At 46.8% G+C, this 57,344-nt stretch overlaps 1 protein-coding gene and 1 long non-coding RNA gene across 4 annotated transcripts; one reads left to right on the plus strand and one right to left on the minus strand.

Annotated features, from left to right (window-relative positions):
- The first annotated feature begins 901 nt into the window (after nt 1-901).
- On the plus strand, nt 902-30,358 carry MAPK6 (mitogen-activated protein kinase 6). Of its 3 annotated transcripts, none has more exons than XM_082769110.1 (6): nt 902-1,074; nt 21,768-22,977; nt 23,748-23,892; nt 27,471-27,635; nt 28,361-28,562; nt 29,190-30,358. In XM_082769110.1, the coding sequence occupies exons 2-6, from the start codon at nt 22,423-22,425 to the stop codon at nt 30,286-30,288; spliced, it is 2,166 nt and encodes a 721-aa protein (XP_082625236.1). In that variant the 5' UTR covers nt 902-1,074; nt 21,768-22,422; the 3' UTR covers nt 30,289-30,358. The 3 variants fall into 3 exon arrangements, with proteins under 3 accessions (XP_082625236.1, XP_082625235.1, XP_082625237.1); XM_082769109.1 differs by lacking the exon at nt 902-1,074 and adding an exon at nt 16,765-16,923; XM_082769111.1 differs by lacking the exon at nt 902-1,074 and adding an exon at nt 17,044-17,174.
- A 24,656-nt stretch (nt 30,359-55,014) lies between these two features.
- On the minus strand, nt 55,015-55,799 carry LOC309882226. The gene is made up of 3 exons (XR_014318252.1): nt 55,757-55,799; nt 55,622-55,672; nt 55,015-55,089 (listed from the first exon to the last, which is right to left on the minus strand). It is a non-coding gene; the product is annotated as an uncharacterized lncRNA (long non-coding RNA).
- Between the last annotated feature and the right edge of the window lie 1,545 nt (nt 55,800-57,344).

Genomic DNA, 57,344 nt, shown 5'->3' on the forward strand with positions numbered 1-57,344 from the left:
ATTTAAAAAGAAACCCAACCCCTAGAAAACTAGCATGTGAGATGTGGTGTTTATATTGAATTGCTGGATGAAACTGTGCAACCCTATACGCAATCAAACATGGCTAGGTTGCCTCTCCTGCCAGGGATGCCACCCACATCTGTCTGGGTTATGCCTGCATCAGCTGTTTCCTCCAGCCCTGCACCCCGTGCTGAGCCTGCTGTTGCTGGGTGTTGCTCTCTGCCTCCTGCAGCTCCCCCAGGCTCCCTGCAGCTCTCAACACCCTCTCCTGCAGGCAGTCGCTCCTGCTCGGCCCCGGGTGCCACTGATTTCCTGAGCCTGCTTGTGCAAGAGACCCTGATGGGTCGAGATCATGGCAAAAACCTGGAGGTAAGTGAGTGTAGATTAAAGAGATGTTTTTTATCAACACGTCTGTAGATAAATGGCAAAGCACAGTAGCGATTCTGCAATTCCCTGTGTCAGGCAAGGCTCCCATGGGCAGCTCTTTGCAGGAAGTGAAGAAGCTTTCTGGAAATACACTGAAATTCAAGAAACAACACGTACGGACCTAGAGCACAGGTTCCCTGATCAATTTGTTCATTAGGCAATGATTTGTTCTGAGAGCAGAAACAGCATTTAGCTTTCAGAAGTAAAAGCAGTGCAATTTCTAGACTTACTCTAGGACCAGTTTGCCCACTTTTATTCAAGAAGTAATGAAAACAAACCTTCCCACTCTATAGCGCCTAATACTCTTTCTGTATTGGTGGCCTATTTTTCTTAAGGACAGGGAGGGACCATTGAGTCACTCATAATCTCATGCCCTCCTCCTCCTCTCATTTAAATATTAATATGATGAATTATTACTAGAGTAACAGCTGTGCACTACTCATATCACAGGAACATAACCTTCTCCTCATCAGATCACAGCTATTCCTGACTAGCATTTTCTGGTCGACCTTCTCACTTGTTGTGTACTACTTTTTAAAAATCAGTTTGTTAGTTCTGGTGTGGTGTCACTAGAATAAATGTTTTGTTCTGTTCTTTCTGCTTAAATATTTATGATACTGAGGAAGTCAAAAGATAGCTTCAGTAATGGTAAGTTCAATGTCTGTGTGTATTCTCTTATGAGATTTGTTTGTTTAGAGAGAAAAGCATATGAAGGATTAAGAGCAAGCAAACTAACATTTAAAAACCTCTCTCTCTCTGAGAACTGCCAAAATAAGAATATATTGTCTTTTATATAAATGAAAGCGTTATATATTAGTCAGATGATATCTCTAGATAATTAAGAGGAATAACTAACATTGTACTAAGAAGTACTAACATATTGCATTCTCTGTAAAGTATTGTAAGAGTGACTGCCGATAACTTGTGAGACAAATCTGTAAAGACTAATGAAAATAAATATTTAGCATTAAACAAAGAAAAGAAGGGCTATGAAAGAGAGAGAAAACACTAGGAGTTAGCTCAGTAAGACTAGAAATACAAAGGTAAAGTATTCACAGACAGATTTGAAAATGTTATGAAATGTTAAGTTCTGTGGATAAAGGTCCTCCTCCGCTAAACATCTTTTGACTGTTTCGTGTGTTTGTGCATGTGTGTACGTGTGGTTTAATAAACCCACACATTCTTTCTCTTTTAAAATGTCACTCCTTGTTGTGCTTTCATGGTGGCTGGTTTTGTTGGTTTCTGGACCACTGCTCTGGAGAAATCAGTTTTCCCGGATTTTCCCATTTGCTTATACTGAGCTCTGGATGAATTTTTTCCCAAACTTCCTTGAATTTTAATTCACTGCTCTTGTTATTTAGGAAGAAAAAATCTGAAATGCTCTTACAAAGGCTTTAAAATGAAATGTCCATATTTTGATTTGAAAATTCTCATTTTAAAATGTTGATTAGCAACCAGTGTCCTCAAGTCAAACAAAATGCTTTCAATTTGAATAAATGATTGTTTTATTGATTTTCTTAAATACCTCATGAATGTAATAGGGAACCTGAAAAAAAGAATTGAGTGTGGCCCAACTTATAAACTGTGCCCTTCTTTTCCCACTCCTTAGGAAATTTGTAGAAACCTTGTTTTCCAGACAGCCTTAACAGTGACCAGAGGAAGGGAGGAGGGAGATTTTCTACTGCCTGTGAACTTTTCCCATTCAAAATCAATGCCTAACCACATTTCTGGCTAGGGGAGGTGGTGAGAAGGAAGACTGAAAACAGAGGGCTGAAAAATGTCTTTCTACAATCACTGAGCTCCCTGATGTAATGTTAGAAGTTATGCTGTTACTTCTTACTTTTCAACTCAATACTTTTTTTTCTGAACAAGTACTTCACTGGATACAAAGCACCCAAGCCTGACTGCTTGCAATTCCCGTTGTAGCCAGCAAGGGTAAGCTAATAGACTGGGACATGCTCATCCCAGGCAGGATTTCACCGGCAGGTAGCTAAGTATGCTCTCTCTCTCTGTATATATAGTTATACAGACACTTTTTCCTGTGTGTGTTCTGTTCCTCCTAAAGTTCATGGGAGTCGGAAATGATTTTTATTTTCTTTAACTTACAATTCACATCATGGTGTTTGTTGTTTGTTTGTTTTTTTGTTTGTTTGTTTTTTAATTATTGTGAAGTGAAGATATTGCAAATTATTTGACAAATATGTTGCTTTAATAGGGGGAAAACAAAACAAAACAAAACCAACTATATCTTATTAAACTTGTAGCATATCTCTAGATAAGATCCCATTACAAAGAGTCCCTTCAGATGATTATCTGCTGTGATTGCAAATGAACCTTGTAGCAATCTCGTAACAACTGTGCTCATGGACGGAAGAGAAACCTGCTGTCAGAACTACAAATAATTTACGTAACACAATTTAAAGCTCTAACAAAATGTTCCCTTGTTAAGAGGATTGCTATACTTAATGTGTGAGATGGAAATACTTTCTGAAGGTCAGGAATGCATCGAAGATAGATTAGATCTCTGCAAAAGACAAAAAATAGTTTTTTAGCAGGAGTTTTTCCTCCGTCAGACATTCAACTTGGCATTCTCTGAAGCTTATATAAGCACAGCTTCATTACTGCAAATGCTGTCTTCTCTGCAGAGGGAGAGGAGTGTCAGTGCTTCATCTCTGCACGTGGGAAAAGATAACTGAAGGTAGTCTGGGGGCAGCAACTGCTCTTTGCCACCACCACCAGCACAAATCAAGATTTGTTTTAAAGACGAGACGGGTGGATTTGGGGACATATTTCCTAGCCTTCTGCCTGTGACAGCTCTCAGCATTTTGCTGAAGGATCACAAGCAGCTTGTGTACCTCCTTCAGGTGAGATGCTGAAGCTGCAGTGGGTGCCCAGCTGCCAGCAGCAGGTGAGCGCAGGCAAAGTCCTGCAGGGTGGCAGCGGTGTGGGATTGGGTGAGCTCATGGCTGTGCTGTGGCCCCAGCCTGTGCAAGCAGGAGCAGCAGGATGGAGCTGTCTCATTTCAGGATCTTCTGCTCATGCCCATAACTCAGTAAAGGTTCCAGGCCCAGGCCAGCCACGGAATGACAGGGAGCTGGAACAGCCTCTGCTAGGGCTGAAGGGCTGTGCCTGTAATCCAGGAAAGGCATCAGGACACTGAGTTGTGCTCTTCAGCTCAGTGACCTGCTTGCTTATGCTCCATCAGGAGTTAATGCTGTCTTCATAAAACTGTCATTTGACCTGAATTTGACATGTTGGAAAACAGCTTTGTGAAACCTGGCTTTTCATAATAGGATTGAGGGGAGAGGAGGGGAGTCTTGAAGTGCTTGTCATGTATGATAGCATGGAAATAATAAGAAGGTACAGCCTCTGTAACCATCAAAAAGGCAGGCTAATGTTTCCTGCCACTTCTCTTCCCATCTCCTGCGTTCCTACAGCCAGCCAAAGGCTGAGATTATGGAGAAGCTGACACTGGAGACTATTTCATAGAACCCGAATAATTGTATAGAACAGAACATGATGGGACACATTGAATGGGGCACTCCACAGCCCCAGTGCTGAACGTTCAATGCCACTGTGCAGTCTTCCCTGTACCCCCAGCCACCTCTCAGCAACCCATGGAGAGCACACCAACAGTGCTCCTTCGGTCTCAGAAACTCTCTGCAACCCGCCCTTTTTTAGCCCTAATGTGTCCCTGTGTAGGAAGGCCCTCATCCCACCACCTCTCTCAACAAGGCTAGTGGCTTTCCAGCCCCCGGGACACATCAGGTAAAGGCTACCTGGAAGTGCAATGCAGCCTGTGTTGGGTGTCTGGGCAAGGTGGAGAAGAAGCTGTGCGTGCGTCTGTCCCTTTGCCCAAAAAGAGAAGTGATGGGGAGCAGGTACACGTGTGGGGAGCAGCTGTAGGGCAGCGACATGGCTAGGCAGAACATTGCACCTGCAGCCACTTGCTGGCTCTGGTGAGGCTGGGGAGCTCCTGTGTTAGGACTGCTGTGGTGCCCCCAGTGCTTGCTCTTTTTTGATAGACACGACTTTGCTGACTGCTAACTCTTTCCATGGAAAGGTTTTGTGTCAGGTATGTTCCCAAATCTGAACTTTGCTGGAAAATTTAGCTCAAATGCTTTGTCATTTTAGAAGAACTGGTTTGGAGGAGAGCACTGATTTTATCTTACCCTTAAAGCAGGTCAACAAAAAGTCTTTAAAAGTCCCTTGCCTGTGCTACGACAGGAACACACTCTTAAAATCTGGAATCAAAAATGCTTTTTTTTTTTTTTATCTTTGTGGAAAATTGCCTGATGTCTTTGAATGGGAGACCTTAGGTTTTGGAGACTGGATAGAAGTGGTAGCAGATGAATTCCCCAAGCAGTCTGTCAGTACTGGGCGTGCTCCAGCTGAGCTAACTTCTGAACAGGAATTTTCCTGTGACTGCATCCATGGACTGCTGCAGGCTGTGTTGGGTTTGGGCTCCTTAATTGAACATAAGCGGACTGTTCCTCCCATGAACAGCTTTTAATGGCTTCTGTTGGCTCAAGGTAAGAAGCTGGAGGCAGCTGCCTGGCTCACAAGCAGAAGAAAAAAGGACTGAATAGGTATGGAATTTTTAAGGAATAGGCTGGGGAAAAAATAATAAAATAAAATAAAACTTGTAAAAATGAGATTTGAATTGGAATGGAGAAAAGCAAATAGAACCTGGGAATTGACTGGGAGATGGGAGGAGACTGGGAGAAGTTGGTCGAGTGGCTGAAAGGGAGTGGAGAGGCTGGCATGGAGGGTGTGCAAACACAGCTTCTTGGGGATGTTCTGGTGGTGGGGAAAATCCAACATCCTGGACAGAGTCTAGAATAATCTGCAAAAAGCTGAGAATTCAGAGCTTCTGGGATCTGCAAGCGGTAGAAGAAGTACCAATCACTTTGAAAAGCTGAGTGGGGGAATAAAGTACCAATCACTTTGAAATGTTCTAGGAATCTCAAATTGTGCATCTGCTATTAAAGGCTACTGTGACCCTGATCTTTGTGACTCACTTCAGGGAAGCGGAAATGATAATATCCTGGTAGCCGTGAAGATTGAAGAAAGTAAATTAATGGGTATTTGCAGAGCCCTTAAACTCTGTAAAGTAGAAAATTCTTCTGTGTTTCTGTCCTCAGACCAGGACAATACGTGATGAATAAGACACAGGGCAGTACATGGATTTTATTTTTCTTGGTATCCAATTACTGCTAATCAGGTGAGCACTATCTATCTTGTGCAACGAACGGAGCAGAGCACTGAGCACTTGCAAGAAGAAAAAGGAGTATCTGCTCGTGCAGTCAACCTGTGCCGGAGCAGATAGAGCTTGTTCTGATTACTGTGATTGTCAGGGCTGATACAGCTCCCTTGAAAGGTCAGGGAACTTTACTAGCTGACATTAAGGCCCATATTCCCATGTTCAACTGCTATCTGAAACATTACAGCAATCAAGAAGATAAATTTTCTTGCTCCTCTGTGTAAAAAGGTTCAAAAGTTTCTGTTACTGCCCTGCTGTTTCATTTGATTTCAGCAGTTACTGCAGGTTCTTGGTTGAAGTTTTCCAACCTGACAATGGACTGTTGAAGCCTTGCCACTGATTTACCGTTCCTCCTATCAATGATTACATCTGCGTTGTTTACTAACAAGTATCATTGGACCCAGGATGATAAACACTGTGTACATGGCAGTACTTTGATCGCAAATTGTACATATAGTCCTTGAATAATTTTTACTATGAGCAAATGGATTGCCTTAATTATTTAAATGGGGGTATTATCACAGACCATAATAATCTCATTTTTCTCAAGTAGATAGTCCATGCAGCTGTGGAAATACCAGCTTGGGTAATCTGTCATGAGAAAATAAATAGCCAACATCTTGAAACCTGTGCTGGGTTGAGGGGGAAAACAGCAAGTGCGTGTGTGTGTGTGTGTGTGTGTGTGCAGCAGATGGGCTTGAGAGTCCTAAGTCCTCCTTGGGGCTGCTGTTGGAGCAGCATGGTTGGGGCAGCAGCAGTGACACTCCTTGTCCAGCCCTGCCAGGGTGGTTCAACTCTGATGGCAAGAGGTGAGACTTGTGCCCATCCTTGGCTTCTGGGATAACTTTTCCAGAAGTCTGTAGCTAGAGAGGCTGTCTGTCCTGGAGAAGTAAGCAACAAAGAAAAGCTTAGAGATTTGTAGGCTGCAGTCTGTCCCTGCGGGCCGCTGTGTCAAGGCACAGACTGCCAGGAAGAGTTTTCCCACTGTTGTCTGGTGGCTGAAGCCTAATTGTTTGTTGCTTTGGGTGACTAAGTGGAATCTCCCACTGTGTAGCCTGACCTTGTCACAAATATTCTCCCACTACTGAGCACAAGTGAATGCACTTGCACACCTATCCTCCGTGACACTGGATGCAAGGGAACAGAAACTGGCCTTTCAGCTGGATTGTGGCACTATGAGCTGCTGGGGACATCAGACATACAGACCGTAAAACAGCTCTTGCTGTCAGCCAGTACAGTGTCACAGGGCACATCTGTGATGACACCGAGGTCTGTTGAATTGCAGCAATCATGAGAACGACGTATTGCAATTACCGCTGGTCCAAAGGTTGAAACTCTGCTTCTTTGAATCATCTCTCATGCTTTTGTTTTGGGAGTGTCTAGATTAAACAATAAGAAGAAATGTGAGATAATGGCTAGCAACTTTTCTGTTTACTAAAATAGGCTTATTGATTTTAACTAAGGATTAAATGCTTCTCCAGTGTTTGATAAAACGCAGAGAATGAGGGCAGAATATCTTTCCCTTGCCACTAAATACAGCTTTAGATGTACATGTTATCTCTTAAGTTTTGGTTTTAACAGCATTGGACCAAATGTAATTGAAATCTGTTTAGAGATTTCAATGCTGGAGATAAGAGAATGCTGATACACTAGAAAGTGGAGGGTTTCTCTACCTGTTTTAATCTTTCTTAATTCCAGCTCACTTGCAAAGTCAATCTTGCTACTCAGATCATGATAGAACCTGCAGGCATAATGATACAGTGAAATATTTACCTATACTAGATAACTTTCTCTATTTCGAGCTGGTTCTTGGTGACTTCTTAGCACTCAGTGTCCTGTGGAGGCATTTCTGAGAAGCAGTCTGCATTGGCTCTGTACAAGAGAAGTGTGTCTTTGTGGAGCAGGCTCTTTAGCAGTTCAATGAACAGGCATGTGAACATGTTTTCTCAGAGGTCAAGAAACAAAAAAAGATAGACATGTTTTCTTTTCCAAGCACAGAAAAGAACAAAGTCTGGGTTTAAAGTTCCAGGTGTTTTTGTTTTGGTTTGGTTTGTTTGTTCGTTTGTTTGTTTGTTTTATATGCTAGTGATCATTAGGGACAGTTGGATCTCGGGCACTGGCATTCTCACCGAGCTCTGCAAAGGCTGGCAGCCTTGGCCACCTTCTCTTTTACCCTCTCAATCTCTTTTTCTCTCGTGCGCACACACACACAGTGTGTGAACACCCACTAACAAGTAGGTTTGCTTTTATTTACTGGAATTTATACCTAGGCAGATGTATTCTGTTTCTGTTTGCACAGCCTTTAACGGAGAAGGTTTGGGATGGCCCAGTTTCAACACTGCTTGTCATACTTCTGATAGAGGTAATATTTCAGAAATAACAAAAAATCAGTCAAATTTAGCGCCTCCAATTGGAAAAAAAAAATCAAATTCCTCTTTAGAGTTGTTTAAATTTAGAGCATTGGTAAAATCAGCTGCTCAGTACAAAAGCTTTAAAAATGCATCATGTATCCTTTACTGCTTTCATAGATAGGGAGTATCCTTTTTTGAATTGCATCCTTTTTTATCTGTCATGGGAACAGATAGGTAACAATGAGTAGATTCTCCACGTCTGAAAGCAGGAGGCCTCTGAGGTATGGCCACGAGAAGGGTCAAATATGTAATTATTGGCTGAAGAAAAATACCTGCAGAAGTCTCAGGCTAGCAGGCCTGATGCCGGGTCTGCAGGAGGAACAGCGGTGGGTGGCTGTGACGATGCCTGTGGGCAGAGCTGTGTTACAGACACGCTCCTGCACTTGTAGTGCCTGCTGCAGACCGGAGACTGGTTTGTGGCCTCTTTGAGGCCAGCTCTCCTGGCCCTGCACGCTGCTCAGCTCCGGTGTGGGAACGTGCGGGTCTCAGACATGGGAGGTGCACAGTTTATTACTGCTGCTTGTGGTCTTCTGTGTACAGCACGTGGTTTGGTCATCGGTGGCGCAAAAGCATGGCAAGGAGTGGGCTGCCTGCTGGGGTTAGGAAGAGGAGCACCTTGGCAGTGAGGCGCTGGGGGAAGGCTGCAGTTGCTGAGCTGCGGTTAAATCTGCTGAGAGCTCTGCCATGGACTTAAGAGAGCTGAGAGTTTGCCTCTATTCCAAATAAATGCTTTATGTGGGGATAAATCATTGGGCTTTACCTTCACGGAGGCTGATAGGAACAAAATGAGACAGGGAACTGCTTCTCTGTTCTGTCCTGCTATCGCAAAGAGGAACAGATAGTACTTGGGGTCAAATGAATAGATAAAGATTAACCTCCGAGCAGCTATTATTGGAGCCCATTTAAAGCAGTTTGAGTTGGAAGAGACTTTGCTGAAGCTGCTGGGAAATGCCAGGGTAAGAAGATGATCCCACTGTTTGGCACCAGTCAGAGTCTGGAGGATCTCCAGTGCGTGTGCTGGCACTAATAGCATGTAAGGAGGGGAAAGCCCCTCCTCGACAGTAAAAGACAAAGCAAGTTTAGACAATTCTACTCAATTTTTCCTCTTCAAAGGAAAAAATATTTTTCCTGTTTTTCATTGTAGTGTTGTTGCAAGCAAGTCTATTTTTTGCTAGAGCTGTAATGAGCCTAGAGATCCTGTGTTTCATAAGGCTGATACCCTCTGCTGTAAATGATGCTTCTGGGCATTATTATTATTTTTTTTCTGTGTAGTAGTCAATGGTACAAGTCCCTCTTTCCTGAGCACTACAGACAGTTGCCCTCTGTGGAGTGGACTGAGATCTTGCATCATTTCCTGTCATCTGTCCAAAGCTATTTATAAAATGTCTGCTGATTCTGGCACATGGCAAAACCCAGATTTCATGAGAAAGCAAATAGTTCAGAAATGTGTTCCTTCACAGCAAGTGTCTGAAAACTGGTGAGAAAATCTGAAATATCCTAGAAAATCATAATGAAATTTAAGGTATAATGGGGCTGGAGAATGTGAGGAAATAAATAGTCCCATATAGTTATATTGAAAACCTTTAGAAATAGATAATGCAATATGTACTGAAAAAAAAAAGTTATGGAATATTAAGGTACAGAAGCTGGTTCCAGAGCTCTCTGTTATTAAAATAAAAACTTGGGTTTTGATGTCTGAAGATGTAACAAAAGCAACTTAGGTTAGCTTGTGCAATGCTGAATATTTGCCATCTAATTTGATGGTAGATTTCCCACATTTCTGATATCCACTGAAGGTAAAAAAAAAAAAAAAAAAAAAAAAAAAAAAAAAAAAAAGACAAGAAGGTAATTAGCACTGCTGATGACGCTCAGGTTTCCTCTCTCTCTGGCTTCAGGAGAGTGGCTGTGGTAGGAGTCTGACAGCGGCAGTAGGAGGCACTCAGAGGAGCAGCGTGCTTCCAAGTGGATATGCTGCTGCTGCTAAGCGCTATTTTGGGAATGCTGAAGAGTGTTGGCCACAGCCAACCCTGAGCAGCAGCACTCTCATCAGCTGCCCACCCGCCTGCCTCGACCCTGCTGGCGGGCACAGTGCTTCTTGCCTGTTGATCTTTCACCATCCAGCACACTTTTACTTGTCAAACAGTTGCACCCGTGAGCTTTGGGCACGGGCACTGCTGTGTGCAGGGCAAAGTGAATGGGAGGTGTCTCTGCCTGAGAGGTCATGAATTAGTTGCAAAGATACTATTTCTTCATGTGCCTCAACATCCAGCTTGTTTTATCCCGTTTTCACTGAAGTACCACTGTGACTCGTGTAGCCAAGGCTGGATTTAAGTCAACATCCCAGTCATGAAGGCCCCTGCAGGAGGTAAAGCTAAGCAGCAATAGAGGTCTGCGACTCCTTCAATACGACCAATTAGTACTGCTTTCCAGTCCCCAAAGGTCTCCTGGCAGCACCAGGTCTCTTCTTGATCACTGACAAAGATTTGCTCCTGGCTGTGCACCAGTCCATGTGCAGTTTATTGCAAAGCAATCTTTGAAAGTGTTTGAAATGTCTCAACTCACTCCCTGTGCCTCCTTTCTCCCCTTATGAGCTCACAGATAGCTTTTGTTGCTATTTGATATGTAAAAGTTGCGTAGCCTCAGGCTGAAATAAGCGTATCAACTACTGCACGTGTATTTGTATTGAGCTTTGCCCTTTGTAAATGTATTTCAAGAAGATTCTGGTGTTGGTGAAAATGTTAGCAAATGTTAGTGTGATTTTTTTCTCTGTAAATGGCGAGCACTGCAGCACCAGCTGTATTTACAATTGCACAGCAGAGGCTTTATCTGTGTAATGCAAGAGCAATTAAAATGCTGCAAAATGCTTCATGTAGGAAGGCTTACTGTTCTACAGGAATGAACAAGAATAGTTCCGCATGGACATATGTATACTTCTACAGTTACATGTGGTAATTCTAGAAGGAGATATAATTCTTCTACATAAATCCATCTTCAGACCTTTTCAACTTCTGCTCAAGAGCTGCAGTACTTTCCAGTAGCTATCCAAAAAACAAATGCATTTTGCTTTTGCAGAGACCACCCCATCCTGCTTCCAGGGCATGCCTCCACTCTGGAATACCCAAGGTATTACAGATATTTAAATGACATCTGTACAGCAATATGCTTCCTTACCACGACAGCAGCACTGCATCCAGTGCAACAACTAGCACAGAGAAGCCTTAGATAATTGCTTTGGTGCCACTTCTGCGAGCAGGCATGTTCTCTAAACTGCTTCTGAACTTGAGATGTTGGATGTGGGGCTCAGAGCAGCGCCTCAGTGCAGTCAGGAGGCAGGATTGAATGGGGGAGGACTGTCACACACAATTGCCTTGTACCTGAAATGCTGAAAAAAGACACCAACATTTGGTGTTTCTTGTTTCCACTTCATCCTATGCTTTGCCTTGTCACAACAGTTCTGTTCTGCTTTCTGTAGAATATTTTTCATCTGTAGATTCATCCACTGACAGGATCTACAGCATCACTACAGCACAACGCCTGTGTCCCGCACTGGGAAGTTAGAAGAAATGCAGATCACTTGGAGCACCCAAGCATGCAAATGTTGGTACTAGTCATCCTTTAAAATGTCATTAAACCTAACACACACTATGGTTTCCTACGGCCTTCATTGCCTACCTTGGTAAATTTTTCTGTCTGCTTGCTATTCTGTGCATATTGATAGCTACCTCTATGCAAGGTTAGACAGCAAGGAATTAAAAAAAAAAAAAAAAAAAAGCAGAAAAATCTGGGAGAGCTCCGGTGAATTTGCAAGTGAATTTCACACACTGAGGCTGCCGCTTTCAGTGATGACCCAGCTACAAGGCAAATTTTCTTCATCTTCCAGTATTGCCAGGGCTTTGCCAACTTCTCCTTTAGGCAGCTGCTCTATCCATGTGCTAAATGTTGGTGAAGACACAGAAAAAGTAGGCAATAGAATTGCCTGTCTTAATAAAAACGTGAGCTATTAAGAGGAGAGTCTGCATGCAGCTAAGCTGTACTGTAGTGTCCTAGATTGCTGACGACCTACCAAGGGTCGTCAAGGGGGAAGGATGACTTGTTCTGTTTTAGTTTTTTAATGACTTTTTTTTTTTTTTTCCTGCAGAATCACAGAATTTCCAAAGTATGTCACAGAACCCATTTATTTCCAACCTCAAAGTTAAACATTTTCTGTGAGTGACTTTCTTTCTCCACCTTCATTTGCCCTTTGTCCGTTGCTACCTTTGGTTTGCATTGGTCTCTTTGTTAACAGTCTGCTCTTTTCCATTTTTTCTATTGTTTCACACAGGGATGAAGATCTTAGGGTTTGCCTTTTTCCTTTCTTCTAAGCCCCCTAATGATCTCATATCTTCTTTCCTGATCAAACTGTAGATGGGTACAAAGCTTGCTCCAGCAAACTCAGTTCTACCAAGTGAGTACATGAAGTGACAGCATGCTGTCTGTGCAAGATAGTTTTGGCTATTGTCAAGCAGAATTTAACTAAGAAAGAATTTTGACACAAAATTTTGGTAAAATATTTTAAGATGATGACTTCTGTGTGGTTAACTGCTAATAATGTTGGCATGAAGTTGACTTTAAAATTTATTGGGAAAGCATTAAAGTCAGCAAACCCAGAGTGTGTTCGTTAGGAAAATATGTTTGTGTGCCCAAGAAATGAAGCCACCTGGGCTGCTGGCTTGTCAGTGAAACCCGATGTTAACTAGACTTCTGTGCTGTATGCCAGCAGTATGAAACTAACCTGGCAGAGCAAGTGGTTTGTAAGGACTTTGTTTAGCACCTGCAGAGAACTAGGCTACTTGGAGAAGGCAGCAGTTAAAGACGACCCAAACAAACCATTACAAAAATCCTGGGAGCTGTGCCAGGAAAACCAAACCACGTTTAGGGGCCTGGTCACCCTTGCAGAGCACAGGTATGCCAAGGAGGCAGCAGAAACCATGTTTCTCAGAGCCCTCCCCATTTTCTTTTGCTAAATTGGATTTGCTGTCCAAACCCATCCCCATGCCCATGCAAAATGCATCCTAGGCCGTGGTAAGAAACGTGATCAGCCCTTAAAACCATCTGCTGGCAGAGGCAGCTGTCCCTGCCTCCAGCAGGGCGCATGGGTTGCGGTGCCAGTAGTTCCTCCAGTACCGTGTGCTTCTGGACTCTTCCCATGTGTCCTGACAAATTTGGCTGCCTGGGAGCTGACCCCACAGGACCTGCAGTGCATCCATCAGGTGTCACCAGAGACACCTTCATTGAGAGGGGAGTCCGCTCAGTGTGAGCTACAGGCTTAAGTTCAGCCTCTTCTGAAAATACCTGGGATCATCAGAGTGCTGTATAGGCTCAGAAAACAGTGATTTCCCACAGCAAAGCTCCGTGAAGCAGTGAAACTGAGACAAAAGCTTGGAGCAGCCAAGTCACCTTGGGCAACCTTTTTAAGTCTTGTCAAAATCTTTCTTCCCTTGCCAATTGTAATGGGTGTGGCTACTTAAAAAAAAATACTTCATTCGCTTTTATGCCACAAGTAATGATTCATACTTGGACTGAAATATTACACTGGAATTTGCTGTTTGATCTTTTTGAATTTGGATCTAATAAATGACTCATTGTTTCAGTTCTAATTATTTTTTAATTGCTGGGCTTTATGGCCTTCTAAGACCAGTTCTTTTCTTACTCTGCATTTTACTGACAGTTAATATCTGCAAATGTTTTCGAATGGGATGGTATCGTGTATCATCTATGAGCTACCCAACTGTGTTCATATGGGAAATGTGGAAACAATATGACCCAGTAATTTACAACCTAATCAATAGGCTATAAGAAATCTGGGTATGGATTAGCAATTTTTCTGGATTAGATAGCTATAAAGTGCAACATGACACACAATTAAATTCTGAGCAACTCTTAAATCATGTGCATGATGACTCCGTAAGTAGTGAGGCTGAAAACAAGCACCATTCCTGTGCCAGTCCCTTGAGGCATGATTTTCCTCTAGACTGAAGGACCTCATTCACAAGCTCCTTGCACAGACTATGCTCTTCGAATGGCAGAGAAAAATGTTGGGGGAAAAAAAGATATTATTTTTTTAATTAGGATCCCAGAAAAACAGTGGTACATCTGGACTATGTGAGATTTATGAGTGAGCATGTGTTAGCTTCTTTTTCTTTTAGCTTTTTTTTTTTTTTTTTTTTTGCTTTTTTTTTTTCTTACTGCAGTACCCTAGGATCAGCTGAAATTTTTGAATCTCATAAAGAAAATACTTTGTATGGGTGGAAGGATTCTTTAATTAAGTAAATAGCTCTGGCTTTTAGACATACAACCAATGCTGCTCCTGCCTTTTTTGAGTCCCAAATCTCTTTCTTTAATGCAAGTAAATTCTCCTTTGTGGTTTGGCTCTCATTGCTGTCCTAACATCACCTCTTCCAAATAAGCACTCTTGCAGTTTTTTTATAGACTGTATTTAAATACAGGCCTTCTGGAGCAGCCAGTGCTGCAATCTTCCAGCACTGTTCTGCTGGGTGGCCAGGAGCTGCAACTTCCTTTCTGACTTTTCTCCACTGTTGGCAGCGTAGTTGGGTGCCTATAAATTAGCAAATATTGCAATGTACAGTGACAGTTTGTCTGCTGACTCCTGTGTGCATGGTACTCGTACTGTACTGAATTATCAAGCATCCCCTCTTCTCTCGCTCCCAGTAAGACTGGATGCAGCTGTTCAGGGAGCAAACGTCTTCGTGCAGTCGAGCAGTGGTAGCAGTGCCAGCGGGGCTATGCCAGAGGTTTCCTTCCTGGTTTTTGCTGGGCAGGTGAAGAGGGGTAATACTGTAGGTTGAGGCCACAGCAAACTGGTAGCTGGTTGTAGCTCATGTTGCTCCACGTTCCTGCTTGGTGGACGGCAAAGGTTGGGCCTGTTGATATTTTTTCTTTCTTTTCAACGCTTTCCCCCTACATTTCTGCCCTCATGCTCTTAAAAAAAAAAAAAAAATAATAATAATAATAATTCTATAGAGCCCATTATTTTAATTGGCTTGAAAGAGCCAGAGAGCAGGGTTGTGACCTGCGCTGGAGGGCTGAGGTGCCTGGGGACTGCCGTTGCAGACACATGCATTGTCCTACAAGAGCCGTGACAAGAAGCTGCATTGCAGCCTCAGCAGACTTGCAGGCCTCTGGCAGCCTCATCTGTAGATTTCTTTTCAGGTACACATGCCTTGGGATTGTGCCCCAAGCCACCTCTTCGTCAGGCATCAGGCTACGGAAGTGCTAAGGAACTGTTTTTCTTTTCTTCCCTTTCTAACTTACTCCACAGAACAATGCGGATTCTGCCTGCATCCGTTACTGCCGGGAGACTTTTCTTACTGAGTTGGAGCAACATGGCAGCACATTTATTAAAATCAAAAGCAAGAAGAAAACAAGCTCTGTGATTTAAAACTGAAAGGGTCAATTGGATGGTGCTATCTGGATGGCAGCAGGGGGAGGCACAAAGCCCTCTGCACTGAGTAATTTCTATGCTGGTTCTAGCCATAAATAATCTGTTTAACCAGTAAAAATGAGCATTAATTGTTTTATATTGAGTCATCCTACACTGAAAAGGTGTATGAGGGATTCAGGGAAACCCCCCTGCCTGAGAGCTGTACTGAAACTCTGTTGGTAGCACTGCAAGACTTCTGCTACATGCAGACCCGGTATCTTCATGCATCTTTCTGCATCTGTGAAAACATCTCTCCCTACAGTGAGATGGCTGTATAAAAGTCTCGCAGGGAAAAATTTTAATGTTTTAAGTATTTTGCTCTATTTTAGTTATAATTTTCAGGAAAAAAAAATAATTTTATTGTCTCTTCCTCTGCTGGTAAGGAAGATGCAATTGCAAAAGAGGAAACAAGGAGGTTGGCATCTACTGAGGTGAAAGCCACAGCAGATGTTTGTGGGGAAAACATTCAGGTCTTCGTGACACTGAAACTGCAGAAAATCTTAGTCAAAAGGTCCCCGTCTGAGAAGGAAAGCCGCTGTCTGTCGTTCCCTTCCAACGGTGTTCTCCCTTCCTGACCACGACGGACACCGAAGGCGAGGGCGGCCGAGCCCCCTGCCCGCGGCGGTTGTTCGTGCTGCAGCTGGCGGCTGGTGCTGGGCCTTCCAGCTCTGCTCCTCTTCCTCGCCCAGGCTGCCGCAGGCCCTGTGCCTGCTGCTGGAGGCGAGGGTTTGCAGCGGGAAGCTGCCATCCCCGCTCCCTGCTCTGTGCCCGGCCTTCCTTTCGCCGTGCCTCGTCTCCGCCAGGGCGGTGCTGAACCTGCCAACCCCAGCCTTGCCCGGCGGTGCTGGCAGGGCCCGGCCCGAGCACCCCCCACCACAGCCGAGCCGTGGGTCCGGGGAGGCCGCCGGCAGGGCGCGGAGCCCAGCGGCTGCAGGCGGTGCCCGGGGCAGTACCGGGGCGCTGCTGGGACGCTCCTCGTGTCCGCGGGCCTCTGCTGCCAGCGGAGCCGCAGCGTTCGGGCCTCCCGAGGCGCCGGCCGAGCTGGCGGGGGCCGTGCCCGGTGCCGGGTGCCGGGTGCCGGGTGCCGGGGCCTCGGCTCCCCCCGCGCCGGGACCCCTCGGGCCCGGCCCCGCCGCCCGGCAACGGCCGCGCCCCGCCCGGCGAGGCGGAGCCGGCGGCGGCCCGGCCCCTCCCTGCCCTCCGCGCCGGGTTACATGGCGGCGGCGGCTGCGGCGGCGGCGGCGACTGCGACGAGGCGGGCGGGCGCCGGGCGGGAGCCGGTGTCGGGGCCGCGGGGCCCGGCCGTGTGAGCAGCGCAGCCCCCGATGAGCCTGGGAAGGCCCGTGAGTGCGGCGGGGCGAGGCGGGCGGCGGGGCAGGGCAGGGAGCGGGGCCGGGGCCGGGCCCCGCCGCACAAAGGCGCTTTGTTCCCTGCCGCCGGCCCCGCTGCGCCCCGCTCCCGGCCCCTCCGCAGTGCGGCGGCGGGCGGCGGGCGGGAGCTGCCCCCGGCCGGCGGCCGCCTCCCGGGGCCGGGCCGGGCTCCGCTCCGGGGCCGGGGGCAGCGGGCGGCGCCGCGCCCTGAAGGGCGTTTGAAGGTAGGGCCGGCACCGCGCCTCCCGTGCCCGGCGGCGGCCGCCGGAGGGGGCGGCTCGGGGGGGGCTGCCCCGGGGCCCGGCCGGGCAGCGCGGGCACCTGGCGGGGCGCTGCCGGGGGCCCTCGGGGCCGGGCGGGGCCGTGCCGGGGGGCAGGGGCCGCGCTCGTCGCCTCCTCGCCCCGCGCCGCGTGTCGGGGTGCGTGTGAAGCGGGCACGGGGCACGGGTGGGCTCCAGGTGGGCGATAGGGATGGGAAAGGGACGGCAGCTGCCAGTCGGCCTCGCGCGCAGCCCTTGCTTTTGGGGTCACCGCGTCCGAGCCGCTCGGGACCGGTTAAAAGCCCCCCCGGCGTGCGGCAGCAGCGTGCTGAGGGCCGGGGGGCCGCGGGGAGCCGGGGCTCCGCTTTCGGTATTCACAGGCAGGGTGGTGGCTTCCCCTGAACCGTCCTGAGGGAGGGCCGCAGCGGGTCTGCTTATGTTGCGGGAGAAACTGAGTGGATTTCTTTGTGCTTTTACAGATCCTTCGGAAGACTCATAAACTCATAGTAGCGTTTGCCGGCTGCCAGGATAGAGTTCTCTAAACAGTGTGGGGAGCAAGTAGGAGGCTGCAGCGAAGCGGCAGTGCCGTGGGTCGGCGATGACTCACGCTGCCTACTGACTGCAACGTGGCTGGGCTGTAAAAAAACCTCCTGTGCCCCGTATTTTTATAGTTGAAGGGATAGTACTTAGCAGGTTGTATAATATGTCATTAGTCACTGCTAGTCTTTCTCTTGTGAGTAATGATTCGATCATTATGTGGCCTGCGTTACTGAATTAACTTGTATCTTTCCATCTTATTTGGATTTCGGAAAAAGTAAACGTTTCGTACTTGACTGTGTTTTAGTGTACATCCTGTTTCCTGAAAGCTGTGATAAATCCACATGCAGAAGTTTAGCACGAATTCAGGCGGCTGCTTGCATAATGCATGAAGCTAGTCATGTGTGTCGGTGTCTGCCAGCACTAGGTGTAATTTCAAAGAGGACAGCCCTTCTGTGGGTCACTTCTGTCGCCCGCTGCCGGGAACTGATCCGTTTTAAAGGCATAGCTGTAAACCACTTAAGAAACTAATATCTTGGTGTTTCCCTCTTTAAACTTTGTGGGAGGAAGGAATAAAAGTACCATTAAAAACAAAAAAAGCAGTAGTTGTGGAAAGGTGACAGATAATCTAAGCAAAAACATCAGTGCCTGGGTGAATGGCCAATTCAGCACAAATTGGGTTGATTAAAGACCCCTTCTTTATAATATAGTCTATCGTGTTTACAGGCCTTTAGAGCGCGTTACGTAACTGAGGAAGGGTTTGTCAGGTTTTTTAATTTCTTGTTTATTTTCAGACAGGCAGTTGGACTGATAGCTATGACTGACATTGAAGCTGAAAGTGTATAAAGTTTATTTGTGTTGGTGTCATTCTTTGAAGTATCAGTATGTTTGTTTTTGAAAAAAAAAATCATTTTCCAAAGTTAAAAGTGACTGTGAAATGCAAAGAAGAAAAGATTTTTACTTTGAGCTTATTTTGGCTTGAAAAATGCCTTGACCCATTCTAGTAAATTATCCTTTAAGTAATTACGGTTTTAGTCTGAACGAAAGAAAGTTTAGGGTTAACTTTTATTTTCCATCCCTCCTATCCACTTCTGGTCCACAGAGCAATTTGTCTGAAGTGTCTGTTTGCTATTAACTCTGGATGGGGAAACAAGTCCGGCCACTTCACCAGCCCCGAATCAAGCAGGGCTGTGAGAGCTGCTGCAGGGAAGGTTTGGTCTGCAGGGGTTGAAAGGCTGTGGTAGGTGAGCTGCCTAACTTTCAGGTGAGAGGTACATCTTTGATGCTGTCTGTGCAAGGTGAGGTGATGGGAAGCGTAGTTAACATGCTGGGTTAGTTCAAAAACGTGTTTTTTGGTTTAGATGAGGGTCTGCATGAACCTGCTGCACACCTGTTGTGTTTTCAGTTAAAGTAAGTGAAAGATTGCTCCCAAATTACTGGATCTTAATTTCAGTTGTTCTAATAATGGGACATTTCCACTAGGACAATCTTGAATTGTCCTTACCCCTCTCGCCTGAGGGAGTGTATCTGTCTAGGACTCTTGTTTGGCGTGCTTTTTGTGGCTTTGGGATTAAGCCACTTGCATAGGAACTTTGTAGCAGGATAGGGTCAAACCGAAGGCTGCCAGAGATTGAGTATGTCATCAGAAGTTGTTTTTCTCAATCAGAATGATTTAGCTAAGAAATCATTATATTCCTTCTGAAAATGTCTTAACTCTTGGTGATCTAGTGGAAGAGCATAGTAGAAGGCAATGATTAAAAATACATCATGTCAGGGATTCGGAACAAGAAATCAGGCCTCCTGACTGCCTTTCCCTTGAGAGAGGCAGTAATGGCATCACTGCTCTCCTGCTGCTCCTACTGTTGCTGCCATGGCTTCGTCACAGCGTTTGGGGGAACGGCTGAGCTGCGGTGCGATGAGCAGATCCTGCTCCTTGCTGCTGATGAGTCAGTGGGACGTATTGGAGCCTGCTCCCGCGTTGTTTAGCGGAGCTAGCTGATGTAGGGGTTCCAGATGTGTCGCACAACTGGAGCGAAGCGATGTAGCACTGCCGCACATTGAAGACATCAGCAGTGTGAAACAATGGGCTTAATTAGGGGGGAGAATAAAACTGGTAGTAGATGGTCCTAAGGTTATAAAATACAACTTAATGCAGGATGTTTGGACAGAGGCCTTGGACCTCAAGTTAGCACGAAATTTAAAGCATGTGTAAGCTTCAAAAAGGAATTTCTGTAACAATATTGGGGGGAGGATTAAAAGGAAAATGGTTTGGAGTGAAATAAACTAGTTTACAGGCAGCAGCTCCATATGAGTGAGCCTGAAATTGGTGCATGTGAAAGAGAAAATGATTTTAGGTGTCTATGTAAAAAAATAAAAATCAAGAGGCCAGGCAGCAGAGGACAGCTTAACAGTTCATGCAGAACAACTGAGTTTGGTGACTTTTTTTTTTTTTTTTTGTATACAATCCAACAGAGGATGGCATGTTTGCATGTTTCTCATGTTACCTTTCCTTCCTTGCATGCTTTGTCACGTGGAGGTGCGTGCCCGGGCACCGGGTGGCTGGGGCAGGAGGATGCAAGCCAGGTGGTGGCCTGGAGTGTCTGGGTGGTGGGCAGACCTGAGCCCTAGGAGTGGTGGTGGTTGGTGTGTGAAAGCAGCCCTAGTTGCTTGCTAGTGTGCCTTTTTTGTTATTTCTGCGTGTGATTCTGATTAGTGAGTTAAGAAGATGTTGTTTAGAAAATGTTAATAATTTATTGGTTGCTGTGCTGCTAGGAGTATGGAAACTTGTTTTGCTTGTTCCTGGCTGTTTCACTGAAATGTTAGCACAGTTTTAAGAGAATACATTCACGTAATTAATAGGATAGCTTGGAGAACCTTTATGTTTATTTAGAGGACTGGTTGAAGAGCTAAAATGTGTTAATTTAAGACTGAAGGAAGGGCATCAAGTGATTTGGTATTGCTATAGTTCTTGGGGTCACATACAAGTGACTTGGAGTGGAACTGGCCAAAATTGGCTATGCCATGTAAGGTGTTCCTTTTGTTTCTTCTGTTTGTAGTGTCTTTGAGCTTTTGAAAGAAGTTATGAGGATATGCTGCAAAAATATAACACGGTCTTCTTGACCGCATTCTGCTGCTGCAGACAGGGAAACCTGCTGAGAAAATTGCTGCTTTGGTTTTCATAAATAGTGATTGCATTCGTTGGGCTATTAAAAAAATTAATGATGTCTGAAAGTGCCCGTAGTACATCAGAGGATGAAATGGTTATAGAACATACTGGTTATTATGCGAAATGTAGTCATTTATTTATTTTTCTGTAATTGAGATATTGTAACTGTGGAAATAATTGATAAATTAGTAACATTTATCGAACGTGTAGGAAGTACCTCTGTGATTTCTGCAACAACCAGTGTATAGAGGCAAAACCGTGCTTTGAGATATGAGTTAGCTACGATTTAAGCCTTATTATAAGTGGCACTGGATGCACGCTGTGTATTCTTTAAATTCAGCAAATCTTGGGAGTGCACAAACCTTACCCTTTTTTGTGAATGGCACCCACTTATGTCTTATTATGCAAAATGGTTAAAAAAAAAAAAAAAAAAAACTTTTTTTTTTCTTTGAGTAAAAATGGAGTGGAAAGAATTATTTCAAAATTTGACTGAGGTGCAGGATATTGTTGTTGCCGTTATTAGCTAACAGCTGCATTGGAGAATTCCAAGTTTTCTATGATATTCCCTTTATTAGAAGTCAATAGGGTTTTTGATTTGTGAGCCTTGTATTCTCAGTGGGTTATATATAAAACTTCCACGGTGTATATTTAGAAACAGCTGTCTGGTGGTTACTGTCAGTTTCTCTCCATGAGAAGTATGAAGAGTGTACATCATTTCTAGTGGTTCAGCTTCTGCGGCAGTTTGTTATTTTGCAAATGGACACAAGTTGTGTATTTAGGACAGCTTGAGAAGGAGGAGGAGTACGGCCTTCTGTATGTACCTGGAATACTGATCTGTTTTGTCTCCTTTTCAGGTTGTCACGGAGTAAGATGGATGGTAGCTTTGATTGTGATTGTGGTGAGCTGGAGCCACCTGATCATTAACAGAAGGCATCTTTTGTAAATCAAGAGCTGCCAGTTTCCTGTTTAACTAGACTGTAAACAAAGGAGAGGAAGAAGGAGGAAGAAGAAACAAATAGTGCTTACCAGCACCATAGAATGACGCTGCTCAGGACCAGTCCAACACTGAATGTATCTGCACTGTGAGGAGGAGGATGTTAATAGAAGCCTATTATGTGCATATTTATTCACGTTTTTGTTAAATGTTAACCAGTTTAGCACAGTAGAGCTGAGTGCATAGTATGTCATTTCATTCCGTTTGAGTTTCTTGTGAGTATTTTCTTTAATGTCTGCAGAAATGCTGCACCTTTCTTGAACTATGAATGCTGCACTCTTTCTATCTTATGCTCAGTTTGAGTTCTAGAGCTTACGGGCTCTAAATTCAAGGGGACACAACAGGCCTGGCTGGCTCATGATGAAAGAAGAGTGTCAAGAAACCATCTTGCAGTCAAAGCCACGTGCTTCTTCTCCCTTTCTATAAGACCTTTCCTTCAGATACCAGTGGAAGTGTCTCCGCGTGTTTACAGAAGCTTAGTAGTTTGAGGAAAAAGAAACGTAAAGAAATATAAAATGGCAGAAAAATTTGAAAGTCTCATGAACATTCATGGTTTTGATCTGGGCTCTCGGTATATGGACTTAAAACCACTGGGCTGTGGTGGAAATGGCTTAGTTTTTTCTGCTGTCGACAATGACTGTGACAAAAGAGTGGCTGTCAAGAAAATTGTCCTTACAGATCCCCAGAGTGTTAAACATGCTCTACGTGAGATCAAAATTATTAGAAGACTTGACCATGATAACATTGTCAAAGTATTTGAAATTCTTGGTCCTAGTGGAAGCCAGTTAACAGATGATGTGGGCTCCCTTACAGAATTGAACTGTGTTTACATTGTCCAGGAATACATGGAGACAGATCTGGCTAATCTGCTAGAGCAAGGCCCTTTACTGGAAGATCATGCCAGACTTTTCATGTACCAGCTGCTACGTGGGCTCAAGTATATTCACTCTGCAAATGTTCTGCATAGAGATCTCAAACCAGCTAATCTTTTCATTAATACTGAAGACTTGGTGCTGAAGATTGGTGACTTTGGTCTTTCACGAATCATGGATCCTCACTATTCCCACAAGGTACGTGAAGAGTGGGAATATTTAAGTGATAAACTGTGCCTCCTTAAAATTGTATCTTTCTTCCTTCTTGCAGTATTAAATAATATTGCCAGTCCTTGTCTAGGTACTTAGAGTAAAACGTAGTCCATGGAAGGCTTCTTTAGCAAGCAGGATATCATTAGGGAGCAAACGCAGTAGAAATGAAATGTCTGCAAATCGAATAAAACAGATCTCTGGATGACATGTTTTATCTCAGATAGGAACAATAACTGCAGCAGAAAATAAAACTTTATTAGATGTATTCAGAAAAGCAGATTTATTTTTAACAGTGAATACAGGACTTGAGGTTTTCAAGAGTAACATGAAGAGGCATAACTGTGGTAGCCTTAGATAAGCTTACAAACAGTGTACAAGTACACAAATTGTGTGGCTACTTCCTGGAGTTTATTCAGAGATGCTCTGTTCCTGGTTCAAACGCTGTTTCCTCAGAGTTCATTATCATCTCTGTGTTTATTTGGCATCTGGGAATAAGAAAATTATCTGACTAATAAATAGTATCATATTTGTCTGCTGCTGCTCATTCATAAAGACAGCACTGTCTTAAAGGGTAGGAAGTTTAGTAGGTATAGGAAGTTTAGTAGGTAGTATGTGGGCTAGTGCTGTCTCTGGGAGCATGAGACCAAAGTCTTGAAGTACTGCATTGAAATGTAAGGGGAGGAGGGGGAGAATCTAAAAACATACCTCTTAAAAATTTAAGTAAGCATTTTGTTCTGTTTGTTTATTTTTATTAGGGCCATCTTTCTGAAGGATTGGTTACTAAATGGTACAGATCACCCCGTCTTTTGCTTTCACCTAACAATTACACTAAAGCCATTGACATGTGGGCTGCAGGTTGCATCTTTGCTGAAATGCTGACTGGGAAGACCCTCTTTGCAGGTGCGTACAATAAAAATGTGTGTGTGTGTTTGTGTTCCTAAAGCAAATGGTACTGCCTAATTCTGTTCCTAAAGAAAGGTGGATTCTTGTGGCTAGTATCAGTTCTCACTGACTGTCAGGATACGCTGTATTATTAGACAGTTGTTGAAATGAACTACAAGTTGATGCATTTGTAAAACAGAAAATATTTCAATATTTTCTACTCATACCAGTGTGTATTTAGATAAATACCAGAATTTGAGTACACATGTATATGGTAAATTTGCCTGTAATTAAGCTAAATTTATTGAGTGCGTAAGAAATGTTCTAAATACATGTTGTAGTAAATTGCTAGACCAGGGAGTATTTGAGAGTTACAAGCAGTCCGAGTATCATATTCATAAAGATTTTTTGATAAAGTCAAATTAATCATGTCTTGCTTCTTTATATTTTAAATTATGAAAGAATAGGCCTTCCCCACCCCCCCCTTTTTTTTTTTTTTTTTTTTTTTTAGTCATCTACAGACTGTTTTGACCTGAGAAAAGTGCCAGCTTAAATATCAGATTTTCTTGTGTTTTAGTGATATTAGCAGGACTTTAGGATTTTAAAATTCAGTGTGGCAAACCAGGGAAACATAATACTCAAACTCTGGTAAAACAGGTATTTCTGTTAAAATGGTGGTATTCCTGGTAAAATAGGAAGCAATACTCTGGTCTCATTGGGCGTGTAGATGTTAGTGCTGTAGTGGCAATCAGAAGCATGTTTTTGAAGCAAATTTCTGGATCGCCATCCTGTACCACAGTATTGCTTTAGCTCAGTACACAAACCAGATTCTTGTCAGACAAACAACCTGCCATTTGCACTGCCAAAGATCACGCAACGTGCTCCACCTGCGTTCAGTCCACAGAGAGGATGAGCTAGTCTAGAGTAAACCCCTGTTTTGTGTGACCCCTGGGGGCTGTGCAGCAGCAGCTGTTTCATTCCAGTTTGCTCTTGGATTTGCTCCTGTTGGCTCTAATTACTGAGGTAATATAGATAAAAACCACAAGGATCTGTGCTTGTAATTCAAAGTTCGCATTTCTTTTAAATACATGTGAACTGAAACCACACCTCTGCAGTAATTCTTTGCTTTATACATCAAGGTGAAGAAATGAGAGCACTTTCTCATTTAGTGCTCTTAATGGAATACTGTCACACTGTAAAATCATAATTTTATAGAAATCATCGATTAATATGCAAAGAGGATTTTCTTAACTTGCAGTGAGTTGCTAACTCTTTGAGCTAATAGCTACTGGAGCAATGTCCTCTGTGCATTAACACATCTCTTATCAGCCGAGCATTTAGATTCCATTGCATTGAGTGCTTCTGTTGGAAAAGAGCGAAACGTGGGAGAAAGCCAGTGGGTTTCAGCATTTGGCATAGATGAATTGCAAATGCTGTGTAATGACATGAGTAGCACTTGGTCTGTTTTGTTTTTCCTCATACAGCAATTTAGATTTTTTTTAACTTAAGATTAACCAAAATCCTCAGTTTATAGACCCATTTATGTACCCTAGTTGAATTATGTAGATACATAGGAAATATTTTTAGATCTGGATGTGTCCCTCTAATTTAGCACTACCTTTTGTTTTCTGGTCTGAAGTAGAATGGATTTCTTAATGTCATACATTTGGAAAACGAAAATGGTTGGAGATTTCAGTTACCCTGTCCTGAGACTCTGAATAAAATTATTTTGCAAATTTGTTTGGAGGGCTTGGTTTGATCAATTCGTAACTTCCTGTCTCCATCTGAGCCATCCCTTAGGAATCCTGCTTCCTGGAAAGCTGAAGGGAATGGGAAGAAAGAATGGAGATGAAAATCCCAGAATACCTGGGTGAGGGAGGGATAGAATATCAATGCAGAGGAATTCAGTAGCTATTTCAAATAAAAGAAAAAAAATCAGAGTTAAATAAATACTTTTAAATGTTAATTTCATTTATAGTGGACTGAAAAAAAGCTGATTAATTTTAGGATGAATAGGACATGATATAATGATAGATTAGAATCCTATTTCCAGCAAATTTCAGACAGTGTAGCATCTGATAGATTATATTAGTAATTTGTAATAGCCTGAAGTAGGCGGACAAAACAGCTTTTCAATCCAGCAAATAAGTTAACATGAGGCAGTACTAATTCAGCTGGGGAATGTAGGTCTTGCTCAGTTTCTCTTTAGTGACTTTGCCTCTGATTTTCTTTCTGTCATCTGACAGATACGTGGTAGGATTTCCAATGCAGACTGTTATGCAAACTGCTGAAGTGAATTGATAGTGTGTAGATCTTGAGATGGTACAACCTGTTTCTGGCTCCATTTATTTGTGTTTGATGCCACATACAGTACTGCTGACTGCCTTGAGCTTCTTGCTAAAGGTGGGAAGCACTGGTATGCAAACAGTCTTGCATAATGTCATCCACCACTTGACTCTCTGGGGTGCTACGTGCTTCTTGGAGCTGAGCAATAAATGGAAGTAGACAATGTATTTCTTGGTACTCCAATTTGATTGCCTGCTGCTGCTGAAACAATGATGTCATTCATTACTCCCAAAGTTGCCAACATTATAGGCCCTTACAGTTCTTCAGCTTTATCTGAGGTTTTGCTGTGTAAAACTGTAGCGTAATTTAAATTATAATGCAGTACTGTTTTTTTAGTAAGATTACACTGCTTAAATGGCAAATAGTTTTTTGTCTTGCATGTGACAGTAATACAGGATTTCAGAGTAGAACATTGACACAAATGAGTGTGGTCTGTGAGATCTCCTGCTGAGCTAGGCTACAACCCTTTTTATCAATAAGGGACCTATAATTCAAAGTTGGATCAAATACTGAATGAATTAGGAGGATCACCTGAAAGGGAAGGGATGCAGTATATGGTATATAAGGAAAAAGTAGGGTATTGATAGGGCCACAAAGATGGTCTGAGGGCTGAAGCACCTCCAGGGAGACCTCATAAAGGCCTTTCAGTACTTAAAGGGGTCTTATAAAAAGGACGGAGGGACTCTTTACTTAGGTAGATAATGATAGGGCAAGGGGGAGTGGTCTTAAACTAAAAGAGGATAGATTTAGATTAGACATTAAGAAGAAATTCTTCACAGTAAGGGTAGTGAGGCACTGGCACAGGTTGCCCAGAGAAGCTGGATGCCCCATCCCTGGAGGTGTTCAAGGCCCCGCACGATGGGGTCTTGGCCAACCTGATCTACTGGGTGTCATCCCTGCCCATGGCAGGGGCTGGGAACTAGATGATCTTTAAGGTCCCTTCCAGCCCAAGCTGTTGTATGATATGACTGATGAGGAGTCCCTCATACTTGGTAAAAACATTCTTACCAAAACCCTGTGGTTACATTGCTTTATCTATGTGTAGCAGTCCTGTAATTCTTCATGAATAGCATTTTTGAGAGCTTTTCATACTTAGCACTCAAAGTTAGTACCACAGCTTTTCCTCTCTTGAAGAATCTTGTACAGAAAATATAGCTGCTCAGAGCGCAACGTTTTCCTGTGCCATTCATACACAGAGATGAAAGTGTTTGAAGCTGAAATGACAGCTTGTATTTTCTCTCCATCTTCAGGTGCACATGAACTTGAACAGATGCAGTTGATTCTAGAATCAATTCCTGTTGTACATGAGGAGGACCGTCAGGAGCTTCTCAATGTAATTCCAGTTTACATTAGAAATGATATGACTGAGCCACACAAACCTTTAACTCAGTTGCTTCCAGGCATTAGTCCAGAAGGTAAGTTATTCTGAAAAAATGTTTTCTATATTTCACAAATAGTAAAATAGTGGTGAACAACATAAAAGTGTATGCCTACAACTGTTAAAAGCAAATTTAAATTAGAAGAATCAGTGCGTTCTCTGAAGATCTGAAGAAGAACTGTATTCTACTGTAATAAATAAATAAATATATATATATATGATTGCGATAGCTATGTGATCATATTTGGAGTAGAATTATGCCTCCATGCTGGACCTGTCTACACTGAAAGACTGATTAAAATTGCTATATTTTGAGACACTGGCCTTCTAAATATAAGAGAACATTGGAATGGTGTCAGTTTAAAACAAGTCTTTGAATTTATTTTGTTGTTAAAGTCTCCAAAACAAACTGTTTTGAAACTTGGTTGCTGACAGCAATGTTTCATGACACATGTTGGTGGATACTGTTTCAACTTGAAGCATTCTTTCTTGTAGTTTTTTTTTTTTTTTTTTTCCTGTTTTCGGATAAATTATTGTAGATCCTAGATCTGATCTCTACTCTTTTGCATTTCCTATGGCTGCCAAATTATTATTATTATTATTATTTTTGGCCATTAAGTGTTAGTACGTGATATATCATGGGTAGCAAACTATACCTTTTAAGCAGGTGCACACTCCTTTAAGCACTGCACTTTAATCTTTAATACTGGATGTCTGAAATGTTGTTTTTTCTCCTTTTAAATCATAACTTTTGTTGCACAGCACTGGACTTCCTGGAGCAAATTTTGACATTTAGTCCCATGGATCGATTGACAGCAGAAGAAGCTTTGTCCCATCCTTACATGAGCATTTATTCCTTTCCAACGGATGAGCCTATTTCAAGTCATCCTTTTCACATTGAAGATGAGGTAGATGATATTCTGCTGATGGATGAAAGTCACAGCCATATTTATAATTGGGAAAGGTAAATTTATTGCTTACTGTAGCATGTAATGTGACTTAACTGTTGCGTGTTTGAAGCCATGTTGCTTCTTGAGCATCCTTTCCTTTTCTACGTGTTTCTCAAGTTGACTTGAGAATCATTGGGCTTGTGGCTCATAAGACTGATTAGGGTATGCTGACACATTCCTGAGATGCACTTGGAAATCTAAAATCTAAAGTTTAATCTATGTTACTACTTTTCTGTGCCCCAAATATTTGTCTTTAAAAAAATAAATCAATCAAAATGAAGAGTGTTTTAAGTATGGATCATTCTTTTTCAATGCGTAGTGCTTATAGCAGTAAAGAGAATTACAGTAGTCGTATTTAAAGTCAGACTTTATGGAAGAGCTCTGTCAATGGGGTGAGCTATCATACATAATTCTGGATTTACATCTTTCAGATGTGTATATGAGGATTGCTTTATGCCAGACTAAACTTAAAAAAAAAAAAAAAAAAAAAGAGGAAGAGGTACCTAATTTGAGGAAAAACTTAGGTTATTTTTATTGAATTATCATTATTCTGTAAGAGAATATCTGTAAGGACACTGTCACTGTCTTGTGAGCTAGAAGACTGTTTTTTCATTGCTAACGCATAGGAAATTGTTTTGCAGATACCATGAAAGTCAGTTTTCAGACCACGACTGGCCTATTCATAATAACTATGAAGCTGATGAAGTTCAGCGTGATCCAAGGGCTCTTTCTGATGTTACTGATGAGGAAGAAGTTCAAGTAGATCCTCGCAAATATTTGGATGGAGATCGTGAAAAGTATCTGGAGGATCCTGCTTTTGACACCCACTTCTCTACTGAGCCTTGCTGGCAGTATTCAGATCACCATGAAAACAAATACTGTGATCTAGAATGTAGTCACACTTGTAATTACAAAATGAGGTCATCTTCATACCTAGATAATTTAGTTTGGCGAGACAGTGAAGTTAACCATTACTATGAGCCCAAGCTTATTATAGATCTTTCAAACTGGAAGGAACAGAGCAAAGAAAAGTCTGATAAGAAAGGCAAGTCTAAATGTGAAAAGAATGGATTGGTGAAAGCTCAGATAGCGCTTGAGGAAGCATCACAGCAACTTGTTGAAAAAGAAAGGGAGAAGAATCAAGGATTTGACTTTGATTCATTCATAGCAGAAACTATTCAGCTTAGTTTACAACACGAGTCTACTGATGTTGATAAATTAAATGACTTGAATAGCTCAGTATCTCAAATGGAGTTGAAAGGATTAATATCAAAGTCGGTAAGCAGAGAGAAGCAGGAGAAAGGAATGGCTAATTTGGCACAGTTAGGAGCTCTGTACCAAACTTCTTGGGACAGTCAGTTTGTAAGTAGTGGGGAGGAGTGCTTCCTCATTGACCAGTTTTGTTGTGAAGTAAGGAAAGATGAACACGTTGAGAAAGAAAATACTTACACCAGTTATTTGGACAAATTTTTTAGTAAGAAAGAAGATGCTGAAATGCTAGAACCTGAGCCAGTAGAAGAGGGGAAGCCTGGGGAGAAGGAAAGAGAAGAGAGCTTTCTTAGTAACAGTGGAGAACTCCTCTTCAACAAACATCTTGAGGCGATAGGTATTCCTCAATTTCATAGCCCTGTTGGTTCGCCACTGAAATCAATACAGGCCACGTTAACGCCTTCTGCTATGAAATCATCTCCCCAGATTCCCCACAAAACATACAGCAGCATTCTGAAACATCTAAATTAAAACACTCAGCAGACATTTCTTTTATATTCATGAGATGTGTTTGTCTTTTTTTATTACTAGTGTAAGTAATTTTTTTACTTGAATCAGATGGTGTAATTTTGGTATGGATTTCATTAGCTTTCTGTTTACCATTGTTTTTACAATCCAGAATTACTTTCTATACATAAGTTTTGTTTTTAAACTGGCATGTCGTTTGCACACAAAATTAAAGAATAGAGCAAAATAATGCAAAATGCAGGAGGTAACAAAAATGCACTAAACCAAGTAAAAAAAAAAAAAAAATTCTCTCAGTAAAACGGTGTCCATGTTTTGCAGAAAAAGAATCTTGCCTTGAAATTTACACAGTGAGACTGTACATAATTGCATGAAAATATCTATTTTTCCCAAAACATTTTTTCATTCATGCGTATTTTAGAGTTTTTCATACTGTACACATTTCTTAGACACATGATACCAGCAGCAACTGAAATGAATGCAGAATTTGGTACGCATGTGTTATCTACCTCAAGGTAACAGCAGTATGTGGCAAAACATTAACCACCCATAGTGCTTCTCATTATGCACTTCTATTTAGCCAGCATTATTGTAGTAGCTATTCTTATTGAAAATCATTCAATATTTATAAATGTTCTGGTATGCATTCTTTATAGTGAAGTGTTAATATGCAGCACTTTTATTTATTTTAGCAAATAAGTATATTTCTGTAATTATAGAAAGTCAACTTAATTTTTGAGTTACTTTTCAGATAAAAGTTTTTGTTTAGCACTATGGTTTTATTGCCTACATAGCTGGATATATATTAACATCAGCTTATTCTGAGGCTATCAATACATTTTTTCTAGTTTTCATTTCAAGTAAAGCACTCACTGTGTATAGGAATTTGTAATTGGAGGTGCTTGATCTCTACAAAAGAAATTAGGAATTGCTTTATTATAAAATGCTCCTAGAAGTCTTAATTGTGTTCATTTAAAAAAAAAAATTGTAATGTTAGTTGTGTGCATGGAAATAATTAAGGTACAACATTACTGTAGGTTAAAGTTCTATATGGTGAGACATTTTGTTTTTACTGTATGTTTTTACTGAATGATTCCTGCCCCCTTCCCGCTGCCCCTCAAAAGCAAGCATGAATAAAATTAGGTTAAATATAGCATGTAGCATCTCGGTCTTCTGAAAATTTGTTTTACCTTCTGATTTTTTGAAATACTGGATGTATCATTGGCTCCCCTGTTTAAAACGAAAGACAAATAAAAACATGGCCAGCAAAAATGACTGTTGTCCTTTGATGCTTTGTACAGTGAAAAACAAACAGCTGCCATTGTAAAAACAGCTAGCTGTGCTACAAAGGCAGGCCTGCTTGCCTCAAGGAGCTCAAGGAAGCCTGAGCTCATATTCTGTGTGAGGTGCTGCTGCTGGGGATGCAGAGTGCAGCCAGGAGACTCCGCGAGTGTGCTTCTGTTCAGTGTGCACAGCCTGTACTTAGCATCACGTGTAGTGGTATGGCTGAAAGTATGTGTGTACCACAGTGCCAATAACCATATCTGTTCAAAAGACAGTTGAATTCCAGACTGTAAGTGAGCAGTGGTGTTATATCAACTGCTCAGGCAGAATATTAAAGTGGAAAAACTGCTGCACAGGCATGCAAGCACCCTCATGTCACTGGCAAGCTAGAGTGAAGGTAATCCTACATGTCCCTCAGCCAAGAAACCCGCTGGAGCGTTTTCATAGAGATCTCAGGAGTGGGATGCAAGGGGATGTTCAGAAATGTGCAGACTGAGTCTGTTGCAGCATGCCTTAGAACAGCAGTATTACTTTCTTTTCCAGTTCCTCCCATCAGAGCCATTCCTGAGGTAGCTAATGAGCCATACAATAAAGCTGTGTCTTCTGGCAAACTCCTGTAACATTTTCCATGACAGTGTCTTAATTCTTGCTTTTTTTTTTTTGCTTTTTTTTTTTTTTTTTTTCTTTTCCCATCCCTGCTCCTCTGGCAGGTAGTATGGCTGCAACTGTTAAAACAGGGAGCATGGTAGAAAACAGTCACCTTGGGAGCTGGGGCACAGTGCTTCAAGGGGCATGTTATGTGAGCGTTGGTGTAGTCACTTTGCTTCGTGTGCGTGGGGCTGGAGGGAGGAGGAAACACATCTGCTCTTTCTCCTGGGGGAGGGACTGCTTTGAATTGGTGTGGTAGTCAGCTTTTCTGAGATTGGATGAAAGGAGTGGGAGGAAAGTACTTAGAAACTGGAAATGAAATTCAGGCTAAAAACACATCCTGTGCAGAAGTGTATTTCAAAAAAAAAAAACCAACAAACTCAACAGTACTTAAGAAACTCATTGTGGTTGAATGGAAGCATTTTACACAAGCAGCAGAGGGTCAGGTGTTGAGGCTAAGTCCAGTGTGGACTGCCTCTGAGCTCTGGCTGTGCTGCGGGAGCAGCGTGGGACGGATGGTGCTGGCTGCTGCAGGTGAAGCCCTGCTCTAGGAGGGCGCGTGTCCTGGTGGTTGGAGAGTACAGCCAGGCCATCATGTTTATTAAGCAGAAGTAATCCCTCATGTGGGGAAGATTAAAGAAAGTGAAGTGCTTTGCAAGGATCACGTAGAGTTAAATCTACTGCTAGAAAACGAAGGTAATCCAAGCATGGAGTTGGGTTCTTCGTAGGCAAGCTGCGAGAGTCCTGTGGTGGGAGAAGACTCACAAAGTGCAGGGCTTTGGGGAGCGTCCCCGTGGGTAGAAGATGGTTCCTGTCCCGCACTCATCTGCCATGCCCATCCCTGGAAGAAAAATAGGACAGTTACACGAATAGTTCTTGGGCTGTGACCTAGCAACTGAATTGTCTTTAAAAACAAATTATGGAAAAGGCTTAAATTATAAACCAGATAAAGGGATGACTGTTCAATGCCAAGGTGCTTGCCAAGTAAAATGGAACACCCTTATTTAACAAAAAAGCAAGTGAGAAATGAGGATGCTAGCCATCTTTTCAAAGTACCTTCTCTGTGCAGTCTTTGATTAAAATCTAACAGTAACTTCAGCTAGAAGAGATGTTGTTTACCATTATTTACAGACCAGGACAGAGCATATTAAATGTTCTGTCATCACACGAGACCTAATAACTGGAAACCGGCACGACAATGCTGAACAGTTTGTTCTGATCAGGAGTTCTCAGTCACGGTCAGTTAACTCTCTCACAATTGTATTTAATTTTAATTAAATAAGATTTGCTATATATAATCTCATATGTTTCTATAAGACTTAGCCCACGCTGCTGTTAATGGTATGACTACAGCATGTGTAGCACATCTTAGCTTGCAGTGAGTCCTTGCAGTGAGCGCAGCGGGGCTGGAGGCTGCTCATCAGCTTCTTCAGACCAGCAGGGAGCTGGGGCAGCCGGGCAGTCTGTAGTGCCACAGCTTCTCTGCCACTGGTCAGCAAAGTAGCCAGCTGAAAATGAACTGGGCATGCCTAAATCGGCAGCAATCAGTCCACTCAGTGCAGCGAAATTTGTATGCCTTGGTTTACTTTGTTTTCCTCTCACCTTGATTTTTTTTCTTGTTTTCTGTGCTTTAGAAGTTCTTAGAACTGTGCCTGGTACATACATTTAAAGCCTTCTTAAATGTTCTCTTTGGCTTATTGCCTGGGGACATTAGTTTAAGGACATGTTTTTAATGTTTTTTTTTTTTTTTTTTTTTTTTTTTTTTTTTTTTTTAATCCAGGGTGGGTGGGAACTTCCTGTTTGCAGGGAGTTTTCTTCTTCCATATGGGACTGCCACTGGTCTGGAGCTCCGTGTGTTCTGTCTGTCCCCTTCTAAACCCTGTAATAGTCAGAGCTGGCATCTTCTGCTAAATGTGGACTTGTCACCCCCAATTCTCTACAGGCGTACATCCTACAAAGTGCTGAAATAATTTTAGTTGGGTTCCCGAGAAAGCCAGTGACATGCTGTTGCACAGGTTATTTCTGGGTATTGGTACAGGGAAAAAACATCCCTGAAATAAATCTGCTCACACAAATCTTCTTCCCTTTATTTGCAAGTTGCTTTCTGCTGGTGAGATTTGGCAGTGCCTGTCAAGCTTTCACATAACTAAAACAATCAAACCTCCTTGTTCGTCAAAAGATGCAATCCTGAGCAACAGCTGGCCTGACCCAAGTCATTCCCTATCCCTTGAATTATTTCTGTGCTTACATAATCTTGTAAATTCTTTTTTGGTGTTCTGCCATTGTTTGCATCAGACTGGAGCTGAACGATCTGTGAAGTAATGCTGTGGTGTATTTAGTAACAAGCAAACAATCAAGATCACCGCTGGTACGCTGCATTCTTACGCTTCCATTCAAGTGTCTCTATATTTATAATCGTTATCTGTTCACTCTGAGTGTTACTTGAGAACTCCTTAAACTACTGACTGGTGAAAAGTTCAGTGACTTCTTCTGACTGAGAATTAGCATTACTGATAACATAATTTGCATGCACCAAACAATGTGTGGAGGGAGAGCTACCCTGATAGTGCGTCTGCATGTGGTGATAACCGGGTATGGCGGTGTTCTGCAAATAGTTTTGTCAATAGTTGGCAGCAGTCGTTGCATAATGATTGTCTTTTCTCTGGAATTTGTCTATCACATCCTGACTGCAAAGCAGACCTTCTATAGTGAACTCTGATAATAAAATTCCCCTTGTAATCTATGTGCTGTTCTACTGCAGCCAAAATTACTTTTAACCTTTATGTCATGCAGCCAGAATGTTATGTATGGTATGAAATAAGAAAGGATGCTGTTTGCAGTTGGGTGCTGGACAGGGAACTTATGACTTCTCCGTCTTCAGAGCCAAGCGATATGATTGCTTCTATGCCCCACTTGCCCTTCCCAACTCTGTTTCCCCTGTTGACAAAATGACTTGCCTGTAAGGTGACTATGGTCAGGCCTTGGTGGCAACGTGGCTCAAAAACCTTTCAAGAGGCGTTTCTCATGTTGTCTCAGGTATGGCTGCTGCAACTTGGATCATGCTTTCCGCCCAAAGGACTGATGAAGGCATCAGTTCCCAGCTCATTTGTACCCCCAGAACGCGCTGTGACGTGGTGGTGTTCCCTCTCTGTCGATTGCATCCTGGGCTCCAGCAGGGATGTTGGTGGCTTTAGTTGGTATCGGCTGGAGTCAAGGGCCATTGAACAAGAGCGTGGTTATATGGAGGAGACATGGAGAAGGACTTTCTGTCTGCATTCGTGCATTTGAGTTAATCCACCCTTACTGTTAATATGCTCTGTTGATGTTTCTAGAGTATGGAATCATTACAAAATTTTTGGTGGGTTTTGTTTTGTTTTGTTTTTACCTGTTTTGGGGTTTGTTTCCTAACTGGTAGAAGACCGACATGTTTTTCCTACTCTAATATACACTTCCACACTACTTGTACCTTCAGCTACACCTTTGGTTTTTTCCATATTTCTTATAACTTCAGATCTGCTTAGTATATTCTTCCAGCAATCATTTGTAGCTGGGTACAGTCCAAGACATGTGGGTGATCTCCTGCCTGCTTGGCTGAAGATCACTGGCCACTCTCAGAGGCGAGGCCTAATGAAATACAGGCTTTCCTCCATACATGAATTTAGCCATGTTCCTCCAGCCAACCCCCAGGACTCTGGTGCTGTGCATTGGGGAGGACTTGTTGCCACACTGATCGCACCACGGCTGGTGCAAGGTGAGGATAAATCTGTTTGCTTTTCTCTGTCATATCAATTCGACATCATCCTTCCCAAAAGGTGTCTCTACACCATGAGTACTGCCAGTTTCAAGTTCCTGCTTGACAAGAGGGCTGATCATAAATCCCCTTCCAGACATACTTTTAGGTTGCAGCCAAGGAAAGGCATCAGCATCGGTGGTCCAGACCCAGACTCTGGCAATAAAGGACATTTTCTCTTTCCTTTTCTTGGGAATGCCATTCAGAGTGGATTAAAAGCTAAATCCTTGGTGTTACAAGCTGTATAAAGACATTTTCATTTCATGTTTTTCTTGATTATTTTTTTTTAATTTTTAACCATTTAAAGCTGCAGACCTGTATAACTGAATGACAGAATTATTGTGGCTTCTGTGTTTGTTTGGAGATAGATTTAAACAGTACAGATCTTGAAATAGCTGCATAACTAGCAGAGACATTTTTAAAGCCTATGATTAATAAAGCAGATGGGTTAGGTTTTTATTTTGTATTATGGCTGCCTCCCAGATTTTTTTCTGCTAATACTACAGATTTTCTTAGCAAACATGGTGTTGACACTTGCTGAGAGATTGCTACCTCTACACACAAAATTATATGGACACTTACGCATGATATTGCGTTGATTTCCCGCGATTCTCCATTTGATCTTGTTTTATGCAGACTGCACACTTTAGAGCCTTGTTTCGCCTGGGCTGGAACTGCTCCTGTGTTGTGCGGCCTCTGCCTGCCGAGTGCCTCCTTCCCTCCCACCCCTCAGCTGGGGGCTGCGTGCACAGCAGCAGAGCCCCGAGCTGCCCTGAGGCACTCTGCCTCGCTCTACGCTCAGCTGGGCGGGCTGAGGAGATGGCCAAGTGCCAAGGGGGTAGCCCTGGGCCAAGGAGGTAGCCCGGGGCTGAGGAGTGAGGCCATGGGGCAGGCCTGGAGCCTCCGCTCGGCTGGGGCTGTGGAGGTCCAGCAGGCCGGGGTGGTGCCACCAGCCCAGCTCATCGCTGGAGATGCTAGCGGGGAGCTTTCTAGCCTGCCTGCCAGAAATCGCAGCGTGCATTGGCGTGGGCAGGAGGAAAAATATGGAAAGAAACAGGGAGGTTAAAATAACCACAGTGCAAACAGGATGTTGGAAAGCTGGGCACAGGGAGGCGAGTCAGCGCTGCCGGCCTGCCTGGGGAGCAGGGAGGCTTTCGAACCCCTGCTGGTCAGGGGGAAATGCCGCTCCTCAGACCTTTCCAGGCCCATGCCAGACCCCTGCAGCTCTGCTGGCAGCAGCTGGTAGGCCAGAGAACGTGACTTACTGTGGCCATTTACTCAAACGTGCTCCCTCACCTTCTCTCTTGTTCATCAGATGATGGTCGTAAACTATCGTTTACCACACACCAGCCTGGCGTTGCATTTATTTATCTGATACGACCTCAAAGGCACGGCTCAGTAGCAAGATGACGCTCGATTTCACGCTTGGGTGCCACTGGGGAGCTGTATTTCTTCTGAGCTGGTCTCAGGCTGCTTTCGGAGCTGTGATGCACAGCTTCCTTTGAGCGTAAGACAAAATAAAAACACAGCCACGTTTCTCTCTTGCTAACCGTCTCTGCCTTCAAATTGCTGCCAGCAGCATGGATTTACGGCAGGGCTGTGGGGAAGCTCCTGCTGTCAGCAGCAGCTCGGGCTGTGGCGGTGACGCTCCCGCGGCCCCACGCAGGCAGCCGGCCGAGCCCCTGGCAGGCCCCTTGCCAGGACAGACCCCACGAGCGGTGCTCTGCTCCCTGTGGTAGCACGTGGCAGCCTCACGAGGGAAAAGCAGGAGCTCTGTGCTGCTTGCAGCAGCATGCCCGGTCTCCAGCATGCATAAACTGTGCTCAGAAGCAAGCGTGAGATCAGCCTTAACCCCATAGTTTAAAAGTTCATTGAGCCATTGCAAAGTGCATACTGAAACCTCTGAGGCTACACCAAACTGGTTTGTTCTTGAAGGTAAAAGAAATGCTATTTTCCATGAGTCAAAGCTGTTATCCACTTATTTACCTCCCATGGTCTAATTTAATCTGTGAATTGCTAGTGCTGGTGCAGAGTCAGATGGGCACAGAAGAGTGCTTTGGTGAGACCCACACGGTCGGATTAACCCCCTCGGCTGTGGCCGGCACGGAGCAGTTCCTCTGCAGCCACCGCCTCTCCTCCCAGAGCCCTGGCACGCTGGGTGGACCAGCACCTGTGGTGGCCAGGAGCTCTGTAGCCTTCAGCAGAGGAATAAACGCAGCACCTTTCTGGCTCTGTCCAGCACCATGCCGGTCCTGCAGTGAATATGCTGTGGGCTTGGTTTCCCACTGAATGGTTGTTGCTTTTCTCATCAGCTTTTTGGATAGTTAAAGTCCTTAGGATGCCAGTGTCCCTAGTATTTTCCACAGGCTCTATTTCTCATCTTCTGTGCTCAAACCATGAGACAGATTTGCGCTCCACATCCATAAAATTGTCCAAATACTGACAATTTTGTGTTTCATCTGTTCCAGCCACATCACTTTTACGACAGGTGAGAAATAATGGAAGGTGACGGACTGCTTGCAATGGAATAACTAGCTGGAGCAGGAGGCCTGACTGCTGGGCACACAGGCAGTTGGATGCACACCCCACCTGCAGCTCCCACTGCAAATCAGCCCCAAGGCATTTTTTTTTCTTCCCTCCAGATCATTGTTGCAGGGTCCAATGTGAATTTTTGCTCCTTGCAGCCCACTTTCCAATTGCAGAGGCTCTCCTGGGTGCCTGCTCCACAATACCCGAGCCCACGGGCACCAGCGGCAGCAGCTGCAGGAGCCCCTGCACTCATTGGCAGGGCAGAGACTGTCCAGTGGCAGCCCATAGACTGGTTCCCATTAGTTCTAGTTTTAAATATTTCACTCTAGAAATCTCTCCTGGCACCACACTAATCCAATTTACAGTGTCTGGCTCAAACAAAGTATGACAAGAATTTGCTTAAGACACTTGATCCGCGATGGTGTGGGCGGGGGGTGTCACACGTCCCATGGGAGATGGTGCCACACAGCTGGGGAGACACGGCCGCTGCCTGCTGCTCACAGGACCCAGGGCTCCAACACCTGGGAGGAAGATGGAAAGGAGACAGCATAAAATACAGGATGGTCCTTCCCCTGCCTGGGGCTGGGTGATCCAGGCTCCTTGTGCCATTTACCCTCGCAGAACTCATGGCTTTGCCCAACAGCACAGTCCCAGGTACGGCCAGCTTCTGCAGCCACGTGGACGTAAAGCCAACGCAGTGCAGCTGCCTGCTCTGCACTTACATGTGTATTTTATGACCACTGCCATAATCTTTCCTCCCTTCCCCACAAATAGATGGTTTGAGGAATAGTTAGTTCATTAGAAAATATTCTCATACCAACGGCAAGGTAAGTCAGCCCCTTCTTTTTGTATTGCTAAATGAAGTCTGCAGCCAGTGCCTTCTGCAGATCTGAGGACGGCACTGCTACCGCTGGTCAATGCCCATGACATTCCCAAAGGCAGCAAGCAGTGCCACGTGCACCGGGACACTTGCCTGGCAGCACTGAACTGCCTTCTCGGCCGTGCTGGCAAAACACCCAGAGAAAATCTCCAAATGAGAGCAGCGCTGAGGGAGAGGGAAATTTCTATGCAGTGAAGTGTTCTGCTATTGTCAAGGTATTGTGGAGTGAGAGCAGAAAGGATTTCAAGACCAGCTGTAAACGGCACATTGAGACTCTGGTTACAAAACGGATCCTGAACGCACCAGGCGCTGAGCACCCCCTCCCCCTGCCGAAACCTTAAGCCAAAGGATTTATCAGGCTCTTATGTAACACGCTTTTAGGGTTTCCAGTAGAAATAGGTGTTCTAAATATAAATGATTTGCAGATAAAATAGGCTTATATAAACCCCTTCTGCTTTATATAACCCTGCACTGGCGCCGCAGCCAATGCTTGCACCCGCTCAGAGCCCAGCAGCACGAGCAGTGCCGGGAGCCCCCTGTGCTGGGCTGGTGCAGCAGCAGCCATAGGCCCTCTGAGAGGAGGAACAAATAGAAATATAAGCTGTTTTGTGAAATGGCTCAGTTAATTAGTCGCTGCAGCTGCAGGGTGGCACTGAGGCTGACTGTCCGCTCTCGCAGGGTGGCTGTGGCAGCCGCTGAGAAGGGGGGAAACCTCCGCAGACGGTGTCCTTCAGGTGCAAGCGTGTTCATCCTCTAGGCAAAGACAGCTCGAGGGCACGTCGAAAGTTAGTACTTTACTTCATGCCCACATACTCAAAGGGATGTGTGTGCGTATCTGTGGCATATATTTGTATCATATCGGAACAAACCCTGCTGACTTCCTTCAGCTCTTGGTTTGCGGCATCGCCTCCAGCCGCGGGCTGCTGTTGAGCTGCAGCTGTACCCCCTCAGCCTGCCCCATTCCCACTGTGCCCGCCTCCCACCTCCTGGCACACCGTCGAGCCCCTTGTGCCACTCCTCTCCCTTCACGGCCAGCTTCTTCAGGAGGTCTGTTGATAAAGCTTCTTTTCCTCTTGTCTGGCTCGGTAATGCACCAGAAGCCATGACAGTTGCCATTAATAAGGCCAGCAACAATTAGCTTTGAAATATTGTCTTCTGAGCATACAGCAGCGGTTGCTAAGTTACAACCTGCACGTATGGGAAAAGGATGCAGTCAGCCCTTGCACAGGAGCCCCCAGTGCCTCACACCAAACGTGTTCTGAGGAGGGGGACTGGTTGCTGAGTATTTTTAGCTACTGGCATGGGCGCAACACATGCATATAATTACGTATAAATATAGGGAGATATGCATAGATACACATATCTATTGTGTTTATACATACACATATATTTTCATATATACGAGAAACAGGAATGCATTTTTAAGCCACAGTGTATTTTTACAACAGAGCAATGTGATTTCTGTCTCTTTGCTATTAACATTTTCACTCAAATAACGTATTCAAATAACTTGCTTATTTATTCTCATCCCGAAGAAGCTCTTTTGACAACATGGGAAGATGCTGTTTATTGGGAAGCGAGGACTGTCAGCAGCCTGTATTATTTCTGGTGGGACTGTCAGTTCTCCAAGCAACAGTACTTCATTTTTAATGCAGATCTGTTGGAAGACATTTGATCCATCCTGCTTTTGTCAGTCACGGAAGGCAAACTTGCCATAAAGAGATTGTATGCATGACCTTCGAAAGTGATTGCTGCCTGCTCTGGCTTGGCCTGTGCTCCAAAGCCTGGTGTCAGTAACAGCCTGTTTCTGTGGTGCACTGAAAGACAATGAGCCACACAGCTTTGTCTGCCAGGAGAGTCACCCTGCCGGCATGCCAAGCCCTCCAGGCTGATGAGACTTGGGCGCCTTCTGGATCCTGACCTGCAGCCATGCATCATTTGCTTTGCCTTTGGAAATTAGTTGTCATCTTTAGTACAAGTCTTTCTGGACCCCCAAAAGCTAAATAAAGCCATGCAACATATTCAAACAAAGAAAAAAAAAATACAAGAAAAAGGGGGGAAAAATCTACAAAGTGGTGCCAGTGTTTTATGGGGCTTATACAGTAGGGCACGTATGGTACAGCTTCACCACTGCTCACACGTCCTGCTGCCATGGCACAGTGGGGATGGGACTGGCACCAAGCACAGAGCTGCAGGGTGAAAGCGAAGAGGGCACAGACCAAACAGGATGGAATAGCCTGCTGCTAGGCACTTCAAAGCTGTTTTCAATGCAAGACTTCAACCTTGTAAAAATATCCCCCAGATTAGGATTTTTGATAAATCCTAATTTGCTGCCTCTGCCCGGGGAGGTGGCACAGCATGTTCACTGCCTCTCGCCACCCAGCTCCTCGCGCAGCACAGCCCTGTGTTAAGTGCCCAGACACTGCACGTCAGCTCAGGTTTTACTTTACCCTTTGTCAGTCTGTGTCCCTGCATTTCACAACTAAAGGGCTTAGGGATGTTTCCCTCCTGGATGAACAGCTCTTCCTGATGCAATGCTGGGTCTGTTTGGAGCTGCTGGTGCCTGGCACGCTGGGGCACTGGAGCAAAGAGCACAGCCCCAGTGACTCAGAAACAGACCTGGAGCCCTGCTAGCCTGTGGCCACTGGGTTGATCCTGCTGGCTTAAACTTGCCAGCCACATTCTAGCTCTCTGCAGCACAGCTGCATGTCCTGAGCTTAGCCAAAGTGGCTTAAGCACACCTTGCTCCTCTGCAGGAGGCTGTGCACAGTGCTGGGGGTAGGCCTCCGCCAGGGGAGGGTCTGCCATCAGCTCTGTGTGCCAGTGCCATCCTGGGGAATAGGGATGCATCTTGTGAGAATAATGGGACGGGAAACACATGCAAGTTACAAGTCCTACAGCTGTAGTGTACAATCCTATCACAACCAAGATGGAGGGTTATCGGGGAAGAAACAGATGAAGTCCTGTGTACGATCATCGTGAAACCTTCTCTCCTCCCTAGTACCAGATAATTTGCCAAAAGCAAGTCAGGAGCAAAGGTGGTTTGCTCTTCATATAGTGAAGTCTCTGAAGCAAGGCACCAAATGACATTTTTACTGCTCATGTTTTCCCTGTCGAATTAAGTGCATCATGCAATATATGTGGTCACTTCACATCCCTAACTGTTTCACATCCCAGTACGCAGTGGCACACCACTAGTCGCAGTTCCAGTGGTCTGCTCCCCCATAGAGTTCACCTTTCCAGTTGCATACACATTTGCATTTGCTATGCTGTGCTTGCAGCCAGCTAGGCAAACTGGTGATGGAAGTCTGGGTTTAATGTCTAAGACAGCAAGTGCAAAAGTCATTGTACTGGCAAAAGTACTGAGGTGAGTATTTTTGCCTGCACAAAATCAGCATCTGCTTGGGGACCAGGTAGTGACTGGCTGGGAGAGGACAGTGGGCTTCTTTGGAGTGTGCTACTGAATTCATGCTCGTAAAAGGCTGACAGCAACATTTCTGAGACAGATAGGAATCTCTGTGGAGAGCAAGGCAGCTGAAAACAAGATGACCCTTGTGAAAGGAGTGATCCTATCTGTTTTTGCAAGAGGAATAACATGCATTTTTCTGTTAGCATAACAGCATAAAGCACCAAGAGCAACAACTAGGAATTTGGCAAAATCTGGTTTTCAGTGCTGAGAACACGCCAGCCCCCTGAGGCAATATGGTACAATTTCTGCAGGTGAAAAACAGAAGCCCGAGCTGTGCTATGCCCAGAGGCAGTGCCAGCATGGCAGTGAGCTGGCACTGTGTCCTTGTGCCTGCTGTTGGGCCAAGGGCCAGGAGCCCGACTGGGGAGCGAGGAGCTCAGGAGACAGGGCCTCAGCCCGCAGGGATAGCCTCCTGCCCACCACATGGCAGGAATGAAAATGGCAGGGAAAATCCCCAAGGATAGAGCATTTTTCCAGCCAAGCCTGGCACAAATGAAAGGCTTGCAGGACTCCCTTTTCTCTCCAGCTAAGTCCCTGTTCCCCACAGACCACAGAGCCAGGCTGGGTACTGGGTGACAGCAACAGGCTGAAGCAAACCCCTAAACCTTACTCTCCCTCCTGAACTTTGGGAAGGTTGTCCCAGATTTTGGTCGCAGATTTGTGCCTGACCTTTGTGCGTCTCAGCCATCCCAAACACGCAGTTTAAACGCTTAAGTAATCTTTGATCTTTCAGGGTTAATGATCAGATGCAACTTTGAAGCCTATGAACTTATGAACCAGGATGTGTTGGGAAAGGCTGAGGCATGCAACGATTAGCTGTTTCTCAGGAGGGTGTTAGCTGGTGGTCTCTCCACACTTGTGTGGTGCTGTGAAATCAGCAGCGGGCTGTGTTATATGGGTTTGCTGAGCTTTTTTCAATTTGTTTCAGTATGAAGGAGATCAGACTCAATTGTTTATTACAGTTTATCTGCTCTCGACCCCTGCAGCTGCTCCCCAAAGCCGACTGGAGCCGTGTGTGGCCATGCCCTGCCTGTGGGACCAATGCTCTGAATGGGGACTGCATCAGTGAGGGGCAGCACTGCCATGCCCACCGCTCCGTGCCCGGGCATGTGGCACCCTGCTCTTCCATTCTGCTCTGTGCCCCCTCTATCTTCTCAAGCACAGCAAGGGTTTCCCAAACACCTTCAATTTTACAAGCCGTTAGGGTATTCTGTGGTATGAAAACACGAGCAGAGCAACTCTAATGGGATACAAGCCGGTTTTGTGTGAAAAGGCATTCCTAATGGAGAGAGAAACCACTCATTAAAGGCTTGAGTACACCTGAACCTTTAACATTCTCAAAAATTCTTTTTGAACTTCATCACAGAGAACCCTGAACAGGGAGGGCAGCGTCCTTAGGGTGGCATTGAGCCCCTGTGACCGCGCGCCACACAGCACCGTGCGCGTGGCAGGCAGGGCCCTCGCTCGGCCAGCGCTGCGGCGGCTTGGGAGGCTTCTTGCAGCAGTAGCAGCCCGTCCTTCCAAACTAACCCGCGTGCTCGCACCGGGGCCTCGGGCAGCCGCACCGACAGGCCGCGGGACCGTGCCTTGAAGGCTCCCGCCACGTCCCGGCCGCCGGCGGCCCTCCTTCAGCGGCGGGCGGGCGGCAGCGACGCCCGCTGGCCGGGCCGGGCCCCACACGGGGCTGCTCGCCTGCGGCCGCGTGGGGCCGTGTGTGAGCCGCGGATCCGAGCCCCGCGGATCCGAGCCCCGCATGTCTGCTCCGGGGGCGAGCCGGGCCCTGCCCGCCGCACTGCAGCACCCTTCCGGCTGACAGCAGGGCTCGGCCTCGTGCTGTTCTCGCTGCAGTTTTTACAGTGGCCGACATGCTCTTAGAGGGCAATTCAGGCTTCTACAGCACGTCGTGAAGTGCACGGCTTTCTCTTCCACAACCAGTTTTGACCCTCTCTCCAGGGTTTGCCTCTAGCCCCCAGCCACCTTTGCCAGGCAGGATGCTGCTGGGTCTGTGTTGTGGCCGGGGAGAGGGAGCTGCAGCCACCCTGGGAGGCCGACGGCCAGATCTCGGCCACCAGCATGGTGTCCAGGCCCCGGGGCTGCTGTCCCTGAGCTGGTGTAGCTGGCAGGTAGTGGTACAAACACGTGAGACAAAGCACAAGGATCAGGCCGTGCCGAGGCTGGTGTCATGCAGACACCTACCTGCAGGCCTGCGGCCATTGCACACACACCCTGAGAGGTCAGCGTCCCTTCACCGGCCCCAATAACATATGAACTTCCAAGTGCAAAGCACAGCAGAGCACCAAGACTGGATGGACATCAGCAGCTGCGCTTCCTACAGCTGTGGCCTCAAGCAGTCAGGGTTCCCTCCCTGTATCTTGTGTCTGTGAAGTCTCCCCTGTGAGTGGCTCACCTAGTTTAGAAACAGAGAAAGGGAAGATCCCACTACCCAGTGTAAAATATTTACATCTCACAGTCAGCACTTAAAAACATTCAAATCATCTGCATGATCTCAAACTTTCTTTGAGGAAGGGGTGAGGGAATTCTTTCTCCTTCACATGGGCTTTTAGCATTGACAAAGCACTTTCATGTCCTGATTTTCAGAGTCACTTGACCCCTGGTGCAAGAAGTACCATCTGATACTGCTGTATGACAGCACTCGATGTTGGGCATGCTGTGGCCTGGTGTGTCATGCGGCTGGCCCCTGACAAAAAGTCCTCATGTGTTTCCCATCTGCTGACTTCTCACCGCTAGGGGAAACCCGCTCCCCCTGAAAAGGACGGGCTTTCCCCAGGTGCAGAGTCACACTGGTTCCCCTAGAGCTGCGGTAGCCACTGCCTGCCTCGCATAGCACTCAGCTCTGAAGTGCTTTGACTCACTTGTGGGTGCAGCACCTCATGCGAAACCCTGTCCCCCGCCTGCAACTGCTGATGCTCACAGAGCAAATGGTGCAATATCTGTGTCCGGTTCCCTCAGGGCCGGCAGCACAGTGCTCCCCAAGGCTTTGCCGCAGCCTAAATAGCCCTGTAGTCATTACTAAGCCCATTGCGCCAAACAGCAGCTTCGCCTTGGGAAATGCCTAAAGCCTCACAGCTGGCTCCCCACTGCACTGCTGCTGCACATACACCCACCTCCACTGCACCACTGCTGTCGGGCCTGGCACAGGCACTGGCAGCAAGGACATAGCAGGTTCTCAGGGACACGGCGTGGGGATGGGTTCCAGCGGAACCTTTGATGTGAAGGAGTGTGGTGGCACACACAGCAGCCTGCTTGAGAATAGATAAACACAGGGCCGCTGAGGTGTTCAGGTTTATTGTAGTATATTTGCATAGGGAAAGGCCATGTCAACCCTCGGCAAAAAGTCCTGTCATGGCCATCAGCTAATGAAGTGTGTGCACCAGTTGCAATGGTTACAAAACACTTCTGCGGTCCAAGGCCAAGGACTCTGGAAAAAATAAATAAATCTGAAAGCAGCAAACTGAAGCATCTCTGAGCAATAACCATGTGCCACACAGCAGTGCTCAGCAAACCGGACACGCTGGAGACACTGCATAGCTGTGCTGGTTTCACTCTGATCAGATGAGGACGAGGCTGGTTTTTGCAATTTGTGATAACAGCATTTTGCAAGCATGATGAAAATGTGTGGTAAACCCCAGGCAAACTGTAGCAGGCTGTGCACACAAACCATGCAAAATCGCTTTTTAGCAGAGTCAGACAGATCTTTAACTCCGCTGTGGCTGCTGCAGTACAACACAGACCCCACTGCAAGGTCTCCATCTGGACATCACAAAGCTGCTGCTCGCCCTGTCCTATCCCTGCCTCATGCTCCTGGTGTTTGCCTGCCAGGTGTACAGGCGTGATGCCATCAGTCCTGTGGGATGACAGCGGGCTGGGGAAGGAACCCAGATCACACTGCCAAACCCTTCATGGCAGCAGAAAACCAGTGCTCCAGATCCAAAACCCCACTGCTAGGACAAGAAACATCTATGTGTGCATTCAGTTCTTTTAACTCTCCCTTTGCAAGCACTCTGCTTGTTCCTAAAACACATGGCACATCTGGAGGCAGGACGTCTGTGCTGCCACCAGGAGCCTGGGGCTCTGGCTGCGGAGGGGCTCAGCTGGGAGGAAGCAAATTTGTCTGTATTTTGAAAGAGTAATGGGGAGGATGCGGGTAGTGAGAGGCGAGGAACCGTGACCTGAGGCTGGGCACACTGACTGTGCAGGTCCCCTCCCTCGGCTGGTGTCTTTCTGCCAGCTGAGGAAGCTTTGCAGAAAGCAGATCTTGTGGTGGTGACTTGCCAGATGCCGATGCAGCACTCGGACACTCCAGCTTGTTTCACTTGGCATTTAATTTTGACTGAGAACCAGAATAAGATAAAAAAGTAACACAACACACAATAACTGTGGCAAAAACTGGCCTACCTGCAGGTCTGACAACTAATTCTAAGCTACAAACCAGCATCAAGCCAACACTTTGTAGCTGCCATGGGGCTGGAGTCACAGTGAATGTCTTGCTGTAGACAAATACAAAAATCCCAGCTAAAACTAAGGCCAGCTCTGGGCTGGGAGGAGGCACGGAGAAGCCCCAGGAGATGTGCTGCGCCGGGGACACAGACGGGCTCAGCGGGACATGCTCCTGCTGTGGGACCCTGGGGCTGGCAGGCACCAAGCATGGGAGTTGGTGGCAGGGAGAAATGTCCCATATGCTGCTCTGTTAAAGCCTCCCTCCTGAGTGGCATCGACCAATGCACACCAGAAACATCCTTTGGTGGGACAAGGGTAAAGCAAACTCGTCCAGGCAGCCCAAGGTATGGGCTGCTATAGCCTACTGCCCTCATGCAGAAGTTTTTTTCTCTAGCTACAAGGTAAACCAACAGCTTTTTGAGTCCAGGTGCTGTTGACAGGTGGATGCCAACCCCACCTGGAGGCTGCTCACAAGGTTCAGAAATAAAAGCTCTTGGATTTATTTTTGTGGTTGTTATCTCCTTGAGGAGTCGCTAGGACACGTTGGAGGCCTCAGATAAGATTATGGCCAATTATGAAGGGAAGAAAGAGTTCGCCTCGCAGTATCTTTTTGGACAAACAGTCCAAGGCAAACAAGGTTTAGCAACCTCTCTGGGCTTGCACAGTTTAGGATCCCAATAACTCATCCTGATGCTGTAAAACTGACACGCAGGCAGGTCAGCTTTGTGGCTGGGCAGTGTCTTATCCACCCTGACCACTTGCTCCTGCTGGCTAAACCCATCCAGGGGACGTTTTTTTGCAGTGGGCCCAGGGATGAATGGTGGATGGCTCCAGCTCTCCGCACAAGAAATATCTCCTGCCAGAGAGCTGCTATTCTGGGCATCCCTCCTGCTACGCATTATGGCCATCACCGCCTGCTGGCCGTGCACCTGGCGCCACTGAGGCAGTGCCAGGCTGGCAAAAAAAATGAGAGGAAGGTAAAATTCCTGTGCCCACAGAAAAAGGTCTTTTTATAGCCCAGGGATGAGGTTTTGTACTCTGTCCCTATTTTCCACTCAGACAGTAAACAGGAAAACCAACCTGACCTGGCCCAAACAGCTAATTTGGGAGCACAGTGCAGCCGGGCCACTCTGCCAAATGCACACACTAGCGGCCGGATGGGCAGGTGTGTGAGCACTGCGCCGCAGTTACCTGCATGGGGACGTGTCCACTTTGGCTTTGTGGAGCCCACCCTTGTGCCTTGACCTTCAGGTGGTGCTGAGGTGCTATCTTCTGGTGTCTGTTGGCTGCTCAGCACACAGGGCTGGCTTCCAGGCTCTCCCAAGGGGTGCTGTCAGCTGGGGATACGGGGAGCATGGCTTCTGCAATTGTTCTGGCAGCAAAGCTTTGTCCCCTTGATGGCACTGCCCAAGATAAACCATGTCTTTGCTCTTAGTGAGGGGAGGGCATTGGAAATATTCCACAGCACCTGCAAGACAGGATAAAAGCAGAAGCAAGTGAGCAGGCAATGAGTGGAGGTGGCAGTGCGGTGATTTTGGGGGTGCCGCAGCGGGCACCAGGCTTGGGGCAGGCGTGGGCAGCAGCAGCCGGGATGCTGGGGAGCACTGCGGGGCCTTGGCGGCAGTGTGATGCCTTCCGTCAGTCGCATGGCTCAGGGGGAAGCGTTCTCGTGTCAGATGGGAAAGTTACATAACCACTGTCCAGATCCTCTCAGCAGGGCCCAATTTTCCCCTCCAACATTAGGATGACTGCCCCACGTGCAGGTTGACAGCCGTGCCTGGGGCACGCAGCAAGCCCTGTGCCTGGGGTCCCTGCTGTGGGGGTGGGCTGGGGCAGCGCATCTGGAGCAGCCCCTGGGCCTGCCACCGGCAAGTAACAGATGTCCAGTAGGGTGAAAACTCTTTCCAAAATCCGCAGACTGCGAGGCTAATCTCAGCAAGCAGCTTTGAAGCTGCTTTATTGAGAGCTCACATGCTGGTACCCAAAAGGCTGGACTCTGCAGTGCCTTGGGCCTTGCCCAGTTTTGGCTGGGCCTTGCCCAGCCCACAGCAGCAGCAGCAGGGGATTCATCCTGCTGGGACTGCCACAACATCGCCTAAAATCAGGCCAGGGAGGCTCTGTGTTATGGCCTTCTCAAGGACTCTCTTCTTGGCCCACCCGAGCTATCAGGAAAGGAAAGAGGCTTTGTCAACATGACTGAAGCAAGGTTTCAGTTTGGCTTGGTTTTGATCTATTTCCAAAATGGACAGAGAAAGTAAATGACAAACAGAAATAGATGCCAGTTTGCAAGTGTACTGCATACAAATTTCTATTTGCCCAGTGCAAGGACATCCGTGAGAACCGTGTCTGCAGTCCCCGAAGCAGCAGGAAGCAGCTCGGGTGCCCAGGCCCGCAGCTCGCACTCACAGGCACCTCACAAGCGGGCATGAATCACCAGCCTTCCCTCTGGGCCGTTAATCATGGCAGGATCAATAAAGGCCACATGCGTTTTTCATGTCTCAGCCATTAGCCTGACCTTGTGTGTATCTCTGTAGAGGGTAAAAAATAAAAGCATTGCAGATCAAAGCAATCAGCACTGAATTTACCCTAGCAATAGCACCCGATGGAGCTCGTTGATTTACAGCCGCTGAGATCACACAGAAGTTGTTTTGGCTGCTGAGAGCACTGCAAGGTTACAAAGCGCTCATTGTCCCTGAGGAATTCAAGAAAGCGGGAGGTGGCCACTCTGAAAAGATATTCTTTAGCATTTGCTTACTTCCTTAAAAACATTGATGTCTTTCTCTTCCAGGAACGAGTGCATATGCCACGCTCAGAGGCAAACAGATGAACCTTCTCCTTTGGTGAGCACACATGCCTGCATGCAGGGGGGCAGCACCCAGCGCTGCACCCCAGCATTGCCTACTCCCGCAACACCTGCTCCCAGTGCATGAGGACAGTGCACAGTGAGGGCTGCTGGAGAGCCAGCACTGCCAGCAGGAGCAGCCCCGGGCCCAGGAAGGCCCAAGGCCCTCATCAGGGGCCCAACAGCATGGCACAGCCAGCGCAGCCATGAGGCGCAGCATGTGGAGACCTGAAGGCAGTGCTGCCAACCATTGCTGTCACTATCAGGAGCCAGCTCTCTGGGTCAGCCTGCTCTGATTTTGCTTGGGATAGGCACGCCAGGAAACCATAGGGCTGAGGCATGTCCCCAAGGAGCAGCCACAGGTCTGCTGGGGCTGCAGCCCTCAGGTGCCGCCGGACAGGGGAGCTGGAGTGGGCCCACTGCTCTCCTGCCAGGGCCACTAGGTATGCTCACCAGAGCCCCCCTTCACCAGTGCCACTGTGGAGTCCGCAGAAGTATTTGCTTGCTGGAGAGAGCTCTTTATTAAGGGTTGCCTTATATTTAATTTAAAATCATCTCTTGTTTACGCCACGCCAGCTTTGAGCCTTAAGATCATATCAGCTCCCAGCCGTACACAAAGCCTCTTTCACCAACAGCCCTGGCGAAGCTGTTCGGCCCCCACTGGCAGGGTGCAGGCACCTCCTGCTGCAATACATGGCCCCGCCAGCCTCGCAGTCATCTAGGCCTGCCAGCCCACACCCCTGGGCCCTTCCCCACACAGGAGGGACCCAGCAGATCTCTGGGCCACCCCTGCCAGTAGCCTCATTGCACTGGCCCCCAGTGCTGCCCCGTGGCCAAGGGATGTCCCATCCCACCGTGGGGTGAAGCAAGAAGCGCCCCCCCCCCCTCCGCCCAGCTCCTCTCTGGCTGTCATCACACCACTCTTGACACCAGTGCATATTTTACTGGAAAACCTCCCCTCAGCACAGAAATAGCTGTGGCAGTGAGGCTGCGGTGAGACTTGACAGAGGGCGTGTCACACTGCTTCCTCCGTGGCCACTGAGTTCTCCGAAGCAACCCACACTTGCAGCACGGCCACCTCATCCCCGTGTGCCCCACCACCCTGCCGGCACGGGGAGCACAGCACGTTTGGGTGAGGACAGAAGTTTGGAGAGCATGTCCATGACCTGCTGTGTTTTCCAGCCCTGGTAGCTGCTCCCAGCACTGAACAGACAGACAGACTGCTCTCAGAATAACAAGTGTAGGTGCAGGGCAGGGCTCTGCACGCATGCAAACGATGGGCAGCAACCTCCTCATTCAAATGTGGCAGTCAATGGCACACAGCTCCTGGCTGGGAGGACAAACACTGCCTGTCCCATCAGGTCCTGGTGGCTCTGCAGCAAGAAGCCAGCTCCAGCCTGAAGCACCACACAGCCAGGGCTCAGCCACCTTTTCTCAGCAGCTGCTGTGTCAGCTCGGCGATGGGTCTGTGGGGATTTCTGGTGCTCCACAGACATTGTCCCCCAGAAGTACAAATGCTCAAGATGCACTAGGAAAATTCCCTAGTGATGATGTGGGGGATTTTATTCAAGGGCAATTTGGGTTTAATTATGCAGCTGGGCTTACTATAAACCTTTGGACTAGAGTGTGTATCAAGTAACTCCGCCTGTGTAGCTGATTGCATCAGGATATTGCTATAAAAATGTTATTTGGACATTTATAGTCAAACACACGCATTTAATGTTGAACTGCAGCGTGGGGCCAGCTGTGGGTGCCATAGAGCAGGATGAGCTCTCCCCTGCACCTGGTCCCAGGATGGGACGCTTTATATCTTGGGAACATGATGCCAATGATCTCTTCTTGCTTTCAGTAACCAGAGCCCAGCACAAGCAGCTACACATATAGTCAGACTGTTTGTAAGGCCCCAAGCAACTCAACATGACTGCATCAGACTCCTCCATCCTTGTGTAGTTCCTTCTTACTCACTGCATAAAGCAACAGCAGTGCAGCTGCCCCACTGCCCTTCATTTGTGGATGAGCCGCATCCATCTCCAAGCCAAGGAGCCAGCCCCTGCTCCCACCACCACCACCACACCCTGGGCACCAGACCCGTACATGCAGCTCCTGGAGCCCACCATGCTGGAAACCGTCTCCTGCCCTGTCCGAGCAGCAAGCACAGTGCCTAGAGTGACACTAATCAAAACAGGCAAGGAAACTAAGGTTTTGTGTTTTTTTTCACACTGCTTTTTATTTTTTTCGTCTGCCTTTTAAAATTACAGATGAGAAAAATAAATATTGGAAGATTATCCTTTGTATCTCATGATCAGATCACAAGTTAGCATGTGACTTGGGATGGAAAAACAAGTCTTTCCAGCAGATGTCAAATGTAGCTAGCAGGCTGCACTGACTGCTGTACCTTGATGTTTGCTGCCAAAGTCAATTCCTTGTGCATCTTTGAGGTAAAGAAACCTCATGATTCATCAGGATCTTATTCTAATTAAAGCAAACTGCTCAGATGACTTTCATTTTGGCTTTGCCTGTTTAGCAACTCTGAATGCAATATGTATGTAACAATAAATAGCAGCCCTCAGCCACTGTTTTGTAAACAGGCTCAAGCTCATGAATGGCAAGGGCAGGTTTTGGAGTCACCCTGTAAGTCATGTGCTCAGTGGATTGAGCAAAAAGCTTCCAGACGGCTTTGAGCAAAGGGATCAAGCAAACCAGAGCCCAGGTGCCACCACTGCCAGCCAACATCCTGCAAGAAGGCTCACGATGCACGCCGCAGCGTGACTGAAGGCGTGCAGGAGCAGGGCTGGCACCACAGAGAGGAGCCACACCGCCACGGGGAGCGGGCAGGCATCTCTCATAGAGAAAGGGGAGGGGGTAATGAATGAGCTTCCTTCCTTCCCTCTTAAAGGCCTCCCTTGACAACAGGCCTCCCCCAGCCTGCCTGGACACTCCTGCCACCGTGCTCTCAGAAGAGCCACAGAGCTCTGCCTTCATGCTCGTGCTGAAGCTGAGCATTGCAAAGGCACAGCATGAAGCCAGGAAGGGGACGACAGTTTTAGGGGAAGGCATGAGCAGCCAAGGGAAGATGCCCCAGTTTCCCTCAGAGCTCCAAAACCTGCAGGAGATATAGGAAGGGGAGCAGCTGCCCCCTCCCAGCAGCTCCTCTCACCTTCCTGTGCCCAGGCCACTCAGTGCTTGGGACAGGAAACTCAGCAACTGTGCCCTGCTGTGCAGTGGGGCTTTGCCTGAGCCCAGTGCGCTGTGATAAGCCGGTGACATTGCATCCAGCCAGCCTGCCGCAGCCTGCATCACATGATGGGTCAGCAGTTCATGGGAAGTTGCAGGCTGAAAGCTTGAAAAAAAATAATAAAAAAAAAAATAACAACTTAGTTCAGCCAGCTCCCTCCCCACAGGAAATAAAAGCTGGAGCTGAGCTCTAGCAATTTGGGTTTGACCGGACTTATCTCGTCTGAGGCCTGCAGTGGGTTTGCCTGACCGAGTTCCCAGTGCTGAAACCCTGCGGAGAAGGGACTTGGCTGAGGGCAGAATGACAGGGGAGGACAAAAGAATCTAATGTGTGCACCTGCCTGTGGTGGGGAGAAAAAGGGGGTCCTCGTAGAACAGCCACTCTGCTGCAGGCTGGGGCAGCTCTGCTCTCTCCGTTCCTGGCTGGCGGCACGCAGGGCGAGTGTGGTGCCCACCTTGGGCATCCTCTCCATGCGGGATGCAGGTGGGAGAGGCAGTGCAGCCTGTATTCCCGTGCCACCGGGCTCAAGACCATTGAGGCTGTCTCCATGCATTTTGTGCATATTGCAGCACGGAGAGCGTTTTTTTTCTCCTTTTGTCTAGGCATCACAGACAATTGTGCAGCTATTTTTAAAGCAGCTTTTCTTTTCCCTTGCAGAGTAGCCTGAATGGCTTTCCCACCCGTGCACGGAAGCACGCTCAGCTTGGACGTCTTGTTTCATTGTGATGGGAAAGGTTATCAAGTACAAAACAAAAGTGAAATCATCCACTGACATTCCTGTGCCTAAAATAGCTGCACGCTCTCCAGTGCTGACGTTACTGGAAGGGGAGCGGAAGTCTCTGGACACAGGCTGTCCCACTCCAGAGCCAGCGTACTGACCTGGCGCCAGCTGACGACCCGGCCAGCTCTGAGCTAATGTGAAATGAGGCATTCTTGCCACCACAGATTAAAGGCCATACGGTAGGTAAGGTCCAGGGGCTGTCATAGCTTCCGAGCAGCAACACTCACAGGCACCAGAGCCACTGCAGATGGAAACCCTAACCAGCGGGCAGCTGAGCTGCCTCAGGTGAAACAGGTGAAACGCAGCAGCAAGGCCTAGCTATCAGTTTGCTAGAGGCACCTCTGCCATTGGACCTACCTGGCTGGTGGCTTTCTCTCGCGTTCAGGCAGGCAGCAGCAACGAGCAGGGCAGGAGGTGCCCTGGCCTGGTGCTGCAGGCAGCATCGTCTCTGCAGGTTCATCTCTGTGAGGCAGCACTCTGCAGCGGCACCATCACCATCGGCGAGGGAGTGGAGCAGAGGGGAGGACCTGTGGGGAAGCTCTGGCACCCAGCAGGTGCTTCTTGCCATCCTGCTCACCACTTGCAACCCAACACAGACCTCAGTGGGGCTGCAGGGCCAGCCCTGGGTGCTCTGCAGATGGAGAGAGCAGGGATGTGCAAGAGATGCTGCTTCATGCCAAGCCCAGCTGGGGATGGCATGCCACAGCTTTGGTGGGGACACAGGGACAGTGGCGCTCAGAGGATGCTTCGGTGCTGGGCAGCCTTGGGATTCCCAGCCTGAGAGAGGCAGTTCGTGCTCAGGGCAACAGGCTGAAGAGGTAAACTTCCTTCAGAGCTCGAAGACCTCATTTCTTAAATATCTTCCTATGAGAGGAGTGAGCAGCAGAAGTGCTGAAGCAGAAACCGAGGAATGTGAAAAACAGGGATAAATTACTTGCTCGAACACACAGTAAAACATTTACCAAAATTGTCCAAGGCCTTTTCAAAATAAGCAGAGTGCTCCACCGCCTGCCAAAACCCAGATTCCTTCCAGAGAAGATTTAAGACTCTTCTTCATTTGAATTTCAGTAATGAACTGATGATGCGAGTGCCTCCAGCTGCCAGCAGCTGTCTGGGCTGAGCCGCACCCTGGAGCCTCCCTGGGTGCGGAGCCATCCCCGCACCCCGGCAGAGCTGCCGAGTGTCCCGCGGGCTGCTGCAGCATGCAAGGCACAAACAGGCAGGGCAGGACATTAAAGGCAGCGCTGTCCATATGGATTCTGCTGGGGAAGGCCCAGCCATCAGTGGCAGGCTCCAATGAGACTTTCCTGGCTTTGTTGAGTGCTAGGGCTTTATCGCTGTTAAAACACGGTTTGTTTCTGTGACTTTTTCCCCCCTTCTTAAATGTCAACTTGAAAAGAAAAATTCGGGAAAGGTCACTTACCAGAGAGACTGGAACAACTCCAGCCACTTGGATAAACACAGTTAGGGTCAGCTGCAATGAGAGGGGATTTAAAACAAGTTACTTACCTGGCTGAACAAGTGTTGTGTTTCTGAAGGAGGGTGAGACATTAGGTACCTTGCACAAGGCAATTAATCTGCTTACTATCCCTCCATCTGCTACAGTGATCATTAACCCTTTGGGACACCCTGGGGGAGAAGACGCAGCACTCAGCACGCCTAATGCTGTGCTGTAAAGGGGCACAGACACCCACCAGAGACCCAGCCTTGTGGCTGAGAGACTGCAGGCCACCCTGCACTGCTCACAGGCAGCTCTTTGCACCACTTGCATTCAGCGAAAGGAATGTGCCAAAGAACTCCCCACCGCTGAGGACCTGCCCAGTGGAAGCGATCCCAAGGGCAGACTGTGTGCTGTCCACCCACACGCCTGGCGGACACCCTGTGAAGTAGCAAACAGCACGGGGAGCAGAGACCCTTGCCCGCCGCCAATGATCTCACGGCTGTAGGTTGGCACAGCCCGTGCCCGCGTGAGGCAAGGCACGTGCCTAACCAAGCCGAGGTCCGTGGGGTAAGCAGACTTTCCACACCAAGGTCAGCGTCTGGTACAGCGGTGAGCTGTGCTGGCCATCGCTGTGCTTACTCCTACGCAAAAGCTGGGCCCTACAAATAACAGACTGGGCTGTGGGCAGACAGAAACCTGGCCACCACCACTCCAGCAGGGATGCGACAGCTCCGTGGGCCTCAGCAGCCGGGAGGCCCTGCCTGGCCCAGCGCAGGCCCTGCGTGACTGGGGGCCGAGCAGCCCTGGGCTCTGCTCCCCCCGAGCTGCCTGCTGTCCACCCCACTGGCCCTGTCGTGGCTGGTCCCCACTCCTCAGTCGTTTCACCAGGCCTCACACTACAAATGCGCTTGTGCAGCTCTCGGGCAGGAGCCGGGCCCCAGCTGCACACACACCACGGCCCCCTCAGTGCCACCCCGCAGCTCTCCCCGGACTGATGGCAGGCCCCATGAATAAAACAAGGCGCCTTCCTGGGCATGTGGAGAGGAGGGCCCTCGCACCCCTCTGCACGCTTCCCAGACAGGGAAATGGCGTGAGGCAGCACGTTCCCAAACACTGCAGAGCATTCCCACCCAGCCCCATGTCCCCCTTGAAAGAATTCACGTTTTTGTGGAATTAAAAAAAAAAAAAAAAAAAAGCCCTCTGCATGCTTGCAGCAATATTTTGACTGTAAATAATCTAGGGAGCAAGGTCACATTCCCAGGCAGAAGCACAGCAGGGGAAGGGTGGTGCGGGCGGTGCGGGAGGCCAGTGGCCCGTGCATACACCCAGTACAGGGCTCCAGAGAGCCTGGCTGGGGAACCAGGAGGGAAAGACTGAAAATTTGGGGCAGGGAGAACAAGCAGGGGTCGTGGAGGCAACATGTGAAATGACTGCACCTCTCCTACGCCAGCAGGCAGCCGTGTCCCCAGTGCTCACCCTCCTCTTGCCCAAGCTGTGCTCTGCTCTCAAGTGGCTTGGGGCTGCCACAGCTCCTCTGGGACAGGACGCGCCAGCCTGGGCCATCGCTGCCGCGTCAGCTCGGGGAGCACGCGGCACAGGATGATAACGGGAGAGGGAGCGATGGGAAAGCACACACAGCGCTGGAACAAACTTAGAGCAGATGGCAGAACAAACAGTACCGGGATTTTTGTTTCACATAATCTTT

This window comes from Aythya marila (assembly GCF_965140915.1).
Source record: "Aythya marila genome assembly, chromosome: 11".
In the NCBI taxonomy this organism is placed as follows: Eukaryota; Metazoa; Chordata; class Aves; order Anseriformes; family Anatidae; genus Aythya; species Aythya marila.

Coding starts and splice junctions, on each gene's coding strand:
- MAPK6 (XM_082769110.1), top strand. CDS start 22,423: ATGGCAGAAAAATTTGAAAGTCTCATGAACATTCATGGTTTTGATCTG. Junction 23,893..27,470: donor TGGGAAGACCCTCTTTGCAG/GTGCGTACAATA, acceptor CTCCATCTTCAG/GTGCACATGAACTTGAACAG. Junction 27,636..28,360: donor TCCAGGCATTAGTCCAGAAG/GTAAGTTATTCT, acceptor TTTGTTGCACAG/CACTGGACTTCCTGGAGCAA.